The following is a 55,006-nucleotide window of genomic DNA, read 5'->3' on the forward strand; positions in this document are numbered from 1 at the left end:
TGCCTGTGTAGAGATGTAAGTTGACATTTTTGATCGTATTATAGAGGTAGATTAGATTTATTTTTTGTACTTTTAGTGAGGGGTTGTGGAGAGAAATTGTTTTAGGGTTACGAAATCCGTCAGTCGTCATGTAAGAAATGTTGTGTATCCGAATGTTAAAGTACACTGACTCTCAATCAGGAAGTACCTACTGGGTTTGAAACCCGACCGAGGCGGAAATTTTGTCAAAATATATCTGGTCTCAGATATGCATGGATGTAAAAGAGAGTGCCTCAAAGTAATGCGAAAGCGGCTCTGAAGAAAATTAAATAATAAAAGGGTCTATTTATTCCTGTTGGGAAGATTTTGAGACTTGATGCCCAAGTCAAGAGAAGGTAAGCAATGTTAAATGTCTCTACGGCCCCTACACTAACACTATTGCCTGTCCACTTTAACTTGAGACATGAGATAAAGCAATAAAGGCAAGAGATTTGGAAGGATCATAGAAGCAATCAAGGGATCAGTCAGTAGTAGTTAATAAATCTTGTTGACTCATTGAAAAGATTGTAAACCCGGCCCGGGCGAAACCTGATTGGATATTGAAGAAAGTGTATTTGTGTAGTGATGTTTTAGAAAGTCTTTCATTGCAGGCTTCCCACATTGTGAGGTTTTCCACCCAACTGGAGCATCTTAAAACTAACGCAGGGTAGGGTATGAAAGTAATTCGTCACTATTTCAAGATGATTCAAGCCTCAGATATGCATGGATGTAAAAGAGAGTGCTTCAAAGTAATGCGAAAGCGGCTCTGAAGAAAATTAAATAATAAAAGGCTCTATTTATTCCTGTTGGGAAGATTTTGAGACTTAATGCCCAAGTCAAGAGAAGGTAAGCAATGTTGAATGTCTCTACGGCCCCTACACTAACACTATTGCCTGTCCACTTTAACTTGAGACATGAGATAAAGCAATAAAGGCAAGAGATTTGGAAGGATCAGAGAAGCAACCAAGGGATCAGTCAGTAGTAGTTAATAAATCTTTTTGACTCATTGAAAAGATTGGAATCCCAGCCCGGGCGAAACCTGATTGGATATTGAAGAAAGTGCATTTGTGTAGTGATGTTTTAGAAAGTCTTTTATTGCAAGATTCCCACATTTTGAGGTTTTCCACCCAACTGGAGCATCTTAAAGCTAACGCAGGGTAGGGTATGAAAGTAATTCGTCACTATTTCAAGATGATTCAAGCCCCTCGTTTTGTCTAAAGTTATAGTGGACTGTTGAATTTTCTAGACTAGAGAGCGTAGTTCGTAGAATGAGAAGCCCAATTTTTACTGTCGATGAATTTTGTTGCGAAAAATAAACTCAGGATTATTGAACTGTTTGTAGCTGAAGTTTTACAGATTTTTTTTAATTAAACTAAAATAAAAGTATATTTAATAAATTCTATGTCTATATTATTTTATAATAACTTTTTCTACTTCCTATTAATCTTTAAACGGTAGTTTTTTCTCTGGTGAATGTAACTATGTTGCAGTTGTTGCTTCTAAAATTCCTTGGAATTCATGTAGTAGAAGAAAAACCTTTTTTTTTTTTTAAGTAAAGAGAAATTAAATAATCTGTCATCTTTTTTTCTGAGATGATTTTAAAATCTTTAAAGAAATATGGGATCTATAACAGGTTCTTGGGAAGCATTTTTGACCCATTTCACCCATTTAATTTTAGAGGGCACCAGAGAAAAAATATTTCGTAAAATATTCGTTCTTCTTAAGCGTAGAAAGTGATTTGAAATTTAATATTTGTAATCCCTAAAAAACTAAAAATACTTGATGTATTTAGATCGTAGACGAAAGGATATTGGTATAGATAAAGTATAACAAAAGAATAATTAATTATTTTAATGGAATAATGAAAAAAAAGAGAAAATTTCCTATTTAAAGCCAAAGACATACCTACTTAACTAACTCTTACTTTATCTATACCCTAGGAATTTAAAGCTCGATTCTTGCCTAATGGAAAATGGAAGTGAATAATCAATGTTGATATTAACTTGAGATTACCAATATTGTAGACTTAAATTTAAAACTATCTATTCAAATATAAGTGGTAAATATTAAATTTGTTACATATTTATAACTAAAATTTATTGTTTAACACTCGTGTGCAAATAATTCGGGACATTTCCATCCTTAAAGGGATCTTACAGAATTTTCTTAAAAATCATTGTCTCGAATTTATCTGCACATGAGGGTATTTTAATACCTATAATAAGTTACTTTGAATACTTCTTTTTTTAAGTTCATAGCTCTTTTTTTTTTGGCATTAAATAACAACTATTATTTACGTGGGTTTATTTTCACTTTTCATTTTAACCGTAGAAAAGCGTTACAATAATATTATCCTTTTATTATTTTCATGTAGGAAATCAGTTTATTCTACATGTATGTAGGTAATAATTATAATAGATCATTATTTGAGTTTGGACTCCGATAAAGTCCACTTTGAAATTTCCAATTTTTCAGTCTGATAGCCTAAATTGTGTGATACAAAAAAATAAAATAGCAATTTCATTCGATTCAATAACTAGCATAACGAAAAAAGCTGCAATGAAATTGTAAACTATGCAAATAAATTTCAAAAGCTGTTATGGCATCCCTTACGAGCAAAGGAGGTGTAAAAACCAGTTTGACGCAAAGTACATAAATATTCCCTGAAAAACATTTTGTATATAAAAAAAAAGTTAACAGTCGCATCGTTTCGAAGTCTTGACGTTCACAACCATTCCGATGTGCTTGGAAATAAATTGAGAAGTATGAAATTGGGGAAAATACCTACTAATGCAGTTTAAGTATGAGTATTATTAAATTAAATTAGGTACCCACTAAAAAATTATAATACGTAATAATAATATTTTTTTAAAAAAAGATGAAGTGTTAACTGTTTCACTTGAAGAAATTAATGTTAAATTTTCAGGTAATGTAAAAAAACCTTCAACAATCAATGCAAAAAAAAAGTACTTTGCGTCAGTCCATTGCCAAGGGAAAATAAATACTTGTCGCTTTTCCCCCAGAGATTAAAAAATGTTAACCCATTTTGCCCCCTCCTTAGAACATTACTTGTTTAGAGCATTATTGCATGTGCTCATTTAGAACCAAATTAACCCATCATGTCTTTTTTTTCTCCCTATTGTGTAACTGTTATGTTATTATAGTCACATTGTCTGGGCACATTCTCTCGCCTATATTATTATACTCACATTGTCTGGGCACATTCTCTCGCCTATAGTCCCATACTCACATTGTCTGGGCACATTCTCTCGCCTATATCATTATACTCACATTGTCTGGGCACATTCTCTCGCCTATATTCCCAGTTCTGTTCACACACCGCACGGAACGTGTTCCGCTGCGCCGTCTTATTACTGAACTTCCGCACGTCCCACAGCTTGATGGTCTGATCCTTGCTGTTGGCTGCGCCGTCTTATTACTGAACTTCCGCACGTCCCACAGCTTGATGGTCTGATCCTTGCTGTTGGAGATAAGGTGACGGCTATCGCCCTTTGGGTCGATGAACGTAATGCCGTCCCGATGACCGGCCAGGACGCCCACAGGCTTGGCCGTCGTCTCGTTCAGCGTCCGCCGGTCCCACACCTGAAATGGAAACGGTTTACGGGGATCTTAGATGACTTGTAGTGGGTTTTCTGAGCAGTTGTACGTTATTTGGGTACACTCCGGTGTGTGGCAGATAAAAAAGATATCCTTTCTTTATGCTGCCATCAACATTCGGCTACAGCTGAAGCCGCTACAACAACGACAAAAACAACAACAACAACGTTATTCGGGGATAAGATCGCCGAAATGTGGATTTCTTGACATAAATTTGGGGGAAAAGACCTTTTTCCGATCAATATCATACATTAAAGAGGAGTAGAAGACCAAGGATCAAACTCTGAAGGGTTGTGACAAAATTTACCACTGCAAAGTTGTCAACTTGAGCATTCTCTAATGACTATGAATTCAGGGTTGAATGGTAGAGACTGCCCCAGGCAATAATTTCGCCATTTGTTTGTAAAATCTTGTATTTGTGTACAATGAATTATAACCAATGAAGAATCTAAATAAATAAATGAATTCAACCCTGGGGACCCTCACAAACAATATCTTTTCAAATTCCTCGAGACTTACCTTACATAGACCATCATCCCCTCCACTGTACAAAATATTGGAAGACTCGTCTGCAAAACACACCGTGTTTACATCATCACCATGACCCTTGATCTGAAACCAAATAATAGTCCTTATTTACCTGCACCTACATTTTATTTTAAGAGGTTTCATAGAGGGAACTGTCACTACTGAGGTCTTAAGTCAGCTCCCATGGCGTGGTGGTCACTGCGCTCGCCTTGCACGCGGGAGACCCGGGTTCAATTCCCGGCGGGGTCAAGAAATTTGTATCAAGCAAATGATGTACAGGAAACACGTGTTAGCCCCTACTTTTCTTTTACATAGGCTTGCCAAATATCCAAAATGTCGATTCGGGACGCGAATCCGCGAACATAATTGCCAAATCCGCGAACATAATCACCGCGAACAAAATCGCCAAATCCGCGACCATAATCGCCAAATCCGCGAACAAAATCGCCAAATCCGCGAACATAATCGCGAAATGTGCACTGGAAATCAAGTACAGGAAACAAGTGTTAGCCCCTACTTTTCTTTTAGGCGGCTTTCACACTGAGGTAACACGTCGCAAGTAGCAAGTCGCAAGATGCTACGTAGCATGCATCTTCAAATCCTTCGTAATTGTCTCTGTCTTGTTCGAATGGTATCACCATCAACTTCTCCATCACCGGGAGCACTTGGGTCATTTGCATTACCATTCTAAATTTTAACAAGACTAAAAATATTAATTGGAAAACAGGTAGGAGAAAGCCAGCTGTTCTGAGAACAAACCTTACCTGTTTAGGATAAAGTTTACCCAGGGTAGGAATTGAACCCATGATCTAGCACTTACAAAGCAGGTAACTAGGCTGGCAACCTGAGGTTTTGTTACCATTTTCTTGATTCATCCTGTTAGTGTTCCCAGATAGAATGTCTCTTCTGTAGGAACTGTAGGGCTGTCCCATTTAATAAACCACTCAAACTACTATGCCACAAATTGTCCTTTGTAATGCAGACTGATTTTAGAATTCACACTACTGATCTGCCTATTTAATATGCTATTTATTCATTATTTCTGTAATACATTATTAGGTGGTGTTTGAGTTAACTCCCTTGTTAACAATCTACTGTTACCTAATCAATTTCTACATGTTTTTAATGCATAGTGCTTTTCAGTGGTGTACTCAGCACGATGGACTTGGAATGTAAAGGTTGGTGGTTCGAGTCCAAGTCATCACATTATATTTAGCACATTGAATTAATCAAGGAACGATGTTTGTGGCGAGCATTCATGCTTAACACGAATTAAATTTCATTTAATTTTGATTTATAAATCTTGGTAGTTAAATGAGTTGTTTTGGTTTTAGATTCTTGAGAAATTGTTTCATTTCCTTTGAGACCCTTGTTCATGGAGAAAGAAGAGTCTATGGAAATAATAGTAATAATAATAAGTCGAATTTTTATCGTTGACACAACAAAATAATTATTTCCTATGTGCCCTGGAAATGTCCTTGTTAAAACAATAATATTTTAAATTAAAATGTGCCCTGAAATGTGTGTTAATGTTACCATTACGTAAAAAATGGTACCATATTTTACGAAAAATTTGGCAGACTGACAGAAATTTTTTATTTTAGTACATGTATAAATTAGTGAATTGGTTTTGGTACGATATTTTTTTAAGAAGCTTTTTGTACAGATTTTTTTACGAAAGAAAATTACAGTAAAAGTATTTTTTTGCGTGTTTTTTTTTGTCCGTAAAGATCATAAGGTGATTTGGGAGTTGTATAGTATTTTTGGAATACATTTTTTTATACGTGTAGAAATATTTGAGGATTTCTTTTTGAGAGAAGAGTTGAGAGAAAAGTGCAGATCTGAATTTAGAGGATTTGATGATTTTTATTTCTTCTTTTTTAAATAAGCAGAAAAAAACGTCGTTCGCCCAAAATCGTAAATTTCAACGTGTGTAAAGTTAAAGTTTGGAAATGCCTTTGGAAACGGCCATGTTTGTTTATGGAAAATGGCCTTTCGTTTTCATTAGAACTTCTCATAGCTCATACGTAGGTATGTATTTTGAATGTCAATCTGCAAAAAATTAGAAAATTTACTTTTTTTTCATCATTTTGATCTTTTCATCAGAATTTTCTAGGCAAGCTTTATAATTTTCACAAGTAGTTAAGAATTAGAGAAACTTAAAAAAAAAAATGTTTTTTTCTAATGTTACTAGGCAAGCTTTATAATTTTCCAAAGTAGTTAAAAATTAGAGAAACTTAAAAAAAAAAATGTTTTTTTCTAATGTTAATGGTAAGGGTGACTATGGTACTTTTATATTTTGTGGGACTTTCTTCAAGGATTTGTCCCATTAAACCTGTAATTTTAATGTGATGGTATTTTTTTTTCTATAAGATTTTTTGGAAACTAATTATAAATTAATTATTAATTAGTTTCGTTTCTTTTTTATCTCTTCTTTAAATTCTCTTTTGTTTTTCCTACAATTAACGAATGCTTTTATTTTCTCCTTTTATTATTTTCATGTGGGAAATCAGTTTATTCTACATGTATGTAGGTAATAATTATAATAGATCATTATTTGAGTTTGGACTTCGATAAAGTCCACTTTGAAATTTCCAATTTTTCAGTCTAATAGCCTAAATTGTGTGATACCAAAAATAAAATAGCAATTTCATTCGATTTAATAACTAGCATTACGAAAAAAAGCTGCAATGAAATTGTAAACTATGCAAATGAATTTCAAAAGCTGTTATGGCATCCCTTATGAGCAAAAGAGGTGTAAAAAACCAGTTTGACGCAAAGTACATAAAATATTCCCTGGAAAACATTTTGTATAAAAAAAAGTTAACAGTTGCATCGTTTCGAAGTCTTCACGTTCGCAACCCCTCCGGCGTACTTTCAAAGAAATTGATGAGATTTTAACAGCGAAATACGAAATCGCGAAAAATACTAATGGAGTTTAAGTACGAGTATTATTAAAATGAAGTAGGTACCTACCCTCTGGAAAAAAAAAAATGATGAAGTGTACTTATAATAAAAACAATACTTTCTCATTACTTTAAGTAATAGAAAGTAATAAATGTTACATTTTCAGATGATATTAATGTAGAAACAAACTTTGGCAATTAATGTAAGAAAGTACTTTGCGTCAGTCCATTGCTAAGGGAAAATAAATACTTGTCGCTTTTCCCCTCAGAGATTAAAAAATGTTAACCCATTTTGCCCCCTCCTTAGAACATTACTTGTTTAGAGCATTATTGCATGTGCTCATTTAGAACCAAATTAACCCATCATGTCTTTTTTTTCTCCCTATTGTGTAACTGTTATGAAAAAATCAAAGCTGTCAAAAGATTTTATTTTATTAAGATTATATTAATCACACTTTTCTATCACTTTTATTATTCAAAATAAACATTATTATTATTATTATTTTATCAAAACCAAAAGATGTGTGTTTTACGTGTGTTTTTTCCCCATCCTAAATCAGTCATAGGTACTAGTTTTTTTTCCAAGAGGTTTGATAGAGGGAACTGTAACTGCTAAGGTCGTATCGTCCCGAAAGCAAAGAGAGAAGGAAGACAGGATAGGAGAAAGCCAGCCGTTCCGAGAACGAACCTTATCTGTTCAGATTAAAATCCGCCCCGGGCCGGAGTCAAACCCGCGACCTAGCGCTTACAAGGCAGACGCGCTAGCCTCCAAGCTAACTAGGCTGGCTAAACCAAGTTTATGAAGTCGTGGTTCCAGCCAAAAGGGACCTGAAAATGAAGCAAAAGATGTCCAGAAAAGAAAGCCACAAGATCTTCTTACAACATAATAAATTACTTTTTCATTTTATTTTTTTAGTTAAAAAAATAACTAAGGTAGTTAAACATCGATGCTTTATACAAAACGTATGAAGTTACATATGTACAACAATTTTATTCAAGTCTTCAAGTTCAAGCTCTAATCCAAAGGCCTTGCGACATTCAAATAAACGGTAAAGGTTTTGGGGTAGAAAATAAAAAAAGAAAAAATTAACAAGTTCAACAAAAATCCATTACCCTCACTAGTACATACAACCTGAACAGGGCCCTATTCCAACGAGACAGTTCACACTCTAACCCCATCTCCCCTGCTGTCTAATTTTTCTGAAAGTCCCAACACGTAGAACGTTCAACTAGAATTCCAGACGTCTGACCCCAGATAACTTTGAGACGGACATTTGTCTACCAAAGTTCTAAACTTGGAGTGCGACAGTGTTCGTGGAATAAGGCCCACAGCTCTCAAATGTTCAACAGAAAGACTGGAAAGGAAGTCACCAAAGAATGGAGGAGGACAGGTAGAAAATAATCTCAACAAAAGGAAAACGAATTAAGGTAACATAAAGATAAAATTATAAAGTAAAGCCAAAAACAATATCACCACAGTGCAATAGTAGTCTGATCTCCACAGTTCTGGGCCTAATGTGCACCCAGATAGATGGCTGCAAGGAGAACAGGACTAAAAAAGTCCCTTCTTTTGACCTCACTACTTCGAAAACAGACCCTACCAGAAAGGATTAAATCTCCTTTTTTTACGGCTAGTAGTTTTTGAAATCAGACATTGCTAGCAGGGACCCACTTTTTCCGCCAGGCACTTTTTTTTGTTGTTGCATGGACTAATCTGCCTTGGTGTTGTAATGGTCAAGACACTCACTTAGGTGTTGTAATGGTCAAGACACTCACTTAGTATTCAGGAGTTCATGAGGTCAATCCCAGATGAGCTATGGAATTTTATCCTCAAAATTGTTTGAGAATGTGACCACAATAATAGTAGTATTATTTAATCTTTTTATTTGTCCCAGAATTCCCAGATGAGCTATGGAATTTTATCCTCAAAATTGTTTGAGAATGTGACCACAATAATAGTAGTATTATTTAATCTTTTTATTTACCTTTCAAACCTTCAGTGCCCATGCCCAATGCCTGAAAGGGGTGTTGTGTTGTACAATCATATGTGGAACAAATTTTTGGATTTTGTCATAATTTCCCTAAGCTATTGTGGTTCTTTTTCTCAAGCCATACTCAACTTAAATTGAGAAAAAAAAAAAAAAAACTGAATTCTACTGTGTACAAACAAACAAAGACAACTTCCGAAAAATTGGTAACAAAATAAAAGTTTATTGAAGTTGAAATGCAGTTGGTATCAGAAAAATATAAACAGTATAAAATGTAAATGTTATTTTGAAAATAAACAAGTTTTTCAAGCTTGGTGTCTTGAAATAATATTTTACTGATCTGTGAGCAAAATAAAGTGGAACACTAGAAGGCAAAATTCTCTTTTGTTTTTCCTACAATTAACGAATGCTTTTATTTTCTCCTTTTATTATTTTCATGTGGGAAATCAGTTTATTCTACATGTATGTAGGTAATAATTATAATAGATCATTATTTGAGTTTGGACTTCGATAAAGTCCACTTTGAAATTTCCAATTTTTCAGTCTAATAGCCTAAATTGTGTGATACCAAAAATAAAATAGCAATTTCATTCGATTTAATAACTAGCATTACGAAAAAAAGCTGCAATGAAATTGTAAACTATGCAAATGAATTTCAAAAGCTGTTATGGCATCCCTTATGAGCAAAAGAGGTGTAAAAAACCAGTTTGACGCAAAGTACATAAAATATTCCCTGGAAAACATTTTGTATAAAAAAAAGTTAACAGTTGCATCGTTTCGAAGTCTTCACGTTCGCAACCCCTCCGGCGTACTTTCAAAGAAATTGATGAGATTTTAACAGCGAAATACGAAATCGCGAAAAATACTAATGGAGTTTAAGTACGAGTATTATTAAAATGAAGTAGGTACCTACCCTCTGGAAAAAAAAAAATGATGAAGTGTACTTATAATAAAAACAATACTTTCTCATTACTTTAAGTAATAGAAAGTAATAAATGTTACATTTTCAGATGATATTAATGTAGAAACAAACTTTGGCAATTAATGTAAGAAAGTACTTTGCGTCAGTCCATTGCTAAGGGAAAATAAATACTTGTCGCTTTTCCCCTCAGAGATTAAAAAATGTTAACCCATTTTGCCCCCTCCTTAGAACATTACTTGTTTAGAGCATTATTACATGTGCTCATTTAGAACCAAATTAACCCATCATGTCTTTTTTTTTTTTCTCCCTATTGTGTAACTGTTATGAAAAAATCAAAGCTGTCAAAAGATTTTATTTTATTAAGATTATATTAATCACACTTTTCTATCACTTTTATTATTCAAAATAAACATTATTATTATTTTATCAAAACCAAAAGATGTGTGTTTTACATGTGTTTTTTTCCCCATCCTTAATCAGTCATAGGTACTAGTTTTTTTCCAAGAGGTTTGATAGAGGGAACTGTAACGGCTAAGGTCGTATCGTCCCGAAAGCGAAGAGAGAAGGAAGACAGGATAGGAGAAAGCTAGCCGTTCCGAGAACGAACCTTATCTGTTCAGATTAAAATCCACCCCGGGCCGGAGTCAAACCCGCGACCTAGCGCTTACAAGGCAGACGCGCTACCCTCCAAGCTAACTAGACTGGCTAAACCAAGTTTATGAAGTCGTGGTTCCAGCCAAAAGGGACCTGAAAATGAAGCAAAAGATGTCCAGAAAAGAAAGCCACAAGATCTTCTTACGACATAATAAATTACTTTTTCATTTTATTTTTTTAGTTAAAAAAATAACTAAGGTAGTTAAACATCGATGCTTTATACAAAACGTATGAAGTTACATATGTACAACAATTTTATTCAAGTCTTCAAGTTCAAGCTCTAATCCAAACGCCTTGCGACATTCAAATAAACGGTAAAGGTTTTGGGGTAGAAATTGGAAAAAAGAAAAAAATTAACAAGTTTAACAAAAATCCATTACCCTCACTAGTACATACAACCTGAACAGGGCCCTATTCCAACGAGACGATTCACACTCTACCCCCATCTCCCCCTAATTTTTCTGAAAGCCCCAACAGGTAGGTCGTTCAACTTCGGGATATTTTTGAGGCGGACATTTGTAAAAGCTACCAAAGTTCTAAACTTGGAGTGCGACAGTGTTCGTGAAATAAGGCCCACAGCTCTCAAATGTTCAACAGAAAGATTGGAAAGGAAGTCACCAAAGAATGGAGGAGGACAGGTAGAAAATAATCTCAACAAAAGGAAAACGAACTAAGGTAACATAAAGATATAATTATAAAGTAAAGCCAAAAACAATATCACCACAGTGCAATAGTAGTCTGATCTCAACAGTTCTGGGCTGTAAAATTAAACTCCACAGTTCTGGGCCTAATGTGCACCCAGATAGATGGCTGCTAGGAGAACAGGACTAAAAAAGTTCCTTCTTTTGACCTCACTACTTCGAAAACAGACCCTGCCAGAAAGGATTAAATCTCCTTTTTTTACGGCTAGTAGTTTTTGAAATCAGACATTGCTAGCAGGGACCCACTTTTTCCGCCAGGCACTGTCAACAGAGACTAAAAGTTCAAAGTCCCTTTTTTAACCCCAGTAGGTCAAAATCAGACATTGTATGCTGGGACTGAAAAGTCCCTTCTTTTTACCCCAGTAGTTCGAAACCAGGCCTTATCAACTATCTGGGATTAAAAGTCCCTTTTTTCCCGTAAATTTTAAAGTCCGTTTTTCACCCCCAGGAAGTCGAAATCAGACTATCCCTTATCCTAAACCAGACAATCAAATACTTATCCCCAACCAGGCTCGGCTCTCTCAATCCCCGGAGAGGGGACACAGCCTCAACGGAACCGAATAGACACGGGAAGGGACATTGCGTCCGGCCCTGCCCCCTGCTATCCCGTGGACCCTACCGATTCATCCCCTGTCGTCGAGCTGCTAGACCCGTCACGTGCCAGGCCTGTGCGGGCCGCTATACGTGCGGAGCGGCGTAGACTGCCTGCTTCCTTCTTGCGATCTGCCAGGGAGCGGTTTCGAGTAAGGGCCTCGCGCGCTGAGGGTTTGGCCTGCTCGTCCTCCGACCCTGATTGAGCCCATTTGAGCACGCTTTGATCCCACTGAAAGAGGGAAAGGGGGACTTGGGATTAGTCATCATCAAATCCTCAGTAGTTCCAGAAATCGGTCGACTATGAACACGGATTAGGATTAGTAACAAGCGAAAAATATTAAAAAGAACACAAAGTAGGCACTTTAAAGAAGGATTTTTTTTTTTTTTTTTAAGGTTTGATAGAGGGAACTGTAACTGCTAAGGTCTTATCGTCCCAAAAACAAAGAGAGGACAAAGATAGGATAGGAAAAACCGAAAAAGCCAGCCGTTCCAAGAACAAACCTTATTGATTTAGGATAAAATCCGCCTCGAGCGGGAATCGAACCCGAGGCCTAGCGAGGCGTTACCAACCAAGCTAACCAGGCTGGCCCAGTATTTAACTCTGGATTAAATTAACTGAAAACTATCCATGGTAAGATTGGACATTAAGGATACAGAGTATACTTACGGATTTACTTAAGGATAAAAGTATACTTACGGATACACTGACAAGTTCTCCGCGGTATGGATGCCAAGATACATCTCTCACACAAGCTCTATGTCCATTCAATATGCTCTCTATTTTACCAGTCAATACGTCGTACACTGAAACGATAAAAGGGTTGAAAATGGTTTAGTAAAGGTTGAAGTTTTGTTACCAAACTTCAAATTCTGCATTTAAAAAACATATAAAGAGCTATCATATTTGATACCCAGTCCTCTTTTGTGAAGTGTGTCAGGGTATCATAAATATATGATACCCATGGCACCAATGGAATATGCTATGGGTATCAGACATGATACCCATGGTACGCAATGTGTTAAAAAATCAAATCAAATGATGAATCTTTGTGGTAAAGCAGAGAGTTTCTTCACAACTTTTGTGGATATCATAGCATTACTAAGAGCCTCCTTTACTATTAATTCTCATTCATCTTCTTCTTTTTCTTCGCCTTTTCCCGTGTACTGACGGGGTAGGCGTTTTTCGTCAGCCTCTCAATCAGCCCTAACTAGGGTGATTGCTTTGGGCTGACATTTGGTTTTGGCTACAAAAATTTTACGAGTGGATGCCCTTCGCAATCAACATTTGCTTTTTGACATATCTACTTACATACTATACGTCCTGCAGCACAGCCTGTATAGATATATCTCTGTCCTGTACTGAAAGCAGGCGAGAATCTACACCGAATCAATGTCTGTTCAATATGCTCTCTATTTTACCAGTCAATACGTCGTACACTGAAACGATAAAAGGGTTGAAAATGGTTTAGTAAAGGTTGAAGTTTTGTTACCAAACTTCAAATTCTGCATTTAAAAAACATATAAAGAGCTATCATAGGATCCAGACTTCAAATTCTGCATTTAAAAAACATATAAAGAGCTATCATATTTGATACCCAGTCCTCTTTTGTGAAGTGTGTCAGGGTATCATAAATATATGATACCCATGGCACCAATGGAATATGCTATGGGTATCAGACATGATACCCATGGTACGCAATGTGTTAAAAAATCAAATCAAATGATGAATCTTTGTGGTAAAGCAGAGAGTTTCTTCACAACTTTTGTGGATATCATAGCATTACTAAGAGCCTCCTTTACTATTAATTCTCATTCATCTTCTTCTTTTTCTTCGCCTTTTCCCGTGTACTGACGGGGTAGGCGTTTTTCGTCAGCCTCTCAATCAGCCCTAACTAGGGTGATTGCTTTGGGCTGACATTTGGTTTTGGCTACAAAAATTTTACGAGTGGATGCCCTTCGCAATCAACATTTGCTTTTTGACATATCTACTTACATACTATACGTCCTGCAGCACAGCCTGTATAGATATATCTCTGTCCTGTACTGAAAGCAGGCGAGAATCTACACCGAATCAATGTCTGAAGCGAGTAAGTTTTAGATAACACTTCAGTCGATCATTTAAGACCGGTTTTAGCGTTATCTATGTTAAGCTACGCCGAGCAAGGCCAATAAATGGATGGGTGACTTAAAGTTAATTGAGTAATTGTGGGATTTTTTTTTCACATTTTCTCACACAATTGAGCTCTGATCTTGAAATTTGTCGCGACGACCTATGAACTCAAAGCGAGAAAGTTTTAGATAACACTTCAGTCGATCATTTAAGACCGGTTTTAGCGTCACCTATGTTAAGCTACGCCGAGCAAGGCCAATTAATGGATGGGTGATTTGAACATTATATTGGGAATAAAGGGAGAACGGGCTCTAGTCTTGATTTTAAATCATTACATGAAAGTAAAATCAAAATCAATGTCTGTAGAACAGTGTGGCCCCTATACGTCATCACAGATGTGTCGCCCTCCAGGAGAGACTTGGTCATTGTTACTGAAAAATGAGAACAAAACAATGAAATATGTACTAATAGGTATGTACCTATATTATGAGTAGCGAAAATCGGAAAAATCTTTCGAAAGCTATATCGAAAATTATTTCAGAATTGGGGCCAATATGGGACCCCCAAAGACCCGTAGCCTGTCAAATGAAAGTACAAAAAAAAATAGTGAAAATCACTAGTGCATGGCCGCCATCTTGTCCTACCTTGTGTAAATTATTTTTAAGCATTATCACTTTTTCTACTTGTAACTCTCATTATTGCATACTTTCGTAGAAAAAGAGAACCGATGGGGGGGGGGGGGAATCATTTTGTGGAAATCAAATACAGAAAATAAGTGTTGAAAAAAGTACTGTCCCTAGAAGAAAAGATAAGTTATTTAAAGTACCTCCTCAATCGTTCTCACAAGGCTGAGTGCACTCCGAACTCCAAGAACAGAGCCCAAAATAACTTCGATCCCGCCGGGATTCGAACCCGGGACCTCCGGTGGGCAAGCCTCGCATAATACCCACTCGGCACTTACCGTTTTCTGACCAACTTGAATAAGCAAACATGTTTCCGTCCGAGCTGAATGCAGTGTCTATAATACTCCAGCCCACATCCAGACCATTGATCTTACGCAGTAATGTGTAGTCACTGTGTGATGTGTCATACAGACGCATGGTCTTGTCTGAAAACAACAAGAAAAAATACTTTTAGCTAAATGCAGTGTCTATAATACTCCAGCCTACATCCAGAAAAACAACAAGAAAATGGCCTTACTTTGTCTGAAAACAAGAAAAAAATACTTTCAGTCAGCCTAGTTAGCTTGCAGGGTAATTGGGGAATGCTCGTGAGTTGTAAGCGCTAAGCGGCGGTTCGCCCGCCCGGGGCGGATTTTATCCTGAACGGATAATGTTCGTTCTCGGAACGGCTGGATTTTTCCTATCCTGTCTTCCTTCTCTCTTCAATTTCGGGACGATAAGACCCTAGCAATTACAGTTCCCTCTATCAACCCTCCTCGAAAAAAAAACTCTAGAGCGCCACGTCCGACGTACAGGGGAATGAATACGAATACCAACCATGCACAATGCTGCTTAACTTCAGTGATCCGTCGGGAGTTGGTCTATTGTCTATTCAACGTCCCATTGCCTCAAGCTAAAACAGAAGCACCTAAAATTCGTAATATCAGTAGGTAGGTAACTTGCAGAGCGCTGGTGCTCCAACACTTTCTCTTGTGAACGGATCTTTTTTCTACAAAAAAAAAAAAAAAAAAAAAAAAAAAAAAGCAAACATATTTGTAGAAGACCAAGGATCAAACTCTGAAGGGTTGTGACAAAATTTACCACTGGAAAGTTGTCAACTTGAGCATTCTCTAATGACTATGAATTCAGGGTGGAATGGTAGAGATTGCCCCAGGCAATAATTTCGCCCTTTGTGTGTGATATCTTGTTCTTGTGTACAAAGAATTTTAACCAATAAAGAATCTAAATAATAAACAAATGAATTCAACCCTGGGGACCCTCACAATATCTTTTCAAATTCCTCAAGACTTACCTTACATAGACCATCATCCCCTCCACTGTACAAAATATTGGAAGACTCATCGGCAAAACACACCGTGTTTACATCATCACCATGACCCTTGATCTGAAACCAAATAATAGTCCTTATTTGCCTGCACCTACATTTTATTTTAAGAGGTTTCATAGAGGGAATTGTCACTACTGAGGTCTTAATGTCACGAAATCGAAGAGAAGAAAGACAGGCTAGGAGAAAGCAAGGCGTTCCGAGAACGAACCTTTTCTGCTGTTTAGGATGAAGTTCGCCCCGAGCAGGAATCGAACCAGTGACCAAATTGTTCCTTCTAAAACTTGCAAGTTAACATTCAAAGGTAATTTTTTATTTCCATTGGGTATGAATAGTATTAAATTTAAAGAGCAAGCACAAGACCTCATGATGGTTGACTGTGGTTCAGGACAAGCCAGCCAATTTAACATGGTTAGAGCTAGAGACCATCACCCTGGTGTATAGCAGATACAAAAAGATATCTTTTCTTTTACTGAGGTCTTAAAGTCACGAAATCGAAGAGAAGAAAGAGAGGCTAGGAGAAAGCAAGGCGTTCCGAGAACGAACCTTTTCTGCTGTTTAGGATGAAGTTCGCCCCGAGCAGGAATCGAACCAGTGACCAAACGGTTACAAAACAGGAGCACTACCCTCCAAGCTAACTAGACTGGCAACTGGCTCTAATAGATTTTGTTAGAAGAGTAAATATTGGGTTGTATTGAAGTCGGTTGGGTTGTTAGGAGTATCCTTTGTTAGAAAAAAAATCTATGGGGTGGACTCAGTAAAATGAGTGTTTACCTTGAGCGCACACTTCTTGTTGTCCAAATCGTACACGTACAGACAGCCATCGTTGGCGCCGTGACCTAGCGCTTACAAAACAGGAGCACTACCCCCCAAGCTAACTGGGCTGGCAACTGACTCTAATAGATTTTGTTAGAAGAGTAACTATTGGGTTGTATGGAAGTCGGCTAGGTTGTTAGGAGTAACCTTTGTTAGAAAAAAAAATCTACGGGGTGGACTCAGTAAAATGAGTGTTTACCTTGAGCGCACACTTCTTGTTGTCCAAATCGTACACGTACAGACAGCCATCGTTGGCGCCACCCAGTATTTCCGACGAGTCATGTGAGAAGGTCAGTGAGAACACACAGAATCTCCCTCCCTCAGGACACAACTGTAGAGTATCCTGCTGCTCACTGTCACCTCCCTGATGCCATACGTGCACTGGACCTTTTCTTTATTCTGCTATTGCCATTTGGCAAAAGCTAAAGCTGCTAAAACAACAACAATAGTACTAAATTAGACAATGGATTGTTTCATTTAATTTATCTACCTTGCCCATTTTCCAACATCCCAGTGGTCCATTGAAAATTAAAATAAAATAAAAAGATGACAACTTGGATGAATGATAGGTATTTGAAAATGGGAGCCAATCAATTAGGTACTTTTGTCCCACTTCTAATGGGTAAATAGTTAAGTACATCCTGCATACAAACTATCAAACAACTCCTTCTGATTCACAGGTGATCTCATTCCATCCAAACTGAAAATCTGGTATACGGAAATTGACTGCAAGCCCTACTGGAACAATGTGATCCAATGTTTCAAATGTTTATGATACAGGCATCTGTCCACCACATGCAAGGGTTACCCCCGATGCAGCAAGTGTGGTGGACGCAAGGAAGATGATCACAAGTGTTCCTTGCAGACATTGAAATGTGCCAATTGCAAGGGAGAGCATGATGCAATGAATAAGGAATGCCCCGTGTATGTATTCAACAAGGAATGCAATGAAATCATGGCCAATTCAAATGTGGACTACAAAACAGCGGTCAATCTCCATGCCAAGAAGATTAAATTTGCACAAACCGTCCTGAGCAAAATTGATACAACAGAAAATATTGTTGAAGCATTAATGAAACAATTTGATACCAATAAGATTTTTGTAAAAACACTTGTGAAAAAAGTACTGAGTGACATCAAGTGAAACTGTTCTCCCTTTCATACCCCCTCATTCCAAGTTGATAAGAAACTACAATATTATTTACAAAATGATGTACAAAACATGTTGTGAATATTATTCTTACTTCAACAGAAAACTCTTGTTCTTGTAATTTCCTCCAAAAATGCTTGCCTTCTAGTGTTCCACTTTATTTTGCTCACAGATCAGTAAAATATTATTTCAAGACACCAAGCTTGAAAAACTTGTTTATTTTCAAAATAACATTTACATTTTATACTGTTTATATTTTTCTGATACCAACTGCATTTCAACTTCAATAAACTTTTATTTTGTTACCAATTTTTCTGAAGTTGTCTTTGTTTGTCTGTACACAGTAGAATTCAGTTTTTTTTTTTTTTTCTCAATTTAAGTTGAGTATGGCTTGAGAAAAAGAACCACAATAGCTTAGGGAAATTATGACAAAATCCAAAAATTTGTTCCACATATTAAACAACACAACACCCCTTTCAGGCATTGGGCATGGGCACTGAAGGTTTGAAAGGTAAATAAAAAGATTAAATAATACTACTATTATTGTGGTCACATTCTCAAACAATTTTGAGGATAAAATTCCATAGCTCATCTGGGAATTCTGGGATTGACCTCATGAACTCCTGAATACTAAGTGAGTGTCTTGACCATTACAACACCAAGGCAGATTAGTCCATGCAACAACAAAAAAAAAGTAAGTCATCTTACCTTGAGCTCCTGTCAAAAGTCTATCCCCAGATTTGGAGAAAGTTCCCGTGAACACTTTGCCACTGCAATAAATTAGTAAAAAAAAAGTAAGTCATCTTACCTTGAGCTCCTGTCAAAAGTCTATCCCCAGATTTGGAGAAAGTTCCCGTGAACACTTTGCCACTGGTCATCTTACCTTGAGCTCCTGTCAAAAGTCTATCCCCAGATTTGGAGAAAGTTCCCGTGAACACTTTGCCACTGTATCTTCCAACTTGATGTGACACTTTGTTCGGCAAGTACATGTTGTTAATTTTGCACCGCTCACTGTGAGAAAAACCACGGGCTGCACACTGTCTCTTGGTAATCATTGACAGAAGATCTGGGGCTCGTTTAGTTCCTTTTTTGGACAACAATGCTCCACTGCTCTGTTCTGTGATGAGTTTGATTTCACTTTGCTGTGGAAAGAAATAAAAAATACTGTATCTTAGTTGGTGTTTATTAGCTTATGCTTCACTTGCATAACCAATGTCAGTAGGTAGTGTAAGTTATTGGGTTATTTTATAATCTGGAGGTTGGTAGCAAGTCCCAGTCTTCATTTAGGAAAAAAAAAAAGTATATTTATTGAGAAAAAAAGTTGTTGTTTTAAAATGCTTGGAGTTGACTATTCAGTGATTTTCCCTGTAATTGAGAAAAAACAGGTAGTGTAAGTTATTGGGTTATTTTATAATCTGGAGGTTGTAGCAAGTCCAAGTCTTCATTTAGGAAGAAAAAGTATATTTATTGAGAAAAAAAGTTGTTGTTTTAAAATGCTTGGAGTTGACTATTCAGTGATTTTCCCTGTAATTGAGAAAAAATATTTAAAAACAAAAAATCATTTTTGATTGAGGAGAAAGAAATGTTTTAGGTAAGGTACTTACATTTAAAACTTCAGTATTTGGTTTGTATTTGGGTCCATAGTTTGGTACACGAGGTCGCACATAGTAATCATCTGAGTCCTCTTCTGACTGTGGAACAATATGCACCACACCACTGAAATAAAGACCAAGGCAACTGAAGTTAAGGTAATTTACCCATTACGTCAGACATCTTATCAATTCTCATCTTTTCATTTTATTTTTATGAGAATGCACCCAGAACATTGCTTTAAAAAAAAAATAAAAAATATCATTGAATTTTTCTGGAACCCCAAAAAAACCTAGTTCAGATCTTGATTTTGATGGACTGGAAAAGTTTCAAATGTGGATTTGTTTCAGATGATTTTGATCAATGTCAATGTTGATCAAAATATTGACAGTTGGGCACTACTGAACTACAGAACTACACATGACCAATACCTTACCTTCTGATAAGGTACTGCAACACATTGACCAATTCATTCCTATCATTGAGAGCACTTAGGTTACTCTCAACTTCCATGCTATCATCGTCCCCAACTGAAACCGAGTCATTTGGATTATCGTCTGCATCATCTTCATTGTCATTGTACATCATCCTTCGTAACTGTCTCTGTCTTGTTCGAATGGTATCACCATCAACTTCTCCATCACCGGGAGCACTTGGGTCATTTGCGTTACCATTTTCTTGATTCATCCTGTTAGCGTTCCCAGATAGAATGTCTCTTCTGTAGGAACTGTAGGGCTGTCCCATTTAATAAACCACTCAAACTACTATGTCACAAATTGTTCTTTGTAATGCAGACTGATTTTAGAATTCACACTACTGATCTACCTATTTAATATGCTATTTATTCATTATTTCTGTAATACATTAGGTGGTGTTTGAGTTAACTCCCTTGTTAACAATCTACTGTTACCTAATCAATTTCTACATGTTTTTAATGCATAGTGCTTTTCAACAAAAGAGTATTGACCGGGGATTAGAATACCCACTAACAATATACCTAGGTATTTAAACTTAACTGATAACTTTCTAGCAAATCCTATTCAAGCTATTGCTTAGTTTTCAATTGTTTTTCATGGGATAGGTACCTACTGTGTTACAAAAGATGTTGTAATCATACCCAGTGAAAAGTTGAAAACTACTTAGCAACTAGCAACAGAGTTATGCTTTTCAACAAGAGTATTGACCGGTGATATTCTACCACTAACAATATAGGTATTTAAAATTAACTGATAACTTTCTAGCAAATCCTATTCAAGCTATTGCTTATTTTTCAATTGTTTTTCATGGGATAGGTGCCTGTGTTACAAAAGATGTTGTAATCATACCCAGTGAAAAGTTGAAAACTACTTAGCAACTAGCAACTGAGTTCAACAAAGAACAGTTTTCTTTTTGAGTTGTGATACCCAATTGGTTTTTGGTTACCTACCACCTACAACTACAATAGTCAACTTGAATCTACTGATTCTACTAAGGCATAAACAACTTTGTCGGGGCAAAAATATTCAGAGCTCATGATAGGTTTCATAAAGTGCTCTAGTCTCTAGTGTTATTCTTATTCTGAGGCTCTAGGCTTGTAATGGTTTGAAAACACACAAGAGAAAATGTATACTGGAGAGAACAGTTCTTCAATCTTCACTTCTCCTCCTCCATGTACCTAGGTATTTAAACTTAACTGATAACTTTCTAATAAATCCTATTCAAGCTATTGCTTATTTTTCAATTGTTTTTGATGGGATAGGTACCTACTGTGTTACAAAAGATGTTGTAATCATACCCAAGTGAAAAGTTGAAAACTACCTACTTGGCAACTAGCAACTGAGTTCAACAAAGAACAGTTTTCTTTTTGACTTCTGATACCCAATTGGTTTTTGGTTACCTACCACCTACAACTACAATAGTCAATTTGAATCTACTAAATTACTGATTCAACTAAGGCATAAACTTTGTTCGGGCAAAAATATTCAGAGCTCATGATAGGTTTCATAAAGTGCGAGGCTCTAGGCTTGTAATGGTTTGAAAACACACAAGAGAAAATGTATTACTGATTCTACTAAGGCATAAACTTTGTCGGGGCAAAAATATTCAGAGCTCATGATAGGTTTCATAAAGTGCGAGGCTCTAGGCTTGTGCTTGTAATGGTTTGAAAACACACAAGAGAAAATGTATACTGGAGAGAACAGTTCTTCAATCTTCACTTCTCCTCCTCAAAGGGCCGAAACAAAAAAGTAAATGGGAAGAGAAAAGCAAGCACACCATTCACACCACTGGAAAAACGATTTGCGAAATACTATATAGAAATTACCAACGATTCCTACCAACGAAACTACAAATTCGTCAGGGTGTGACAAAAGACAATGTAGCAATGTTTTTGGTAACAATGTAATGTGTACCTATCTTTGAATTTTCTGTGCCAAATTTCATCAAAATGCCATCGCAAGTTACAGTGGAACATTCAAACATCTAAACAATCTAAACCAAATGCAAAACTGTCGAGTTAAAACGTAGACCTCACTATTGTTTGGTGAAAAATACCTGTTCATTGGTCCAAGTAAGTTAGTAAGTGAAAAACAATAAAATTGTTAACAATAAAATTGTTTTTCCTTTTGAGCGGTTTGTCCAACCTCAATTGAATGTCACAAAAATGTTCAACACATAAACGAAATCTGATCATAAAAATTTCAAGCCTGATAGGGCCTTCTTTTTAGTGAGGCCTAGAGTTCACTATAAGTAAGTATTAAATATGAAGCTTTCTTATGACTAAGTACAGCTTGAAAATTTATTGTACCTATTTTTTAATTACTACAAAGAGGTGGACCTTTACTATCTAAAACTAAAATTATAAGGGAACCTAGTAGTACACCCAACAAACCTAGAATTATTTGTGCCTAAATAAAATAAAATATGATAAAATGGGAAAGAGATTGGTATACCCAAACCTAGAATTATTTGTGCCTAAATAAAATAAAATATGATAAAATGGGAAAGAGATTGGTATACCGAGAACTGACTGCAGCTGGTTGCCCTGTAATGTTGAAGCAGGGACCTGAATGGTGACCACCCGACCCTCACGGTTAGTAGACCCATGTTGTGCTGGCAATGTAATCTGAATGGGGATTTTCTTATTCAAATCTTGAGCGAGTGGATTCATGTTGGAATTGGGTGCTTGTTGTTGCTGAGGTGGAGGGGGTACTTGTTGATGTTGTGAAACGGCTTGCTGGTGCTGTAAAAGCAAACAATGTTCATGCATGAGCATATTTTATTTAGCAAACAAGATGCATACCTAGCTATTCTAAATTTTAACAAGACTAAATATTAATTGGAAAACAGGTAGGAGAAAGCCAGCTGTTCTGAGAACAAACCTTACCTGTTTAGGATTCAGGTTGGAACTTGGTGCTTGTTGTTGCTGAGGTGGAGGGGGTACTTGTTGATGTTGTGAAACGGCTTGCTGGTGCTGTAAAAGCAAACAATGTTCATGCAAATTCATGTTGGAATTGGGTGCTTGTTGTTGCTGAGGTGGAGCGGGTACTTGTTGATGTTGTGAAACGGCTTGCTGGTGCTGTAAAAGCAAACAATGTTCATGCATGAGCATATTTTATTTAGCAAACAAGCCTCACGATTAGTAGACCCATGTTGTGCTGGCAATGTAATCTGAATGGGGATTTTCTTGTTCAAATCTTGAGCGAGTGAATTCAGGTTGGAACTGGGTGCTTGTTGTTGCTGAGGTGGAGGGGGTACTTGTTGATGTTGTGAAACGGCTTGCTGGTGCTGTGAAAGCAAACAATGTTCATGCATGAGCGTATTTTATTTAGCAAACAAGATGCATACTTACCTATTCTAAATTTTAACAAGACTAAATATTAATTGGAAAACAGGTAGGAGAAAGCCAGCTGTTCTGAGAACAAACCTTATGTGTTTAGGATAAAGTTTACCCAGGGTAGGAATTGAACCCATGATCTAGCACTTACAAAGCAGGTAACTAGGCTGGCAACCTGAGGTTTGATAAATTTTACCCAGGGTATGAATTGAACCCATGTTCTAGCACTTACAAGGCAGGTAACTAGGCTGGCAACCTGAGGTTTAAATGTTAAAACAATGTGTTTTGATTTGAACCCCTTATGCCTCATCTTACCACAGAGAGTTTTCAGTTAACCCAGAGTTTAAGAAGTACTGGCCTGTGTCAATCAAAAGGGTGACATCAAAGAAAACCCTTGACACAGTGTTGACTCTCAGTGGTTGGCCATTAATAACTTTACTATACACACCTTAACCGGTTGTTGCTGTTGTTGGATAGGAGGTTGAGATTGTTGAGGTTAAATGTGTTTAGATTTGAACCTCTTATGCCCCATCTTACCACAAAGAGTTTTCGGTTAATCCAGAGTTTAAGAAGTACTGGCCTGTGTCAATCAAAAGGGTGACATCAAAGAAAACCCTTGACACAGTGTTGACTCTCAGTGGTTGGCCATTAATAACTTTACTATACACACCTTAACCGGTTGTTGCTGTTGTTGGATAGGAGGTTGAGATTGTTGAGGTTGCTGCTGTTGAGTCTGCTGCCGTGGCTGTTGATACACTTGAACAGTTTTCTGATCGGGTAACTTGTGGGTTTCAGTTTCAGTTTCAACACTCTCCAATGCTTTGCTACTCACCTAAAAAATAAAAGAGGGAGAGATGAAGTTAAGAATGGAATAAGAAGAGTGAGATAGAAAGCATACAAATGTGTATCATAGCATGCTTACCTCAGACACAGAACTACAATTTTATTATTTGTTAGGTTTATATTAGACATCCTATGTATTAACATTATTCTTACTATTTATATTATTATTGGATACTTGTGTTTTCTTCTCCGACTTGAGTTTCACCAACTTTTTAGGCTTCTTGATTGATTGATTACCTAACAAATCAACGGGTAAAACCCATGTATTCTTCATGGGAAATGAATTGAAAAAGAAAACACAAGTATCCAAAAATAATATAAACGGTAAGAAAACAGAACTACAAGTCAGCAGCTAAAAACCAGCTTCATAGGCTGACAGAGCTACTCAAACATTTCTCAACCTTTCTTTATTCCAGGGATCACCAACCCGTTGATCACATGAGCTTTTGGTAGCTCACAAGAGGTTTTCTGATAGCTTGCAGCTGGTTTCAGTTTCGACACTCTCCAATGCTTTGCTACTCACCTAGAAAATAAAAGAGGGAGAGATAAAGTTAAGAATGGAATAAAAAGACTGAGATAGGAAGAATGCAGATAGGTAGCATAGCATGCTTATATCAGACATAGAACTACAAGTCAGTAGCTAAAAAATAGCTTCATAGGCTGACAGAGCTACTCAAACATTTCTCATTCTCACCAACCTGTTGATCACATGAGCTTCTGGTAGCTCACAAGAGGTTTTCTGATAGCTTGCAGCTCATGATCAGCAGCACAAATTAGGCCTGTTTTTCATTCCTACGCCACATCGATGCGGCGTTCACTCTGTGTCAGGAGTGGGGGTAAAAAGTGGAAATTCAACAAACATGACGACATCTAGTGGATAAATTACGAAACATTTTTTCCTGAAGCTACTTGAGACTCGCATCAGTGATTTAAGACACAGCGTTGACGCTAAAGTAGGGGAAGTGGAATGAAAAACACGCGTTGGGTTCGCATCACACCCACGTCGGAATGAAAAACAGACCTATTGAGAGCAACTCTACTGGGAACCAAAAAATTATTTTGTTACATTATAAATTTCTGAATCTCAGGCTAAAGGTAGCTCACTTGGTCATTTGAGTAGCTTGTGACCCATAAAAGGTTAATGACCCCTATATTATAGCTATATTAAAAAGCTGTAGTCCAGCTACCGACCATTGTTAACACATTAGATATCCACCAACAGCCCAGAAAGTTGGTGAGACTTTCTTAGATAGCTTACAAAGGTGCATTTTGTCCAACTGGACTAGAATGTTACTCAACACCATTGGTGATTACAAGACGCCCATAGCCAGACTGCCTCCTGTCCTCACCAAATCCAGTCAATACTTATATCCACCAACAGCCCAGAAAGTTGGTGAGACTTTCTTAGATTTAGATAGCTTACAAAGGTGCATTTTGTCTAACCAGACTAGAATGTTACTCAACACCATTGGTGATTACAAGACGCCCATAGCCAGACTGCCTCCTGTCCTCACCAAATCCAGTCAATACTTACAGAACTACAAGTCAGTAGCTAAAAATAGCTTCATAGGCTGACAGAGCTAGGTACTCAAACATTTCTCAACCTTGCTTTATTCTCACCAACCCATTGATCACATAAGCTTCTGGTAGCTCACAAGAGGTTTTCTGATAGCTTGCAGCTCATGATCAGCAGCACAAATTGAGAGCAACTCTACTGGGAACCAAAAAAATTATTTTGTTAAATCATAAATTTCTGAATCTTGGGCTAAAGGTAGCTCACTTGGTCATTTGAGTAGCTTGTGACCCATAAAAGGTTAATGACCCCTACATTATATAGCTATATTAAAAAGCTGTAGTCCAGCTACCAACCATTATTAACACATTAGATATCCACCAACAGCTCAGAAAGTTGGTGAGACTTTCTTAGATAGCTTACAAAGGTGCATTTTGTCCAACCGGACTAGAATGTTACTCAAAACCATTGGTGATTACAAGACGCCCATAGCCAGACTGCCTCCTGTCCTCACCAAATCCAGTCAATACTTAGGTCATGGTTACGTACCAGGTTGGGTTAGGCAAGGTTGGTAAACTAACCTGGCTTTTAAATTACCACTCCTATACCAAACTGTAGAAACAATGTCCTGTCTCAACTACTTCAAACTCAACCCAACCCGGTACATAACCACAACCTTAAGCAACCATTCGAATCACTGTGGCAAACTCGGTCTTCTACTTACAAGCTTGGCCTCCCAGATATGTTTGAGCTCCTGTAGCACTTGCTCATCCACTCCTTCCTCTTGGAAAGCTTCCCCACTCCTATACCAAACTGTAGAAACAATGTCCTGTCTCAACTACTCCGAACTCAACCCAACCCGGTACATAACCACAACCTTAAGCAACCATTTGAATCACTGTGGCAAACACGGTCTTCTACTTACAAGCTTGGCCTCCCAGATATGTTTGAGCTCCTGTAGCACTTGCTCATCCACTCCTTCCTCTTGGAAAGCTTCCTTCACATTGTTGATGACATCGGCTATCACTGCTTGGTACAACTTCATGGTAAGACTTTGTGGTGTACCTGCCATTGTGAGCGCTAACTGGAAGAACGAGATTATCTAGAGACTAAACTGTAGTACCGTGGAGTAGATATCCTAGAGAAATCAGTATTTAAAGACGTATACAGAAGCCATACGGCGGAAATTTCACTCGCACACACCGAAAAAGAAAATCCGGAAAATTTTGTTTGTTTACTTTTTGATTTTTTTCAACTTTGCACAGAGAATTTTTTTCCTCGTTAAAAAGTTCTCTGTGCTTCATGCGGCGGCTCTTGATTTTTAAAAAGGGCTTTGTGGTGTACCTGCCATTGTGAGCGGTAACTGGAAGAACGAGATTATCTAGAGACTAAACTGTAGTACCGTGGAGTAGATATCCTGGAGAAATCAGTATTTAAAGACTTATACGGAAGCCATACGGCGGAAATTTCACATTCACTTGCACACACCGAAAAAGAAAATCCGGAAAATTTTGTTTGTTTACTTTTTGATTTTTTTTTCAACTTTGCACAGAGAAAAAAATGTTTTTTCCTCGTTGAAAAGTTCTCTGTGCTTTATGCGGCGGCTCTTGATTTTTTAAAAAGGTCAGCTGTTTTTCATTCAAACACTGCGTCGCGTCGATGCGAAAACAACCCCGCGTTGATGGGTACCTATTTTTGATTTCACTTCCCCTCCTAGCGTCTCTCTTCGAGTGAACTCGGCGTCTTAGATTCCAGAAGCGACTCTCGAGTAGCATCAAGTTTAAAATTATTTTGCAATATCTCGAGATAGCGGATCCGCTAGATGTCATGTTTCTTGATTTTCCACAATTTTTATTTTCACTCCTCCTGAATTTAGGACGCGGCGTCCACTCGTGAAATGAAAAACACGCATCAACGCGGCGTCGGGTTCGCATAGACGCGGCGTAGGAATGAAAGACACGGATCGAAAGGCCCCGTCCTGACAAGCTCAGGAGATTATTCCATATATAGGTACCTACTATTATGTTCTATGCTACATTTCTGCTTGTGAGTGAAAAATCTCTCTGCCATCTTTATAGTTGATTGACTTGTTATCAAGAGGTGTAATTTTTTTTTTTTTTTAAATCGACTATCTCGAAAGATATTTTACTTACCATTTCACGAGCCGCCTATAAGTTTTCTTCTTTGCTCCGGCGTGCTCCAAGCGGACGAATCAGGAACTTCTAATGTGATTTGAAAAATCAAAATCAAAACATTCTTATCAAATTCCAGTTTTCCTTATCAAGAAGGTTCGTGTTTTCTGAAATTTCTTGCTTTCCACCCTACTTTTATATATTTTTTATCTTTTAGAAGTTGTATTTGAATCTTCGGATTTACACCTAGTTGCCCAAAACTCCATTAGGTCATACATTTTCATTGCAGCAATGTATTTATTGATTGAATGGTAAATTGGTACAATCAAAACATTTCACCACTTGTTGCCTTTGAATCATGTCAACTTTAAGAAGAGCTTCCAGAACAGGAAACGCCCAGCTTTCAGTCACATATTTCAGTCATAATTGCATGCAACAGAAGTCTTAATAAATTCAAAAAAAGGTAAGAAGACAGGTACTGTAAAAGTACCTATATTCATAAAAAGGAGAAAAAAATGGAGAAGAGAGTGCTTCCATTTTTGAAAAGCCAGAACCACTAGTCATAGCTAGTTCTGCTGCCAAACATACCTATTACATGATTTCTTTCTAGCCAATTAAGATAATAGCTAAGAAGTCCAAGCACATACTTACACTTGTATGCACTTAAAACATGCTTGATACATACTAATCATCATTTCAAGGTACTCCAGTCAAGTCTAGTATTTCCAATGTGTATGCTTAGCAATTAAGGAAAAAAATCTTCTTTTTTAAGAGGCTAGATAGAGGGAGGGAACTGTAAGTGCTAAGGTCTTATCGTCCCAAAAGCGACGAGAGAATGAAGAAATGATAGGAAAAAAGCCAACCGTTCCGAGAACGAACCTTATCTGTTCAGGATGAAATTCGGCTCGGGCTGAAATCGTTGTGACCTTAGTGAATTGCTCTGTTGGGATTCACAGTATAATCTATTTAAGTATGTTTCTTATTGTTTTTGTCACAAATTTGATTGAAGTTCAACTTACAGTGGGTAGGGTCCACCAGTTGTTGTTGTTGTGGATTTTTCAATTTTCGTGGATTATTCAATAGGGTGTGTGTTAAAGTTATAATTAACTTGGTATACCCCCCTTGAAAAAAAAAAAAAAAATGCCATAAATACGACCTAGCGCTTACAAGGCAGACGCGCTACCAACCAATCTAACTACACGTCTGGAGGGATGGTGTCCCATGTCTTCAAATAACCAAAGTCTCATCTCACCTTCATTTTCTTCATTCTCATCATCGTCGTCATCAATGTCCTGATCATCACCAAGGCAGACGCGCTACCAACCAATCTAACTACACGGGCTGTAGGGATGAAAACTGTCAATGCATCTCCCGAAATTTCCAGACTTAATGACAATGTGTCCCATGTCTTCAAATAACCAAAGTCTCATCTCACCTTCATTTTCTTCATTCTCATCATCGTCGTCATCAATGTCCTGATCATCATCGTCATCGTCTTCATCATCATCGTCCTTGTCATCATCATCGTCATCGTCATCATCATCGGACGTATCATGCGCCCCGTCATACTGAGGGAACACGCTTAATAACAGGCCCACCTCAAAGTATGCTTATGTTAATTTTGTTATACCTCTACCTTCTTTAATAGTGAAGGAAGCTTAAGATTCATTGTTGATCTGTTTTTTTATAAAGTTGGTACTTACTATTCTTGTTGGTTAACAGATCCCATTGATCTGTGGAAAAGAGCCCACATACCTCCAGTTGCCTCACAGATTGTCATCATGTCTCAGAATACATTTCTGCACAAATGTGTCGACAATAGCTGTTTCACCTGCCTCCAACCTCGCTACAAGGTAATTTGTTTGTCTTCGATTTCGGGACGATAAGACCTTAGCAGCCACAGTTCCTCTCTATCAAACCTCTTTTTTTTAATCTGATTGGTTAAAATGTATTGGTATGAATCTTATATTATAAAATCAAGATCCATTCACTCATTCACATTTACATATTGGCATTGGCTCTCGATGTGAGTCAAGATATTGTTCTAGTATACTCCTAAATCGAACTTTACACTAACCATATCTGATTTTCTTCCCCAGGCCGGGCCGCATTTGGACACGTCAAGGGCGTGGTAGGTCCCGTACTCAATCACCTAGACATGCATCGACTCTGGCCACCCAAGGACTTTGCCTATCAGGTGTTCCGTATCCTTGTGTTTTCCGTGCAGTCCCAATACTCCTACCTTATCATAGAATCCCTCCTAGGTATGTACGTACACAAACTGCTCTAACATCATATTATGCCTTTGTTTATCAAATCAAATCTCAAATTATTTGTGGTAAAGCGGAGCTTTTCACAACTTTTGTGGATATCACAACATTACCAATTGCCTCCTTTGCAATCAATTTCCATATTTCAATAATCTTTTTACACTGGTAATGCCGCCACTGGTCGCTATTCAATTGTCCTCACGAGGCTGAGTGCATCCCGAACTACAAGCACAGAGCCGAAAAAAACCTCGGCCTCGCCGGGAATCGAACTTGGGCCTCCTGCGTGCAAGTCTAATGTGATACCCACTCGGGCACGGAGGTTGCTAAAATTCCTAAAATTATTTTTATTCTTATTCTAGTACACCTCAACAAGCACGCCAGCTCTAGCTACGAAGTGAAAACCAAGATAGCCGACGTTCTCGCGAAGATAATCAAGATAATAGCTACCAATGTGATAGGATCTACGGTACTGGAGATTACTAACTCGCTGCTGGACCATTTATTTACATCTAGCCGAAAGTCTCTGTGAAATTGGGCCTTCACATTTAAACCCATGTGTGACAAGTGAAGAGAAGAAGGGGGAGAAAGAGAGAGGGAGAGACAGAGGCGAGAGAGAGGCGAATAAGGGTAGCAAAATTCCATGCTTCGGCTGGGATTGAACCCACACCTTCCTGTTTGAAAGACGAGGGTTTCACCCTCTAACATCATAGTATGCTTTTGTTTATCAAATCAAATCTCAAATTCTTTGTGGTAAAGCGGAGCTTTTTCACAACTTTTGTGGATATCGCCTTATTAATAAGTGCCTCCTTTGCAATCAACTTCCATATCAATAATCTTTTTACACTGGTAATAAATACCATTCAACCGAAAACGAAATACCATGAACATTTTTTTTGTGTCAACTACGAGATTCGAACTCAGGACTTTCTGTATGAAAATCAAGCGCGTTAATCCATATTTTCTGTCCGTATTGCAGGCATCATTCGTAAGACAGTATCAGACGATTTGGCGGATAACATATGGAAGTCTCATCATTTGGACAAGGTAATACCTTCTCTCCTGTATAACATGCATCATGAAATGACTAGTGATGGATCTCAGATGGCGGAGACCTGCCTACGAGAACTCATAGGTAAGAAGTTTTTTTTTTTATGTTTGATAGAGGGAGCTGTAACTGCTAGGGTCTTATCGTTCCGAAATCGAGGAGAGAAGGAAGTCAGGATAGATAGAGGTTTTATAGAGGGAGCTGTAACTGCTAAGGTCTTATCGTCCCAAAATCGAAGAGAGAAGGAAGACAGGATAGGAGAAAGCCAGCCGTTCCGAGAACGAACATTAGAGAATAGGAGAAAGCCAGCCGTTCCGAGGACGAACATTATCCGTTGAGAATAAAATCCGCCCCGGGCGGGAATCGAACCCCCGGCCTAGCGCTTACAAGACAGACGGGCTACCAACCAAGATAACTTGGCTGGCTGATGAGAAGTGAAACCTGCTTCCTCCCCTGGTAATCAGGAGGGCGTGGATTCAATCCTAACCGAGGACCACAGATTCCACAGTATAATAGAGATCACAGGGTTAGGCTGTACGCGGTAGTGAATGTCTCTAGCATTAGGGGATAAAATCCGCCCCGGGCGGGAATCGAACCCGCGGCCTAGCGGTTACAAGACAGACGCGCTACCAACCAAGATAACTTGGCTGGCTGATAAGAAGTGAAACCTGCTTCCTCCCCTGGTAATCAGGAGGGCGTGGGTTCAATCCTAACCGAGGACCACAGATTCCACAGTATAATAGAGATCACAGGGTTAGGCTGTACGCGGTAGTGAATGTCTCTGGCATTAACCTCGCCTAGTGGTCATCTTCCACTCAAGGATCGTATTTTATAAATACTCTTGCTGAACAGCCGAGGATTAAATCCGCCCCGGGCGGGAATCGAACCCGCGGCCTAGCGCTTACAAGACAGACAGCGCGTCTGTCTTGGCTGGCTGATAAGAAGTGAAATTTGCTTCCTCCCCTGGTAATCAGGAGGGCGTGGGTTCAATCCTAACCGAGGACCACAGATTCCACAGTATAACAGAGATCACAGGGTTAGGCTGTACGCGGTAGTGAATGTCTCTGGCATTACCCTCGCCTAGTGGTCATCTTCCACTCAAGGATCGTATTTTATAAATACTCTTGCTGAACAGCCAGTCTGGTTAGCGTGGTCGGTAGCGCGTCTGCCTTGTAAGCGCTAGGCCGCGGGTTCGATTCCCGCCCGGGGCGGATTTTATCCTCAACGGATGCCAACTTCAAAGTCACTATTGGCTGATTGAAATAAATAATAACGATATCGAATCTGATGATCGGGAATCAACCAATCAGATGGCACTTTAAATGTTTACATCTAGCCGAAAGTCTCTGTGAAATTGGGCCTTCATATTTAAACCCATGTGTGACAAGCGAGGAGAAGAAGGGGGAGAAAGAGAAAGGGAGAGACAGAGGCGAGAGAGAGAGAGAGGCGAATAAGGGTAGCAAAATTCCATGCTTCGGCTGGGATTGAACCCACACCTTCCTGTTTGAAAGACGAGGGTTTCACCACTACACTACCAAAGCCGGTAGAACGCCCGCATTAGTTACTTTATCAGATATGGTACACAAAAAGTCCATTCCGAGGCTTGTGTGTAGGGGGAGGGGCAAACTGCCCTTAAGGTCGGATTAATACAACTCTACTTTATCAGATGGGCGATATTCCCCATTTAACTGCTGGATCAACAAGAGAATTGGGACAGAAGAGGGAAAGAATTGAGAAAGAAGGAAAGTGGAAAAAATTGGGACAGAAAAGGGAAGACGATCTATTGGATAGGACAGATTTCTCTCACCTTCATAAGTCAACATGGATTTAAACCTTAAACCTTGGTCCAGTATATTGAGTCTAAAAGACGTCCAGCTTGAAATAAAAAGGATAAAAAACTTTCCTTCAATACTGAGTAAGTTTTTGATCTGAGGAGGCGAACTTAAGGGTAAAAAAAAGTACAGAAGAGAAAAAACCAAATTTCTCTTAAAACAAAAGAGCCAAAAGTATTCATTGATTCATGACTTATTCAATTCAGAAGAAACCATCTATCCTGATCAAAACAAGCTGAAGCTTTTCAGTTCACACATACACTGGACTAATAACAGTATTAACAAAAGAGTAAAAAAAAAGGGAGACTAGAAAACATGACAAAAAAAATCAGATGTTCGAAAAGATATATGTAAACGGTATTCTAGGGGTAACCGGAGCCTAAGTCCTTCATTATTGCATTGCCCTACAGGACATTCAGAAAAAATATTTTCTCATTACCTTGTATAGGTTCCCTATACGTAAAGGTAATAGAAAGTAAAAATTGGTAGAAACTCACAAGTGGGGACGGGCTTTCCACTCATTCCAATACTTTATTCTAAATTTTAGGTTGCGTGTTACCTTTTTAGACTTCATTTATAAATATAGCACTTTTGAAATCTTGGTTTGTGATGAAAATGACGTACGTGAGTTTTGATTTTCTCTAATTTAGACACTAGACCTAAGGGTAGCCAGCCTGCCTAGGTGTAGCGGGTTCAAATCCCGCGCGGGGCGGATTTTATCCCAAACAGGTGAAGTTCGTTCTCGGAACTGCTGGCTTTCTCCTATCCTATCATTCCTCGCTTTCGGGACGATAAAACCTCTATTTTGCATAGTTTATTGGGCCTATGAAATTTTTTTCTTCATTAGTCTCATTCAGAAAAAGAGAGGACAACCGAAAGAAAGAAAAATCACGGATGTATGATTTTTTTGTTAAAAATTCATTTTATTTTTTAAATTTAAAATTAACATCAAATGTACAGGTATTATTTAAGAAACATAAACAGTATATTTATAACGTATTAACAGAGCAGGACCAACTTCAAAGTCACTATTGGCTGATTGAAATAAATAATGACGATATCGAATCTGATGATCGGGAATCAACCAATCAGATGGCACTTTAAATGTTTACATCTAGCCGAAAGTCTCTGCGAAATTGGGCCTTCAAATTTAAACCCATGTGTGACAAGCGAAGAGAAGAAGGGGGAGAAAGAGAAAGGGAGAGACAGAGGCGAGAGAGAGAGAGACAGAGACGAGAGAGAGAGAGAGGCGAATAAGGGTAGCAAAATTCCATGCTTCGGCTGGGATTGAACCCACACCTTCCTGTTTGAAACACGAGGGATTAAATGTTTACATCTAGCCGAAAGTCTCTGTGAAATTGGGCCTTCACATTTAAACCCATGTGTGACAAGCGAAGAGAAGAAGGGGGAGAAAGAGAAAGGGAGAGACAGAGGCGAGAGAGAGAGGCGAATAAGGGTAGCAAAATTCCATGCTTCGGCTGGGATTGAACCCACACCTTCCTGTTTGAAAGACGAGGGTTTCACCACTACACTACCAAAGCCGGTAGCACGCCCGCATTAGTTACTTTATCAGATATCGTGCACAAAAAGCCCACTCCGAGGCTTGTGTGTAGAGGCAAACTACCCTTAAGGTCGGATTGCTACGAATCTCTACTTCATCAGATGGGCGATATTCCCCATTTAACTGCCGGATCAACAAGAGAATTGGGACAGAAAAGGGAAAGAATTGAGAAAGAAGGAAAGTGGAAAAAATTGGGACAGAAACGGGAAGACGATCTATTCAATCTATTGGATAGGACAGATTTCTCTCACCTTCATAAGTCAACATGGCTTTAAACCTTAAACCTTGGTCCAGTATGTTGAGTCTAAAAGACGTCCAGCTTGAAATAAAAAGGATAAAAAACTTTCCTTCAATATTGAGTAAGTTTTTGATCTGAGGAGGCGAACTTAAGGGTAAAAAAAAGTACAGAAGAGAAAAAAACCAAATTTCTCTTAAAACAAAAGAGCCAAAAGTATTCATTGATTCATGACTTATTTAATTCAGAAGAAACCATCTATGAGACCATCTATCCTGATCAAAACAAGCTGAAGCTTTTCAGTTCACACATACACTGGACTAATAACAGTATTAACAAAAGAGTAAAAAAAAAGGGGAGACTAGAAAACATGACAAAAAAAATCAGATGTTCGAAAAGATATATGTAAACGGTATTCTAGGGGTAACCGGAGCCTAGGTCCTTGGTTCGAATCTGCGGGTGTCCTAATTTATTACCCGTGTGCGGATGGCCTTACCCTTCCATTTTATGCTTATTGCTCATTTTATACTCATTTTATGTCTTGCTAGCTATTGTTTTATAAAGCACATTTGGGCATTATTTCAAATAATTAGAAAAATCATCCTATTATTTATTGCTAGCTATTGTTTTATAAAGCACATTTGAGTATTATTTCAAATAATTAGAAAAATCATCCTATTATTTATTTATTTTTAATGTTTAAAAATCATCCCTAAAGGGCTAAAGAGGAAGCTTGAAGAATCTTAAATTAGGTTTAAAAAAGATTTTCTATTTTTTTATTTAGACTGGTCATCCAGTTTTTCAAAATGGCCTCAATCTACATATCTTCTACCTCTCCCATAATATTCTTTTTTAGACTCTCCTTAGGGCGCGTTTTCAAGGTTCAACTTTTTGCTTAACAAACTCATATTTGTTCTGAGAATTTGACCACATAATAATGGAGCTCTAAGGGTTAGGTGGTAGAGAACGCCTAAGGCGTTAACCTCGCCTAGTGACTCATATTTTAAAAATTTTGTTTAGTTTGAGATAATGGTCAAGTACTATATCATACATATTTCTGGACAGGGTCCAGTCAAGTGAAGACCATGTCCAGAAATATGTATAAACTCATATTTGTTCAATTTGTTGTTGAAAGTTAAATGAAAAGTGATGTCAGAACTTTCTTTTTTCGCGCAACTCTTTATTCAATTTTCAATGCTTTTTATTTAACTTTCAACATTTTCCATTCACGTGAGATGAGAACTTTCTTTTCATTCAACTTTCAAAAACAAAGTTGAATAAATATGAAAGGAGTGAAATTAGACAAAAGAGAAGAGACTTTTTTTTCTCCAAGATTGTACCTCAGCACCGTTTTCGCATTACTTCAAGGCACATTCTTTTACATCCATGCCTATCCAAGAACGGAATAAATGTAAATGCAGTTTCTTTGTGTTATTATATCACAACTTTGGTGCTCACTGCAGCATTGTAGGATTTTCCCAATATCTCAATAATCCTAAAATCCAATGTTTACCTACCATGCTGGCACCGGTCGCTATGCGCATTTATAAGTCATAGCTACTCATTTTCCTCACGAGGCTGAGTGAGCCCCGCAACAGCCAGTCACGGAATCAATCATTTGAATGATACAAATTTCTTGACCCCGCCGGGAATCGAACCCGGGTCTCCCGCGTGCAAGGCGAGCGCAGTAACCACTGTGTAGTGACCAAGAATGGAAGCTGACCAAGAATGGAATAGTTTGGTTATAAACTTTCCGCCCTGACCGGGATTTGAACCCAGCACCTCCGAGAGTTAGAAGGGAAGACTACAGTTATTCGTCACGGATACGTTCCGTCACCTTACGTATAACTTCTTCAATATTACTTTACTTGGACCAAATAAACGACATTACACTTATCCATCTCAGAAACAGACTGCATCCGTGCTGGATAAGTGTGCTGTAGTGCATTTGATCCAATTTAAATTAATATGGAATAAGCTGGATATAAGACCCACCCTTGTTTATTAATGCACAAACTACCCAGTCAAACCGAAGTTACCGAAGTGCTGTCGTGCATTTGATCCAATTTAAATTAATATGGAACAAGGTGGATATAAGACCCACCCTTGTTTATTAATGCACAAACTACCCAGTCAAACCGAAGTAGTTGCGTTAGTCCAGCGTTCAAGCGCACACTTGATGGTCATCGACGAAATTCGTACTCGCATCTCGCATGTTCAATTGGAAATATTTCAACAGATTACTTTCTGGTGTTCCCTTGTTGACCCCAGCTCCTAGGTATTTGTTTCGTTGCTACGATATAAAAATAATAGTGCTTATTTATACTGCTCGCATAGGACTGAAAAGTCCCTTTACTCCAGTATAGAATCCCTCCTAGGTATGTACGTACACAAACTGCTCTAACATCTAACATCATATTATGCTTTTGTTTATCAAATCAAATCTCAAATTCTTTGTGGTAAAGCGGAGCTTTTCACAACTTTTGTGGATATCGCCTTATTAATAAGTGCCTCCTTTGCAATCAACTTCCATATCAATAATCTTTTTACACTGGTAATGCCGCCACTGGTCACTACTCAATTGTCCTCACGAGGCTGAGTGCACCCCGAACTCCATTTGTGACCTTACTAAAGCTTATGTTTCTTATTGTTTTTGTCACAAATTGAAGTCCAACTTAAAAGTGGGTAGGGTCCACCAGTTGTTTTTTGTTTTGTTTTTTGTTTTTTTGTTTTTTTTTAGGAGGCACTTTACAAATTTTGTGGATTACTAATTCAAATTCAATAGGGTGTGTGTTAAAATTGTGATTAACTTGGTATAACCCCCTAAAAAAAAAAAATCCCGAACTCCAAGCACAGGGCCGAAAAAAAACCTCGGCCTCGCCGGGAATCGAACCTGGGCCTCCTGCGTGCAAGTCTAATGTGGCACGGAGGTTGCTGAAATTCCTAAAATTATTTTTATTCTTATTCCAGTACACCTCAACAAGCACGCCAGCTCTAGCTACGAAGTGAAAACCAAGATAGCCGACGTTCTCGCGAAGATAATCAAGATAATAGCTACCAATGTGATAGGATCTACGGTACTGGAGATTACTAACTCGCTGCTGGACCATTTGAAACTGTCCGTGTGTGAGGATAAAGAGCAGGAGTTGTATGAGAAGGCACTACTTACTTCCATTGGAGAGCTGGCGTCCAACCTACCCGACTATCAGAAGTCGGAGATTATGATGTTCATTGTGTCTAAGGTAATACTTGTTTTCTTCTTCTTCTTCTTCTTCTTCTTCTTCTTCTTCTTCTTCTTCTTCTTCTTCTTCTTCTTCTTCTTCTTCTTCTTTCTTTTTCTTTGCCTTTCCCGTGTACAGACGAGGTCGGTGTTTTTCGTCAGTCTCTTAATCAGCCCTAACTAGGGTGATCGCTTTGGGCTTAAATTTGGTTTTGGCTACAAATTTTACGAGTGGAAGCCCTTCGCACTCAACCTTTGCTATTTCTTTAGCAAGTGAAATTGAGGCTGGTATACTCCGTGTTTCCCGCCCGAAGCGATTTCCCTTCGATTCCTGCCCGGAGCGAACTTAAAACTTCATCCTAAAAAGATAAGGTTTGTTCTTGGAATGGCTATCTTTCTCTCATCTTGTCCTACTCTCTTCGACCTCAGTATTTCTTATAGTTCCCGCTATCATACTCGTAGAAAAAAAAATCCATATGTTCTTGTATTTTTATACTTTCTTTCTTTCTTCTCTTCTTCTTCATTTTACTATTATGATTCAGTCTATTCCAGTAAATGATGTTCTGTTTCTGTGTTTTCAGGTGAACGTTCAGAGCAACGCGTGTGTACAGAAGACCTACCTGCGTGCGTTGTACGTGGTGAGCATGAAATTCACCAACGTCAACATGGACCGAACCTTCCCCCGCTCCTTCCTAGACCCTGTCTTCAACATGATGCTTAGCGAACACGCTGAGCTACGTATCCTGGTACAGACCGTGTTTCACAACCTACTAGATAGACATGGCAATGGTGAGAAGTTCAACGAGATGGTACTGGTCACGGAGCAGATGGACGTTATATCCGAGTACCCTAGCAAAGCAGACACCTACTAGACAGACATGGCAATGGTGAGAAGTTCAACGAGATGGTACTGGTCACGGAGCAGATGGACGTTATATCCGAGTACCCTAGCAAAGCAGACATCTACTAGACAGACATGGCAATGGTGAGAAGTTCAACGAGATGGTATTGGTCACGGAGCAGATGGACGTTATATCCGAGTACCCTAGCAAAGCAGACACGCTGTTCCTGAGGAAATACGGTGTGCAACTGTTCAGAAGTATCTTCACAAGTCTGGAATATAGTAACAATACCCCGGAGAATTACAAGGTCACCTACAAGACACTGGCGCTGATCTGTTGTGAGCTGGTGTCCTCTGAGAATGTGTCTGACTCAACCTACTAGACAGACATGGCAATGGTGAGAAGTTCAACGAGATGGTCCTGGTCACGGAGCAGATGGACGTTATATCCGAGTATCCTAGCAAAGCAGACACGCTGTTCCTGAGGAAATACGGTGTGCAACTGTTCAGAAGTATCTTCACAAGTCTGGAATACACGAACAATACCCCGGAGAATTACAAGGTCACCTACAAGACACTGGCGCTGATCTGTTGTGAGCTGGTGTCCTCTGAGAATGTGTCTGACTTAGTAACAATACACCGGAGAATTACAAGGTCACCTACAAGACACTGGCGCTGATCTGTTGTGAGCTGGTGTCCTCTGAGAATGTGTCTGACTTTGTGACATCAGTAACAATACACCGGAGAATTACAAGGTCACCTACAAAACACTGGCGCTGATCTGTTGTGAGCTGGTGTCCTCTGAGAATGTGTCTGACTTTGTGACATTCACTATGAACATCCAGGAGATGGCGAGCGTGGAATCCAAACTATCCCCAGCACAGCGGAATCAGCTACACGTCATGGTGGTGTGTCTGTTCAGCCTGGTAGTCCATCTGTTGCCTTTCAACGAGCTCAAGCAGTATGTTGAGAAGATCGTGATGAATAGGAAGCGGGCCAAGGCGTGGGATCTCCTACCAGAGGCTGCCCAAGACGGGGATGTTACTGAGGAGGCGCCCCCGGGTGAGAACACCGAGCTCTACCTGAACGACAAAGTGATGAGTGAGTACTTCAAGTGTAACAAGATGGAGCATGGTGCGATGCCTGGGAGCTTTACGTGTCTGGAGTTCCAGCACAGGTTTACATCTGAGGAGACAGACGATAGCTCGGATGTTGATTCTGAACATAACGACAGGGCGGACATAGAACACGATCTCTCCTTCGAGACGACCAAGCGACTCCTCTTAGAGCCTAGCAAGGAGAAGAGGAAACAGTTAGAGTCCCTACGCCAGCAGGAGATTGCCAGCATAACGACAGGGCGGATATAGAACACGATCTTTCCTTCGAGACGACCAAGCGACTCCTCTTAGAGCCTAGCAAGGAGAAGAGGAAACAGTTAGAGTCCCTACGCCAGCAGGAGATTGCCATGACAGGGCGGATATAGAACACGATCTTTCCTTCGAGACGACCAAGCGACTCCTTCTAGAGCCTAGCAAGGAGAAGAGGAAACAGTTAGAGTCCCTACGCCAGCAGGAGATTGCCAAGAAGTTCCGTGTGTCTCCCTTCACGGTGATAATGGATGAACATACGTCGTCAGGGTTGGAGCCGGATAGTTTGACTTGGATACCGAACCAGGTGTTTGAGAAACAGGAGACCATGCACCCTCCGCCTAGCGCCACCAAGCAGAACCCGCCCATCTATGAGACACTGTTCCCGGAACTGTTTGCCTATTAGAATAAACGATCCTTATTCCCGGAACTGTTTGCCTATTAGAATAAACGATCCTTATTCCCGGAACTGTTTGCCTATTAGAATAAACGATCCTTATTCCCGGAACTGTTTGCCTATTAGAATAAACGGTACTTATTCCCGGAACTGTTTGCCTATTAGAATAAACAATCTTTATTCCCGATTTTCTACGTAGACGGGATTTTATCAAGTAGATCAGAACTCCATGTTTAATTACTTTCTGGTGTTCTCGTGTTGACCCAGCACCTGAATCGGAAGTATTGTATCTCTTATCGCCCATCTGATAAGAGACATACTTCGGGATGGGTATGCTACGACACAGACCACATGCGTCTAATGTAGCAGTTGTTTCATTGCTACGAAATAAAAACAGCTGTTTCCTTTCCAGACTTAGTTCTGAATCATTTTTCTTGGCTTTTAGTAAGTATGTAATAGGTTTTATCTTGAAAGTTGCTCAACATTTCAAACATTTATTTCGCAACTGTTGGGATATAAATGTTTCCGGTAGGTACTAGGCTTTAGAGAACTCTGTCACCTTTAACGTGCAGTAAAGGGATTTCTGTACCTTTTCTGCACAGTATGTCTTGTCTACATTTAATTGTGCGATTATTTTCATTTTATACACCTCTTCCCAATGTCTTTTCACCTACACAATCAGTCTTCGTCGTAAATAATAAAATAATTAAAATTAAAATAATAAAAGCCCCTGGGGGTCTCTCATATCCAAGCCCCTACAATCCCCTTGAATTATTTCATCCTGTGGTGCCACAATCTGAGGTACTTAAGTTAACCCGATTGGATTAAACCATTTGATGGGTTGGTTTTAACTTTGGATTAACAGTTAGCCAATTTTAACCCTTTAGTTTAAAGTTTTTACTTAGGTAACATTTACACACCTCATTAGGTTATTAATTTTAATATACATTAATAAAGAAGTTTATTATTTTTATTATACATTCTTAATCGCACTCTATGCACACACCTCTTCAAATCCTCTCAAACTCTGCTTATTTATTTATAAAACATTTCCCTATAAAATCTTAAATATGACACTCATTTTTAGTCCGTCCTTCCTTTATTATTACAATAGTAATAAAAAGGTATAAGGGACGGACTATTGTATTCGCTTCGGTGTCGAATTTTAACCCATCCGATTTCGATTTACTATACGTTAAGGCGGTTCTTTTGATCCCTTGTGTGCCGAGTCCATTTTTGTATAGGACTATTGCACGGAGATTTCGATTCAACTTGAACCAAGTTTGAACCAAGCAACCAAGTTCCGACAGTTATTGTGTCTGGTGGGATTTACCTAGTCAACCTATTCAAGAGTGAATCAAATTAAGACTTTTCAGTCCTGTATTGTTGGATGTGATGATTCTTACCTCTTCCTTCACTGGGACTTTTCAGTCTTCGCATATTTGCCACAGGGGGGAAAGTAAACTTGTCCCCCCAGCCTAACTCCAAACACAAAAAGCCCAATCCGAGGCTTAGGTGTAGGGGCTAAACAGCCCTAAAGGATGGGTTAAGCTTGTACGAATGTACGAAACTTGTCCCCGGGCTTCACTGGATATAACGGGACCATTCAGTCCTCGCTTATTTTCCACCGACTCCACTGGTTATTCGGGACTGCTCAGTCCTCAGTTCTGGGTTCACAGGGGCAAAGTAGACTTGGGTGTGAGAGAGGCTGACGAGGACAGCTCGTGGAACGACTGATCCAGACATTGCTTCAGTTCTGCGTAGCTTACAACCAGCACACTCTGTTCATCACGTGACATGAGACAAATCTGAAATGAGAGCACAGTTCGTCCGGTGGTTGCTTCCCGTGCAGAAAATCCCGGGTTCGGTTCTCAGAATCTATAGCTAACACTTACCTTTTCCTGTGTTCCAGCGTCTAGCTTGTTCAGACAATGTACGATGTGAGACATATCTAGCCAGGGTCTGCCGTCTTCTTGTACTTGATGCAACAGATAGTCTCGAAACAGTTTATATATATATAGCTAACACTTACCTTTTCCTGTGTTCCAGCGTCTAGCTTGTTCAGACAATGTACGATGTGAGACATATCTAGCCAGGGTCTGCCGTCTTCTTGTACTTGATGCAACAGATAGTCTCGAAACAGTTTATATATATATAGCTAACACTTACCTTTTCCTGTGTTCCAGCGTCTAGCTTGTTCAGACAATGTACGATGTGAGACATATCTAGCCAGGGTCTGCCGTCTTCTTGTACTTGATGCAACAGATAGTCTCGAAACAGTTTATATATATATAGCTAACACTTACCTTTTCCTGTGTTCCAGCGTCTAGCTTGTTCAGACAATGTACGATGTGAGACATATCTAGCCAGGGTCTGCCGTCTTCTTGTACTTGATGCAACAGATAGTCTCGAAACAGTTTATATATATATAGCTAACACTTACCTTTTCCTGTGTTCCAGCGTCTAGCTTGTTCAGACAATGTACGATGTGAGACATATCTAGCCAGGGTCTGCCGTCTTCTTGTACTTGATGCAACAGATAGTCTCGAAACAGTTTATATATATATAGCTAACACTTACCTTTTCCTGTGTTCCAGCGTCTAGCTTGTTCAGACAATGTACGATGTGAGACATATCTAGCCAGGGTCTGCCGTCTTCTTGTACTTGATGCAACAGATAGTCTCGAAACAGTTTATATATATATAGCTAACACTTACCTTTTCCTGTGTTCCAGCGTCTAGCTTGTTCAGACAATGTACGATGTGAGACATATCTAGCCAGGGTCTGCCGTCTTCTTGTACTTGATGCAACAGATAGTCTCGAAACAGTTTATATATATATAGCTAACACTTACCTTTTCCTGTGTTCCAGCGTCTAGCTTGTTCAGACAATGTACGATGTGAGACATATCTAGCCAGGGTCTGCCGTCTTCTTGTACTTGATGCAACAGATAGTCTCGAAACAGTTTATATATATATAGCTAACACTTACCTTTTCCTGTGTTCCAGCGTCTAGCTTGTTCAGACAATGTACGATGTGAGACATATCTAGCCAGGGTCTGCCGTCTTCTTGTACTTGATGCAACAGATAGTCTCGAAACAGTTTATATATATATAGCTAACACTTACCTTTTCCTGTGTTCCAGCGTCTAGCTTGTTCAGACAATGTACGATGTGAGACATATCTAGCCAGGGTCTGCCGTCTTCTTGTACTTGATGCAACAGATAGTCTCGAAACAGTTTATATATATATAGCTAACACTTACCTTTTCCTGTGTTCCAGCGTCTAGCTTGTTCAGACAATGTACGATGTGAGACATATCTAGCCAGGGTCTGCCGTCTTCTTGTACTTGATGCAACAGATAGTCTCGAAACAGTTTATATATATATAGCTAACACTTACCTTTTCCTGTGTTCCAGCGTCTAGCTTGTTCAGACAATGTACGATGTGAGACATATCTAGCCAGGGTCTGCCGTCTTCTTGTACTTGATGCAACAGATAGTCTCGAAACAGTTTATATATATATAGCTAACACTTACCTTTTCCTGTGTTCCAGCGTCTAGCTTGTTCAGACAATGTACGATGTGAGACATATCTAGCCAGGGTCTGCCGTCTTCTTGTACTTGATGCAACAGATAGTCTCGAAACAGTTTATATATATATAGCTAACACTTACCTTTTCCTGTGTTCCAGCGTCTAGCTTGTTCAGACAATGTACGATGTGAGACATATCTAGCCAGGGTCTGCCGTCTTCTTGTACTTGATGCAACAGATAGTCTCGAAACAGTTTATATATATAACTCTAACACTTACCTTCTCCTGTGTTCCAGCGTCTAGCTTGTTCAGACAATGTACGATGTGAGACATATCTAGCCAGGGTCTCCCGTCTTCTTGTACTTGATGCAACAGATAGTCTCGAAACAGTTTCAACATGTAGCGGTCACCTGTTTCCGACCAGGTGGGATCCAGATTGAGTCTGGAGAATAGAATAGAATATACATCAAATTGGAATGTTGGTCTTGTTGTAGCGGCTTCAGCTGTAGCCAAATGGTGATGGCACACTAAAGAAAATATGTACATCTTTTTTTATCTGCCCTGCCATACACTGGCGTGATGGTCTCTAGTCTTGTTTAAATGGCTCGTCCTGAACCGCAGTCCACCATTGTGAGGACTTGTGCTTTGAAGAGCAGGGAGAAAACTTTGAAGAACTGCCAGCTAGCTAAACCTTACCAAATGATGTTACTATGTCTATTGCCTTTGTACTTTGTTGCGCTACGCTCATACGTCATATTATGCTAAGTTTCTGCAAAAAGTTATGAGATCCCCCAAAAATACCACTTTGTGGCATAAAAAAAGACCCCGCCAAGTCGTTCCTCCCAAAATAAATCAAGTGCCCACAAAAATAGGCTGGTTAGGGTTAGCTGTTTTCCTTCCTGTTTATAGTCCCCACAGCTAGACACTAGTCTACTCTCTAAAATCCCGGTATCCCCTAGTCAGACCTCAAATTAGAATGAGTTCATCTGATTTATTCCCAAAGGTAGAGGAAGGAAAAAAAAACAGGTGAATGAAGCAACGTGGCCGAGTGGGCATCACAGTAGGCTTGCACGCATGAAGTCCCGGGTTCGATTCGCGGCGGGGTCGAAGTTTTTCGGTTCTGCGCTGGGATCGATTCCCATTACTCACTCTGGTCGCTCATTAATGGTGCCGAGTTTGACAAGCAGTCGAAACAGCCGTCCATTCTCCATTTCCTTGCTCAGTTCATTCTCCAAACTGTCCCCATGTATCGATTCCCGACGGGGTTAAAGTTTTTTCGGCTCTACTCTGTGCTTGGAGTTTGGGGTGCATTCAGCCACCCAACATTAACTAGTTCCCACTTAAAAATTAACTAATCCCCATTTTAAATTAACCAATTTTCATTAAAATATTAACACATTCCTAAATAACTATTTAACTACTCACTCTGGTCGCTCGTTAATGGTGCCGAGTTTGACAAGCAGTCGAAACAGCCGTCCATTCTCCATTTCCTTGCTCAGTTCATTCTCCAAACTGTCCCCATGTAGCTGCACCGCATCTAACTGTGTGTAATACCTTGCGCCTATCATTGGCATTAGATCTACCACTGTACGCTTCTGATGTACAGACAGAAGATATCTGAAATGAATAGAATAGTAAAATGAGTGTATTTGTATCAATTTCTGAAATGTCGAGGTCATAAAACAAATAACAGGATTTAGTTTTCGAACAATTCATACGTTTAATAATATCAGTGTTGTAGTGGTTAGAATGTGGAGGTTTTTGCCAGCCTAGTTCGTGATTATTCTTACCTCTTCTTTCACTGGGACTTTTCAGTCTTCGCATATTTTCCACAGGGGGGAAAAGTAAACTTGTTCCCCAGCTTAACTCCAAAACAAAAAGTCCAATCTGAGGCTTAGTTGTAGGGGCTAAACAGCTCTAAAGGATGGGTTAAGCTTGTACGAATGTACGAAACTTGTCCCCGGGCTTCACTGGATATAACGGAACCATTCAGTCCTCGCGTATTTTCCACACTCCGACTCCACTGGTTATTCGGGACTGCTCAGTCCTCAGTTCTGGGTTCACAGGGGCAAAGTAGACTTGGGTGTGAGAGAGGCTGACGAGGACAGCTCGTGGAACGACTGATCCAGACATTGCTTCAGTTCTGCGTAGCTTACAACCAGCACACTCTGTTCATCACGTGACATGAGACAAATCTGAAATGAGAGCACAGTTCGTCCGGTGGTTGCTTCCCGTGCAGAAAATCCCGGGTTCGGTTCTCAGAATCGTCTCGAAACAGTTTATATATATATAGCTAACACTTACCTTTTCCTGTGTTCCAGCGTCTAGCTTGTTCAGACAATGTACGATGTGAGACATATCTAGCCAGGGTCTCCCGTCTTCTTGTACTTGATGCAACAGATAGTCTCGAAACAGTTTCAACATGTAGCGGTCACCTGTTTCCGACCAGGTGGGATCCAGATTGAGTCTGGAGAATAGAATAGAATATACATCAAATTGGAATGTTGGTCTTGTTGTAGCGGCTTCAGCTGTAGCCAAATGGTGATGGCACACTAAAGAAAATATGTACATCTTTTTTTATCTGCCCTGCCATACACTGGCGTGATGGTCTCTAGTCTTGTTTAAATGGCTCGTCCTGAACCGCAGTCCACCATTGTGAGGACTTGTGCTTTGAAGAGCAGGGAGAAAACTTTGAAGAACTGCCAGCTAGCTAAACCTTACCAAATGATGTTACTATGTCTATTGCCTTTGTACTTTGTTGCGCTACGCTCATACGTCATATTATGCTAAGTTTCTGCAAAAAGTTATGAGATCCCCCCAAAAATACCACTTTGTGGCATAAAAAAAGACCCCGCCAAGTCGTTCCTCCCAAAATAAATCAAGTGCCCACAAAAATAGGCTGGTTAGGGTTAGCTGTTTTCCTTCCTGTTTATAGTCCCCACAGCTAGACACTAGTCTACTCTCTAAAATCCCGGTATCCCCTAGTCAGACCTCAAATTAGAATGAGTTCATCTGATTTATTCCCAAAGGTAGAGGAAGGAAAAAAAAACAGGTGAATGAAGCAACGTGGCCGAGTGGGCATCACAGTAGGCTTGCACGCATGAAGTCCCGGGTTCGATTCGCGGCGGGGTCGAAGTTTTTCGGTTCTGCGCTGGGATCGATTCCCATTACTCACTCTGGTCGCTCATTAATGGTGCCGAGTTTGACAAGCAGTCGAAACAGCCGTCCATTCTCCATTTCCTTGCTCAGTTCATTCTCCAAACTGTCCCCATGTAGCTGCACCGCATCTAACTGTGTGTAATACCTTGCGCCTATCATTGGCATTAGATCTACCACTGTACGCTTCTGATGTACAGACAGAAGATATCTGAAATGATTAGAATAGTAAAATGAGTGTATTTGTATCAATTTCTGAAATGTCGAGGTCATAAAACAATTAACAGGATTTAGTTTTCGAACAATTCATACGTTTAATAATATCAGTGTTGTAGTGGTTAGAATGTGGAGGTTTTTGCCAGCCTAGTTAGCTTGGTTGGTAGCACGTCTGCCTTGTAAGCGCTAGGCCGCGGGTTCGATTCCCGCCCGGGGCGGATTTTATCCTGAAGGGATAAGGTTCGTTCTTGGAACGGCTGGCTTTCTCCTATCCTGTCTTCCTTTTTCTTCTATTTCGGGATGATGAGATCTTAGAAGTTACAGTTCCCTCTATCAAACCTCTTTAAAAAAGCCATTTTTACATGGTTTTACTTAACTTGAGATCTCTGTTTTTTCATTGTGACCACTTACAAGATGAGGTTGCGTAGATCTGCCGAGTAGCTGCGTGCCATGAGGTCTATGGAGGTCTGCAGATTCTCCCTCTGTACGGCCATCAGAGACCGACAGGTCATTGCCAGGATGAGCTTACCTAGAGCCGTCAGGTCATCTTGCTGTAAGAAGAATTCAACCACCGAATTTAGTTTAAAGTTTTTACTTAGGTAACATTTACACACCTCATTAGGTTATTAATTTTAATATACATTAATGAAGAAGTTTATTATTTTTATTATACATTCTTAATCGCACTCTATGCACACACCTCTTCAAATCCTCTCAAACTCTGCTTATTTATTTATAAAAAATTTCCCTTCATTTTTCTTTTTTACTTATTCTTTTTAAATTCATCCTTCAAAATCCGAGATGGCAAACTCAAAATTTCATCCGAGATGGCAAACTATATTTAAATTTGTACTTGTTTTTCGGTTGCAAATATTTCAACGGGTTACTTTCTGGTGTTCTCGTGTTGACCCAGCACCTAAATGGGGAGTATTGTGTCTCTTCTCCTCTCCAGACTTATTTCTGAATCATTTTTCTTGCAATAGGTTTTATCTTGAATGTATCAGTATGTAATAGGTTTTATATTGAAAGTTGCTCAACATCTCAAACATTTATGGGATAAAAATGTTTCCGGTAGGTACTAGGCTTTGGAGAACTACGTCACCTTTAACGTGCAGCAAAGGGATTTCTCTACCTTTACTGGCGAACTCCAAGCACAGAGCCGAAAAAACCTCGGCCTCGCCGGGAATCGAACCTGGGCCTCCTGCGTGCAAGTCTAATGTGGCACGGAGGTTGCTAAAATTCCTAAAAAAAATTTCATTCTTATTCTAGTACACCTCAACAAGCACGCCAGCTCTAGCTACGAAGTGAAAACCAAGATAGCCGACGTTCTCGCGAAGATAATCATCTCGTTTTCAGAGCATTATTGATTAGGATTACCATTCCAACAGAGAAGAGAGTAATAATTAATAATAAATGACCATGTTCTCGCGGAATGAGGATAAAACCCGGTCTAGCAGCGTAATAGACAAAACTTTCGTGAAACTGTTTTTCAAAAAAGTTTTGGCACAGTGTACTTAACAGAGACAGACAGAAAATATTTGACACACAATATTTGGATTCCTTGATGCACGTACAATTTCAAACAATGTACAGATAAAAGTAAAATCCATTTTCTACGAGATTACCAGGTCATGATAGTTGTCCACTTCCAGGGGCAGCTCGGGAAACAGCTCCGGATTAGCAGACACCAGTGTGAGCGCATTCTTATGTTGTATCTCAGCCCGTATGTTCTCCGACATATAGAACGACGAGTGATCCACCGTCGCCGCGTTAGGTGGCTTGTGACGGACATGGGGGGGTGTGCCCGGGTGCATTGTGTAGCCAGGGGGGGAGCTGAGCACCCCGGGGGCAGACAGGTCATCCCCTGGTGCGGGACCGGCAGCCCCGGGGACCTCGGTACCTGAGGACGGTGCCTGGTAGAAGTAAGTTGTGCCGCCGAAGTTCTCCTGGGAACACAGAATGATATACTTCATTTCACCGATGGAGGGTTAAACAAATGAAGTGAATTCTAAATTTTAACTCGACGATTTTAATAATGTTATTCTCATAACGCCGACCCTATTTAAATAGGAAAAGGCTAGGAAGAAGAAGAAGAAGATTCCCATATTTAGATCTTTTCTGTTCTTATTGTTTTCACTGATTTGTTTTTAACTTTTTTATAAATGTTGTAGGCTTCTATTAAGTAGTTAAGATTTTTCTTTTTGTTTGTTTGTTTGTTTGTTTGTTTGTTTGTTTGTTTGTTTGTTTGTTTGTTTGTTTGTTTGTTTGTTTGTTTGTTTGTTTGTTTGTTTGTTTGTTTGTTTGTTTGTTTGTTTGTTTGTTTGTTTGTTTGTTTGTTTGTTTGTTTGTTTGTTTGTTTGTTTGTTTGTTTGTTTGTTTGTTTGTTTGTTTGTTTGTTTGTTTGTTTGTTTGTTTGTTTGTTTGTTTGTTTGTTTGTTTGTTTGTTTGTTTGTTTGTTTGTTTGTTTTTCACCACAACTCTCTAGCAGTTTATCTGATTTTGATGAAATTTGGTAAAATTGTTCAAAATATAAAGGAATATTTTTCATGATATGTTGGTCTTTTTTAATAAATTCTTTCCCTCCCATCTAAATGGGAAGTATTGTGCCCCTTATTGTCCATCTGATGAGGGACATACTACGGGATGGGCATGCACATACACAGACACCATAAGCCTAATGTACCAGTAGTTCCATAGCTACGAAATATAAAAAACGGGCTTTCCATTAAAAGTTTTCCGTAATTTATTTTGTCGTTTTGTCCGTATGACATTTTTTGCACATGTTCAACAAGTAAAGGACTCGATAGATTTCGGACTTACCTTCTCCTGTGTTCCAGCGTCTAGCTTATTCAGACAATGTACGATGTGAGACATATCTAGCCAGGGTCTCCCGTCTTCTTGTACTTGATGCAACAGATAGTCCCGGAACAGTTTCAACATGTAGCGGTCACCTGTTTCCGACCAGGTGGGGTCCAGGTTGAGTCTAGAGAACAGAATGGAATAATAAAAAGAATTGACATCAAATTAGAATGCTGGTGTTGTTGTAGTTGTTGTATCGGCTTCAGCTGTAGCCGAATGGTGATGGCAGAATGAAGAAAATACATCTTTTTATCTGCCTCGTCCTGAACCGCAGTCAACCATCGTGATGACGTGTGCTTATTCTAAGTTAGTTAGGGTTAGCTGTTCTCCTCCCTGTTTACCCCGGAGGTCCCGGGTTCGATTCGACAGACAGACAAGCTAAAGAAAGAATAAATCGCTTTAAAACTAAACAATCAAGAGTACCTACAACAATAAACAAAATGAGGCTCTGAGAGGACATTATCCTAAACAGATAAGGTTCGTTTTCGGGACTCCTGGCTTTCTCCTGCCCTGTATTCCTTCTCTCTTCTTCTTCATCATCTTTTTCTTCGCCTTTTCCCGTGTACAGACGGGGTCGGCGCTTTTCGTCAGCCTCTCAATCAGTCCTAATTAGGGTGATTGCTTTGGGCTGGTTTTGGCTACAAATTAGATATTTCAAGAGTCAACCTTTGCTATTTCTTTGTCTTCCTTCTCTCTATGAAACCAAAAAAAAACTTCGAGTTTCCGATTTACACTCAGCCTAAAATTAAATTATTTAGGGGCTACTTACAGTGGTCACCAAACGCCTTGGTGGTGAACACCTCCCGCAGCTGTACAATGTTGGAATGGTTGAGTTTCTTCCACATATCTACAAACACGAGACACTTGGTGCTCGGCAGGCGGAAACTATGCACGCGGCGTAGACAGTAGCGTGCTCCGGACTTGATGTTAGTCGCCTTGTATGTGGATGTCAAGTAGCCTATCATGTTCGGCTTGATGCCCGTGGGAATCTGCTCCAGAGGTACCTGGAAGATATGTTAGTCGCCTTGTATGTGGATGTCAAGTAGCCGATCATGTTCGGCTTGATGCCGGTGGGAATCTGCTCCAGAGGTACCTGGAAGAACATTTTGACCGATTGTAATACTTTTCATCACTTTGTATAGGCTCCCTCCTGTACATAAAGAAATGGAAAGTAAGAAATTGGGAAAACGAAATCTAAAAAAAATAAGTATGCCCGTCACAAATTCCATTGGGCTAGTGACTAAGTAGTTTTACCTGCCCCGGCGGCGTAGTGGTCAAGACGCTCGCCTGGTAAACAGGAAGGCGTGGGTTCGATCCCAGCCGAGGTATGGAATTTTATCCTCATTTATTTGGCTTTGTATAAGCTCCCTCCTGTACATAAAGAAAGTAAGAAATTGGGAAAATGAAATCTAATAAAATTAAGTATGCCGGTCACAAATTCCACTGGTCTAGTGACTAAGTAGTTTTACCTGCCCCGGCGGCGTAGTGGTCAAGACGCTCGCCTGGTAAACAGGACGGCATGGGTTCGATCCCAGCCGAGGTATGGAATTTTATCCTCAGTTATTTGAGAATTTGACCACATAATAATCGAGCTCTAAGGGTTAGGTGGTAGAGAACGCCTAACGCGTTAACCTCGCCTAGTGGTTGCCTTCCACTCAAGAGTCTATTATTATTATTATTATTTTAAGAATAGAAAATTTGAACATCTCGTTTTCAGAGAATTATTGATTAGGATTAGCATTCCAACAGAAAAGAGAGTAATCATTAATAATAAATGACCATGTTCTCGCGGAATGAGGACAAAAACCAGTCTAGCAGCGTAACAGACAAAACTTTCGTGAAACTGTTTTTCAAGAAAGTTTTGGCACGTTATTATTAGTATTAATTTAAGAATAGGAAATTCAAACATCTAGTTTTCAGAGAATTATTGATTAGGATTAGCATTCCAACAGAAAAGAGAGTAATCATTAATAATGAATGACAATGTTCTCGCGGAATGAGGACAAAAACCAGTCTAGCAGCGTAACAGACAAAACTTTCGTGAAACTGTTTTTCAAGAAAGTTTTGGCACAGTGTAACAGAGACAGACAGAAAATATTTGACACACAATATTTGGATTCCTTGATGCACGTACAATTTTAAACAATGTACAGATACAAGTAAAATCCATTTTCTACGAGATTACCAGGTCATGATAGTTGTCCACTTCCAGGGGCAGCTCGGGAAACAGCTCCGGATTAGCGGACACCAGTGTGAGCGCATTCTTATGTTGTATCTCGGCCCGTATGTTCTCCGACATATAGAACGACGAGTTATCCACTGTCGCCACGTTAGGTGGCTTGTGACGGACATGGGGGGGTGTGCCCGGGTGCATTGTGTAGCCTGGGGGGGAGCTGAGCACCCCGGGGGCAGACAGGTCATCCCCTGGTGCGGGACCGGCAGCCCCGGGAACCTCGGTACCTGAGGACGGTGCCTGGTAGAAGTAAGTTGTGCCGCCGAAGTTCTCCTGGGAACACAGAATGATATTTAAAATGATATACTTCAAATGAAGTGAATTCCAAGTTTTAACTCGACGATTTTAATTATGTTATTCCCTATTTAAATAGGAAAAGGCTAGGAAGAAGAAGAAGATTCCCATATTTAGATCCTTTCTGTTCTTATTGTTTTCACTAATTTGTTTTTATCTTTTTTATAAATGTTGTAGGCTTCTATTAAGTAGTTAAGATTTTTCCTTTTGTTTGTTTGTTTTTCACCACAACTCTCTAGCAGTTTATCTGATTTTGATGAAATTTGGTAAAATTGTTCAAAATATAAAGGAATATTTTTCATGATATGTTGGTCTTTTTTAATAAATTCTTTCCCTCCCAGACGTTTTATTTGATTTTTTTCAAATGGGCTTTATGGACTTGTATAAGCTTAACCCATCCTTTGGAGCAGTTGCTACCACACCTAAGCTTCAGAGTGGACTTTTTGTGTATGACAAATAAATTGAAGGACTAAGTGGGAATTTTTTCAATCTCACCTGATACGTGGGAAGACTCTTGTCCACCATAGAGTGAGGCGTGGGAGAAAAAATGGACTGTGTAGGAATTATTTTATCTCACCTGATACGTGGGAAGACTTTTGTCCACCATAGAGTGAGGTGTGGGAGAAATTATGGACTATGTAGGAATTATTTTATCTCACCTGATACGTGGGAAGACTTTTGTCCACCATAGAGTGAGGTGTGGGAGAAATTATGGACTATGTGAGAATTATTTTAATCTCACCTGATACGTGGGAAGACTCTTGTCCACCATAGAGTGAGGCGTGGGAGAAATTATGGACTGTGTGGGAGATGTTTTATCTCACCTGATACGTGGGAAGACTTTTGTCCACCATAGAGTGAGGTGTGGGAGAAATTATGGACTATGTAGGAATTATTTTATCTCACCTGATACGTGGGAAGACTTTTGTCCACCATAGAGTGAGGCGTGGGAGAAATTATGGACTGTGTGGGAGATGGGGTGTTGGGTTGGGGTGACACAGTGCTGCTATCTACCAACCGGCTGGCAAAAGTTGTCACACTGTTCCTCGGTATGAACTCGGAGGATTGTGCTGCCAATACCTGAGATGACAGCTGGAAAATTGGAATAAAACAAAATTGATAGATACATGAGCATTTTGCCAAACTGTTGACTCCCAGCCTAGTTAGCTTAGAAAGTAGATTGTCAGGGCTAGGTCACAGGTTTCATTCCCGCCTGGGGTGGATTTTTTTTCCTTCACAGAAAACAGATCCTAAACAGATTTTTTCCTTGAAAACACTTAAGGTTTGTTCTTGGAATAGCTTTCTCCTATTTTCATATTGGGATGATAAGATCTTGGCCTTCACCAAACTTTTCCATTCCCCGCTAGGCATAGATGTTAAGACTCTTACCTTTTTCATAGACAGCAAAGGTTCAAGAGACATGGACGAGACAGTCTTGCTAAGCGACTGAGCCATGGCACTGCTACCAGAGTCTGGAGGTCTCTTCTGAAAATACAAACGAACATTTTAAAATAGGTATTATATTTTGGTACCTATCAGATACCTACACATGGCAAGGTACATACCTGCAGTACTGGAGATATTTGATAGGTGAATGAAGATAACTATTGATTTTTTTTTTTTCTTTTTTTTTTTTATCCACCAGTAAGTACTTAAATTCTGTTCACAATGTTTCTAAACAATGTTGAAGTCTTAAATTGAGAGGGGGGGGAGGGAGAGAGAGAGAGAACCACCAACACACACACAAGTTTCCAAGAGACATTGTACTCTGTTGTACCGTGTGTGTGTGTGTTCTGGCGTTAGATATACTTTTATCGTAGTGAGTGGTGTCTGATCGATTCTTCTCCGATCCTCTTCCTTAGTGAATATAAGCTAATAGTTGTGTAAAACCATCACTTCTGGACATATGTTTTAGGTGTTTGGTTTCCAGGTTCCTTTTTACACTTTCATCACCGACTCGATGACTCCTTAGATTATACCGACTAAATTGACTCCTTGGAGAGAGCAGAGAGAAAAAAAAAATAGTTGCTCCAAGGAAAAGA

General features: G+C 39.2%; 7 protein-coding genes, 2 long non-coding RNA genes and 1 pseudogene across 9 annotated transcripts; 4 read left to right on the forward strand and 6 right to left on the reverse strand.

Annotated features, from left to right (window-relative positions):
* Positions 1–10,772: 10,772 nt before the first annotated feature.
* LOC108252215 (DDB1- and CUL4-associated factor 11-like) lies at positions 10,773–14,465 on the reverse strand. The gene is made up of 4 exons (XM_017443495.2): positions 14,398–14,465; positions 13,923–14,005; positions 12,627–12,733; positions 10,773–12,158 (listed from the first exon to the last, which is right to left on the reverse strand). Exons 1-4 carry the CDS (start codon positions 14,463–14,465, stop codon positions 11,937–11,939), a joined length of 480 nt encoding a protein of 159 aa, XP_017298984.1. The 3' UTR covers positions 10,773–11,936.
* Positions 14,466–14,576: 111 nt separating this feature from the next.
* LOC103507829 (DDB1- and CUL4-associated factor 11) lies at positions 14,577–21,249 on the reverse strand. Its single transcript, XM_026822612.1, has 6 exons — positions 21,196–21,249; positions 20,039–20,456; positions 19,617–19,728; positions 18,896–19,154; positions 14,959–15,147; positions 14,577–14,617 (listed from the first exon to the last, which is right to left on the reverse strand). The coding sequence occupies exons 2-6, from the start codon at positions 20,344–20,346 to the stop codon at positions 14,577–14,579; spliced, it is 909 nt and encodes a 302-aa protein (XP_026678413.1). The 5' UTR covers positions 20,347–20,456; positions 21,196–21,249.
* On the forward strand, positions 16,307–18,325 carry LOC113466853. The gene is made up of 2 exons (XR_003391127.1): positions 16,307–16,350; positions 17,543–18,325. It is a non-coding gene; the product is annotated as an uncharacterized LOC113466853 (long non-coding RNA).
* A 609-nt stretch (positions 21,250–21,858) lies between the features above and the next one.
* LOC103507831 (transcription initiation factor IIA subunit 1-like) lies at positions 21,859–27,267 on the reverse strand. Its single transcript, XM_026822605.1, has 6 exons — positions 27,117–27,267; positions 26,698–26,837; positions 24,087–24,248; positions 23,232–23,367; positions 22,555–22,686; positions 21,859–21,866 (listed from the first exon to the last, which is right to left on the reverse strand). The coding sequence occupies exons 1-6, from the start codon at positions 27,121–27,123 to the stop codon at positions 21,859–21,861; spliced, it is 585 nt and encodes a 194-aa protein (XP_026678406.1). The 5' UTR covers positions 27,124–27,267.
* Positions 27,268–27,960: 693 nt separating this feature from the next.
* Positions 27,961–29,742, forward strand: LOC113466852. Its single transcript, XR_003391126.1, has 2 exons — positions 27,961–28,367; positions 29,627–29,742. It is a non-coding gene; the product is annotated as an uncharacterized LOC113466852 (long non-coding RNA).
* A 265-nt stretch (positions 29,743–30,007) lies between these two features.
* Positions 30,008–38,939, forward strand: LOC103507832 (protein EFR3 homolog cmp44E-like). The gene is made up of 5 exons (XM_026822606.1): positions 30,008–30,168; positions 30,534–30,686; positions 31,151–31,306; positions 37,818–38,089; positions 38,649–38,939. Exons 1-5 carry the CDS (start codon positions 30,063–30,065, stop codon positions 38,937–38,939), a joined length of 978 nt encoding a protein of 325 aa, XP_026678407.1. The 5' UTR covers positions 30,008–30,062.
* A 332-nt stretch (positions 38,940–39,271) lies between these two features.
* On the forward strand, positions 39,272–40,681 carry LOC103507834 (protein EFR3 homolog cmp44E-like). The gene is made up of 4 exons (XM_026822607.1): positions 39,272–39,470; positions 39,563–39,633; positions 39,735–40,248; positions 40,412–40,681. Exons 1-4 carry the CDS (start codon positions 39,324–39,326, stop codon positions 40,679–40,681), a joined length of 1,002 nt encoding a protein of 333 aa, XP_026678408.1. The 5' UTR covers positions 39,272–39,323.
* A 1,175-nt stretch (positions 40,682–41,856) lies between these two features.
* On the reverse strand, positions 41,857–44,475 carry LOC108252216 (PAN2-PAN3 deadenylation complex subunit PAN3-like). Its single transcript, XM_017443496.2, has 2 exons — positions 42,568–44,475; positions 41,857–42,480 (listed from the first exon to the last, which is right to left on the reverse strand). The coding sequence occupies exons 1-2, from the start codon at positions 42,619–42,621 to the stop codon at positions 42,346–42,348; spliced, it is 189 nt and encodes a 62-aa protein (XP_017298985.1). The 5' UTR covers positions 42,622–44,475; the 3' UTR covers positions 41,857–42,345.
* Positions 42,624–43,580, reverse strand: LOC113466851 (PAN2-PAN3 deadenylation complex subunit PAN3-like). The gene is made up of 5 exons (XM_026822608.1): positions 43,527–43,580; positions 43,390–43,409; positions 43,116–43,216; positions 42,842–42,942; positions 42,624–42,668 (listed from the first exon to the last, which is right to left on the reverse strand). The coding sequence occupies exons 1-5, from the start codon at positions 43,578–43,580 to the stop codon at positions 42,624–42,626; spliced, it is 321 nt and encodes a 106-aa protein (XP_026678409.1).
* A 1,556-nt stretch (positions 44,476–46,031) lies between the features above and the next one.
* Positions 46,032–55,006, reverse strand: part of LOC103507835 — a 25,340-nt pseudogene continuing 16,365 nt past the window's right edge.

Source organism: Diaphorina citri, unplaced genomic scaffold (genome assembly GCF_000475195.1).
Source record: "Diaphorina citri unplaced genomic scaffold, Diaci psyllid genome assembly version 1.1 scaffold345, whole genome shotgun sequence".
Classification (NCBI taxonomy): domain Eukaryota; kingdom Metazoa; phylum Arthropoda; class Insecta; order Hemiptera; family Psyllidae; genus Diaphorina; species Diaphorina citri.

What these genes read in the sequence shown, in the direction of transcription:
- LOC103507831 (XM_026822605.1), bottom strand. An exon ending in ATATCTGGGAGGCCAAGCTT is followed by an intron (nt 24,249 to 26,697) that starts GTAAGTAGAAGA and finishes TTTATTTTTTAG; the next exon opens with GTGAGTAGCAAAGCATTGGA. An exon ending in GATTACATTGCCAGCACAAC is followed by an intron (nt 22,687 to 23,231) that starts ATGGGTCTACTA and finishes TGCCAGCACAAC; the next exon opens with ATGGGTCTACTAACCGTGAG.
- LOC108252216 (XM_017443496.2), bottom strand. Translation starts at nt 42,621, where the DNA reads ATGTCTCACATCGTACATTGTCTGAACAAGCTAGACGCTGGAACACAG. An exon ending in ACGCTGGAACACAGGAAAAG is followed by an intron (nt 42,481 to 42,567) that starts GTAAGTGTTAGC and finishes CTCTCATTTCAG; the next exon opens with ATTTGTCTCATGTCACGTGA.
- LOC113466851 (XM_026822608.1), bottom strand. Translation starts at nt 43,580, where the DNA reads ATGTCTCACATCGTACATTGTCTGAACAAGCTAGACGCTGGAACACAG. An exon ending in ACGCTGGAACACAGGAAAAG is followed by an intron (nt 43,410 to 43,526) that starts GTAAGTGTTAGC and finishes TGAACAAGCTAG; the next exon opens with ACGCTGGAACACAGGAAAAG. An exon ending in ACGCTGGAACACAGGAAAAG is followed by an intron (nt 42,669 to 42,841) that starts GTAAGTGTTAGC and finishes AACTGTTTCGAG; the next exon opens with ACTATCTGTTGCATCAAGTA.
- LOC103507832 (XM_026822606.1), top strand. Translation starts at nt 30,063, where the DNA reads ATGCATCGACTCTGGCCACCCAAGGACTTTGCCTATCAGGTGTTCCGT. An exon ending in TATCATAGAATCCCTCCTAG is followed by an intron (nt 30,169 to 30,533) that starts GTATGTACGTAC and finishes TTCTTATTCTAG; the next exon opens with TACACCTCAACAAGCACGCC. An exon ending in TGATGTTCATTGTGTCTAAG is followed by an intron (nt 38,090 to 38,648) that starts GTAATACTTGTT and finishes CTGTGTTTTCAG; the next exon opens with GTGAACGTTCAGAGCAACGC.
- LOC103507829 (XM_026822612.1), bottom strand. Translation starts at nt 20,346, where the DNA reads ATGGGACAGCCCTACAGTTCCTACAGAAGAGACATTCTATCTGGGAAC. An exon ending in CAAATACTGAAGTTTTAAAT is followed by an intron (nt 19,155 to 19,616) that starts GTAAGTACCTTA and finishes TTCTTTCCACAG; the next exon opens with CAAAGTGAAATCAAACTCAT. An exon ending in ACTTTTGACAGGAGCTCAAG is followed by an intron (nt 15,148 to 18,895) that starts GTAAGATGACCA and finishes TGTTGTTTTCAG; the next exon opens with ACAAGACCATGCGTCTGTAT.
- LOC108252215 (XM_017443495.2), bottom strand. Translation starts at nt 14,465, where the DNA reads ATGACCAAGTCTCTCCTGGAGGGCGACACATCTGTGATGACGTATAGG. An exon ending in GGCCACACTGTTCTACAGAC is followed by an intron (nt 14,006 to 14,397) that starts ATTGATTTTGAT and finishes CTCGCTTCAGAC; the next exon opens with ATTGATTCGGTGTAGATTCT. An exon ending in TGCTGCAGGACGTATAGTAT is followed by an intron (nt 12,734 to 13,922) that starts GTAAGTAGATAT and finishes TTATCGTTTCAG; the next exon opens with TGTACGACGTATTGACTGGT.
- LOC103507834 (XM_026822607.1), top strand. Translation starts at nt 39,324, where the DNA reads ATGGTCCTGGTCACGGAGCAGATGGACGTTATATCCGAGTATCCTAGC. An exon ending in AATGTGTCTGACTTTGTGAC is followed by an intron (nt 39,634 to 39,734) that starts ATCAGTAACAAT and finishes TGACTTTGTGAC; the next exon opens with ATTCACTATGAACATCCAGG. An exon ending in CCCTACGCCAGCAGGAGATT is followed by an intron (nt 40,249 to 40,411) that starts GCCAGCATAACG and finishes CTTTCCTTCGAG; the next exon opens with ACGACCAAGCGACTCCTTCT.